Below are 66,408 nucleotides of genomic sequence, written 5' to 3' on the forward strand. Positions count from 1 at the left end.
AATCTCTCCTTAGGCATGAAAGCCATCTGGGTGACCTGGGGCCAGTCACTCTCTATCAGCCCAACTCACCTCACAGGGTTGCTGTTGTTGGGAAAATAAAAGGAGGATGGAGTATTATGTATGTTCCCCACCTTGAGTTATTTATAAAAATCATAAAGGTGGGATAAAAGAAAATCTTTAAAAAAAACTGCTGCTGGACTTGGCCAGTGGGGTCTTTGCATTCCCCATAGTAACGTTTACCCTAACGTGACTGTTGACGGGTTAAAGTTATTCGAGAAATAGTGAAATGCTACTTCTGACCGTGTCGCTTAGGTTATTTCGTGCGCTTGCTCCATTCTGTTTCTTCATCAGTGAACAAAGAGTAAAAATGTAAAACTCAGCCAGCTGGTGTTGAAATACTGCTAAGCGTAGAGAAGGAAGCAAAATCAGTGCTGCTCTCTATGTCAGTCCGTTGGGAGGCAGGTCTGGAGCCGAGGAACAAATCCATCCACCTTGGGACAGTGAGTGCCCTTACCCCCTTCCCAGTGGGCAGGAGAGATCACGCAGGTTCATGTGAGAAGACCCAGGGACCATTTCCTCTCTCCCTGCTCACATGGAGCCCTTTCTCCCTCACATATTTAGAGCACCTTTCATTCATATCGCTGGTTGGGATGGTTTTGAATGGAGAAGGACCCAGGCCAGAGCAGGCAAAGGCCCGGAGACCAGATGCAGCAAGCTGTGAGCCATGGAGAAGAGAGGACGGCAGCTTTGGTCACCTGCCCAGAAGAAGCTGCGCACTTCTGATTTTCCTGTTTTGTATAAAAGAGGTAACCGGCATGTCGAATAGTCAACGGGAATCATTATGGGCAAATGAGAAATCTCATCTGCTTCCCACTCAGGATCCCTCATGTTGTAAAATTGAATTGAGCAGGAACACTTGTAAGAGGATATCCTCCTGACTGTAAAGAGAGTGTAAAAGAATACTGAGTAATTAAGTAGCAGAACAACCCATTAAAAATTTAAATAATATATGTCCTAACAGTCAGGAACCACGCTGAGACAAGGATTAGGTCTCTAGTGTTTTATTACTGCTACATTAGACAGAAAATCCTAACAAACTGAAGAAGCTTGGGATTAACCCAGACAGATAAACCCCAAAAGTTAAGGCGGGTCTGATCTGTGTCTCTTTGAATGGCTGCTTAACTCCTCAGTACTACGCATGTGTTTTTCCCCCTGGATAGGGGCCCCCTCCTGCTCACCATCAGTACTCATGACAATATAGCTGTATAGAATGTAGATAGCTTGCTTAGTCCCGCTATCAATGAACACTAACTGGTACTCTTTGTACTTGAAATAAAAGTTAGATTTTATTTAAAAAAACACAAAGGTAGAAAAGTTTCTATATAAACTGAATCTCGAAGAGAGGGAAGCACAAGAGAAAGAGAGTCATTTAACGAACAATTGGCCCAGTGAGAAACAGACACAGGGACCGCCTGTGAAGGCCCTTCCCCTCACTTGTCTCTTGCCATCTTTCTAGTGATCAGAGCAGCTGATATGTGCGAGCTTCTGGGTGAAGAACGGCGAGTTAAGTGATCTCCAAAAGAGCAGAGACAACGGCGACTAAGACTGAAGTGTCACGACCATCTCAGATTCCTTGGAAGATGACCTCCCAGTCACCTCGGGAGAGTAATTAACTACCGGCCAAGTGGCAATGGAAATCAGCGTGGATCAACTTGCCGCCAAAAATGCCCAGAGATTGATTGCTCCATTGACCTGGTTCCTGGTGCCAAGATTCCAGTAGCCTGAATTTATCCACTTTCAGAGCCAGTTAGCAACGTTTCAGGACTTCATTGAGAAAAATCTGAAGAGGAGGTTTACAAGGCCTTCTTCCTCACCTGCAGCTGCTCCGGTCTTGTTTGTCAAGAAAAATTCAGGGGAGCTTTGGATGTGTAATGACTACTGGCTGCCAAACCAGATCACCATCAGGAATCGCTACCCCCTGCCTCTCATTTTGGAGCTCTTAGGTTGCTTGGTGCCAATGTTTTTACCAAACTCGACCTCTGTGGACCTCTGTTCCTTCTGCCTGACAAAGGGTTCCCCTCACCCCCCCCCCCCCGGCATGTAGGGGAAATCCTTTGTGGGGCTGCAGGAATGAAGCTCAAATCTTGAGGATTTGAGCTCTGTTCCTACAGTCTGCCGAAGGGTTTCTTCTCCCTCCCGTGCACAGAAGGGAATATGGGGCTGCAGGAGCAAAGCTCAAATCTTCAGGATTTGAGCTCCGTTCCTTGCCACCCAGCCAGCGGAAAATGGTCATCTGGGTGGTTAAGGACTACTTTTCAAAACAGGCACATTTTATCCCATGCGCCTCAATACCCTCTGCTCAACAGCTGGCACGCCTCTTTTTAAATCACATCTACAAATTACACGGTACCCTCTCCTGCTTGGTCACAGATAGGGGTACACAATTTACATCACAATTCTGGAAAGCATTTTTGACGTTGATTGGCACCAAGCAGGCATTGTCCACAGCTTGGCACCCCCACACGGACGGCTCTACAGAAATCCTTAACTCCACCCTGGAGCAATTTTTGCGTTCCTTTATAAGCTACCAGCAAGATAATTGGGTAGACCTACTCCCCTTTGCTGAGGTGGCATACAACAATGCAGTGCACCAGAGCACAGGCCACACCCCCTTCCGGGTAGTCTATGGACGAGACTTCATCCCGATCCCGGAATTGCCACAGCCAGCTACCCCGCCTTGTTCCCCAGATGACTGGGCGGCTCAGCTAGCCAACATTTGGCCAATCATTCAGCTGGCTCTCTCCGAAGCCCAAGCAACCTACAAGCAGTATGCGGACAACCACAGGGCTGTGCAGCCAGACTTCAAAGTGGGAGATAAGGTCTACCTCTCCACTAAATTCATTAAGTCTCCGCAGCCCTCAAAGAAGTTAGCCCCCAAATTCATTGGCCCTTTCCCAATAGTGGACAAAATCAACCCGGTAACTTTCAAGTTAGAATTGCCACACAACTTGAAACACATGCACCTGGTGTTCTGTTGTGCCTTACTGAAACCGGCTATCTCCTCAAAGTGGCATAACGAGACCCCCCCCCCGCCTCCTCCCATCATGATCGATGGGCAGCAGCACTTTGAAATAAAGGAGGTCCTAGATTCCAGAAGGCTACGGGGCACCCTTCAGTACCTGGTCCACTGGAGACACTTCCCCCACCCTGAGTGGGTGCATGCCCGGGATGTCTCAGCGCAACGGCTAGTCACACGCTTCCACGCAGCGTATCCTTCAAAACCAGCGCCTTGAAGTTTTTTTGGGGGGAGGCAGTATGTCATGTCCCTCGTTGCAATGTATACATACATCACAACGGGGAACATGCCTTACAGATGGAGAGGAAGGGGAAGGAAAGAATCAGGGTTAATCCTGTAAGCACCGAAAGACAATGCAAGACAAAGGACAAAGGAAACATACCTTTGCCCTGACCCGGGAAGCCATCATTCTATCTCCCTGACATCTCCGCATTACCACGGGGGACACACCTGCTCCAGACACAGGAAGAGGACAGAGGTAATCGGCGCTAATCCCCCTGATCGCCCATCAAGACTCCGGAATCGCCCCCTGATCGCCCATCAAGACTCCGGGTTCACCTTCGGGCAGGACTTTGGGACAATGGGGGGTGGGGAAGGACCACATCCGCACCACGGGTATTTACAGGCTACCTCGCACGCCATGTGCTCATTCCCGTCTTTCTCAGTGTATGCATTCTATTCTCAATAAACCAGAAAATAAAAACACAGACTCACTAGCCAGGGCTAAGGATTTCTGGTTAGAATACAGTGGATGGCGTCTCTCTCTCTCTCTCTCTCTTTTTTTACAAACTTGTCAGGTGAAAGAAAGGCATACTTTAAAAACAATGTACCAATAGTTGTTGTTAATGCACAGATTTCTCAACATCAAACCCCTTTCCCCCCATTTCAATTACCCTTCCCAGGCTTTGCAGTTCAAAATCAGCTTTCCCCCGGTGCAGGGTCAACAAAAAACAAGAAGCTCTGCATCAGGCAAACACCTGCAAGTTTTTCCCTTCAATTTGCAATATAGCATAAGGCTCACCTCTATCAGAATGTTCAATAGGCAAGAATTGCAGCTCCATTAACCGTTTCCTTCCCTTCCCATACACTCTTCTGGTACAGAGTTAACAAGAAGCTCCTGCCTTGGAGGCGGCGGTGGTGGTGGAGTGAAGTTCCAGTTGGCAGCTGCTGTGTTGCGGCAGTAGTTAGATGGAAATGGTCCCTGGGGCAAAGTTCCGGTAGTCTCCTTTTCTTGTAAAAAAATGTGGCCTGAAAAGAACCATAGCCATTGGAGAGAAAGTTGTAAGTCAACAAAAATCAATTTACAGGTTACATCACTCCCTTTCCCAGCAGGGTTTGTATCTTTTGAAACTTGCAGGTGTATTCAAGGACTTCCAGAATACGCTCCCTATTGTTTAGTTGCTGAAAAGGCAAGTTCTCACGTACCAGAAGAAATGGCCTTGGCCCAGAAGAAAAAACATGTTCTCCTACAGTTAGAAAAGAGGCCTAGACTGCCATGTTAGAAATGCCAGTATCACCTTTCCTAAAAAGCTAATAATGAAGCCTAAATATTCCAGGTACCACAATAGGGAGCATATTCTAAAAGTCCTTGAACACACTTGCAAGTTTTAAAGACGCAAACCTGGCTGGGAAAGGGAGTGATGTAACTTGTAACTTTGCCACTTGTGGGATGTCATCTCGAATCAATGTTTCCTATTGCTCAAGTCTCACAAGTAATCAATGTCTTTCACTATTGGATTACTTGCTTTATGACATATCACATATACTGAACGTAGGTATCATTTGTTTCCATGCCCTATAAAAGGGTTTGATCCCCCTTAATAAGGGCTTTTTGCTTTTGCCTGAAATACATTTCTGATTCGTGTTTTCAGGTAGGAAGAAAGCCACCTTTCCAAAGGTTAAGTAGTTTCTCTCCCAAATTCAGGGACTAGGTCTTCAGCTCCACGCCACTCGGGGTGCCTGACTTTGAAGGGAACGCTTTCAAGTGCCAGGTGAGAGCCTTACTTGGAACTCAAGGGTTCTGTTTGCCTTGGATACCAGGGTTTGACAACCCCCCCCTTTTTTGCCACTTATGGAATGTTACCTAGAATCTGTTTCCTATTGTTCAATTCTCACATGTAATCAATGTTTTTATTGTTTGGTTACTTGCTTTCTGACGTATCACATATACCAAATGTATGTATCATTTGTTTCTGTGCCCTAGAAAAGGACTTGAAAGGAATTACTGTGTGATTCGTGTTTTCGGGTAGGCAAAAAGCCACTTTGCAAAGTTAGTCCTCTCCCAAATTCAGGGACCAAGTTTTTTTATCATTTCCATGTCACACTCGGGGTGGCCCCCAGTGGGAGAGTCCAGAGAGGGAGAGAGCAGCCTGGGCCCCAGCTGGCGGCTGTGTAGGCGGGCTCGGAACCTCGTTCTCTCGGCAACCGGGGAAACCGCCTCAACGGCCACTTTTGAACCTCCACAAGGATGGGGGCTCTCTCGGCGCCAGGAGTGGCCGGGCAGCCCTGTGGCCGACTCTCTTGGTGGCCTTTGCCCTCCGCCTTTTTCATGGGAAGCTGCCTGTTCATGAGCAATGAGTTTGGGGGGCATACAAGAGGGGCAGGGCGGCCTCTCCGATGTCACTCAAAGCCACCTTCCTCTGTACCGGCCAGCCTCGAGGTGCTGGTGGTCGTGTAGGAAGCCCAAGAAGGCCACCAGAAATGCCAGGATAAGGCAATCTCAGTCTTATATGATCTGCACTCTGCACATGTAGAGACACTCAGTGAAATCTTGCCGCAAACTCAAAAGATTGTATTTGATGTGTGTGAAAGTGTTGCAAAAAAAAATATCCTGAAAGGGGGGGGAAAGGGTTTTCTGTGGAAGCACCGTATTCCCCCTCTGTCTTCCTCTTCCTCTTCCTCCTCCCCCCTCTTCATTCTGACCCTCAAGCTTGTAACAAGCAGGCAAGAGGCAGACTGAAGGAGGGGGGCTTGGGGGAGACTAAGGCAAATAGGGAAACACATATGCACACACACTTCAAACAATGAAGAATAAAGTTTATTTATTTATTTTTATCCCGCCTTTATTATTTTTTATTTTGTAAATAACTCAAGGCAGCAAACATACCGAATACTCCTCCCTCCTCCTGCTTTCCCCACAACAACCACCCTGTGAGGTGAGTGGGGCTGAGAGAGAGTGACTGGCCCAAGGTCACCCAGCCGGCTCTCAAACCCATTGCCAAGTCTTCTGATATTTGAGCAGGTAGGACAGTAGCCTCCTGCCAAACCTAGCAGTTCGAAAACATGCAAATGTGAGTAGATTAATAGGTACCGCTTCGGCGGGCAGGTAACGGCGTTCCGTGTAGTCATGCCGGCCACATGACCACGGAAGTGTCTACAGACAAACGCCGGCTCTTGGCTTTGAAACGGAGATGAGCACCGCCCCCTAGAGTCGGACACGACTGGACTTTATGTCAAGGGAAACCTTTACCTTTACCTAGGACAGTAGCAGCCAAAGCTATTCCTGGTTTCTAGCCCAGCACCTTAACCATTAGACCAAACTGGCAAAGACTTAACAGAAACCTCTCAACTTTCTTGCAATATGCACCCAAGTTACACAATCACAATTCACAAAATACACACAAAACACACCAGCATGAATGGTGGATGCAGGCACGGCCAGAACCTGCATCCATTCCCCAAACATTCCTTTACCACCATAGAGAGATTCAGTTTTTAAAGGGGCAGGCTCACATAACTTTTAAACTGCCTCCTCACAACTCAAAACACTTTCTCAACCTTACATGCACACACCAATCCAGACAGACAAAATGCTCACAAGCAGAAAACACACACTGGTGCCTTAACATCGACAAAACACCTCCCTGTCTGCTCCCGCATGCAATCCATCACAGCCCGGCAAGAACACAGCAATTCTTCCTCCCCACCTCTCAGCTGGGAGAAAGAAACACCTGGTCCTGGTGCACAGGTGGGGAGGTTCGTGTGGAATTCAAGCAAACCATTCAACAGGGAGACAGGCAAACAGAAAGAAATATATTGTTCTATTAGTTACATATTCTTAACTAAAAGAAAGGCTGATTATTCTGATCGTAATGGCCTGGTAGTAGTATTTGCTGGGTACCAATCTTCTCTTAGCTTTGGTGGTTTCAGATTACAGCCTTGCAATAATCACTTGATTATTTCCAATTCACTTATTACTTTACTTGGAGCAATATTTATAAGGGAAAAAAATACAAAGGTCAGTGGCAAATTATTCACAAACACACACACACAACTACTATAGCTTAAAGACCTTTTTCATTTTTAACATTAAGCTGCACATGCTTAAAAGGTCTTTCAGTGTTTGGCGCAAAATGCATCATGAGTTTCATCAGATCTCTGAACAATCAATTTCCTGGTATTTCTTTGAGTACTCTTAATAGGGTTAATTTTGATTCGTAGCCGAATTACAAGGAGAAGATCTCGAGACAGTGTTACAATCGGCTTCTGGATTGCAGGGACAAATGTCATCCGAAAGTTGTACCCAACAATACCAGTATTTCATTTTTATTTCCTCCTCCTCCTCTTCTTCTCCCCGCCCAAAAAAAAGTTGCAAAAGTTTCAGTTAACAACAGTTAGAAGGTCCCCATTCTGGCTAATTTTGTTTACCATAATTTTTCCAAACAGGGTCTGTTTAGGAAAAAGAAATAGTTTGTTTCTTACCCATTCCAAGTTGAACCAAGAGCTTTCTGGCATCCCAAGCCTGTAGGAATTTTTCTTTAATAAGCTTTTTGAATGATCCTGAGAGGGAACAGTCCAGCTGCCCCTGTGGGTGTATTGGCCTCTTTCAGTTGTGCTAGCTTTTCATGTTGTTTTGTGATTCCTTCGACTGCAGTCTGGTGGATTTGCTCACAATGTGGGGAGACCCTGAGGTTCCCCCCCCCATGCCCCAGCACCCCTTCTCAAATACCTGATCTAATTGGTCAGAGCTGGTAACAGCTCCTTCTCCACTGGGCCATGGTTCCATAGATGAGAGCGCCCACATGATTGTGGGTCCCGCACTCCCACTCTGCTTCCCACGGCTCCCCCCTGGAGGACACAAGACGGGAGTCAGGTCACCCTTGCCCCTTCGGAAGTAGGAGGGGAGTGGCAGATCAAGGGAAAGGGTGGAGGGCAAAGTCTTTTGAACCACCATCTGGGCAACTCGTCACTCAGTCACATCAGCCCAAAGTCCATTTGGCGGGGATGGTTCTGCTCAGTTTGCCCTCAGACCAACCCCAGCAGTCTCGAGTCGAAAGGAGCCCCACTGCGACCACCTCTGCTCCTGTGAAAGGTGTCCAGGGTATTGTCCACTTCCCTGTGCACAGTCTGACCATCCTTTTTGCCGTCCCCTGCTGGACAGACAGCCTTCCCTGGTCCCGCAACTGCACCCTGAGCCCCAATGGACCCCCCAGGGGTGCGCTCTTCCCCTGTACCATTTCCTTACCTTGTCTTCTCTCCCAAGGGATTAGTAGCTGGCGCTTACCCCCTCCTGGCTCCCCGGCCTTCTGCCTCCTCCGAAGACACACGGGTGAACTCACCCAGTGCCGACAAGTGTGTTCAGTGACTGAGGCAGGCCGATCCGAGCCCTGAGGGTGCCACGCTGTGATCCCGGACGAACCCCCAAAGTGCTGCCTATAAACTCAGGCACCCACCTATTCCCTGAATGTGGGAGAGAAACAACTTTTGTAAAGTGGCTTTTTGCCTACCTGAAAACACGAATCACATGGTAATGCAGGCAAAAGCAAAAGCATTTATTAAGAGGGGGGTCAAGTGCTTTTATAGTACAGAAACAAATGATACAAAAATTCAGTATATATGATACATCATAAAGCAACTAATCAAACAATAAAAACATTGATTACGTGTGAGAATTGATCAATAGAAAACACTGATTACAGATAACATTCCACAAGCGGCAAACTTAGAGGTTACATCACTCCCTTTCCCAGCTGGGTTTGTAACTTTAAAACTTGCAAGTGTATTCAAGGACTTTCAGAATACACTCCCTATTGTTTAGTTGCTGAAAAGGCAAGTTCTTACGTACCAGAAGAAATGGCCTTGGCCCAGAAGAAAAAGCATGTTTTCCTACAGTTAGAAAAGAGGCTTAGACTGCCATGTTAGAAATGCCAATATCACCTTTCCTTAAAAGCTGATAATTGATAGAAGATTTTACATACAGTTTATACAACTTAAATACAAATACATTTCATTTCGTATTATTTTATATGTAGTATTTATATATTAGAAACATTTGCACTTTTTTTATGGCTCTGAAACCATGTTTTATTTCCTTGAAGAGTTTTGTTGGCTTTCTTACTCTTCCTTTCTAATAGTCCTTGATAGATAGCTATGCCCATAGACAGATAAGGTTTACTTTCCAAAGATAGCTTCTCCAGAGGAAAGGTCAAGGAGCGATAGAAAGGATGGAAGGAACTCCCTTATATGGAGTTATATTAAGCTGGAGAGACGGAAGGAAGTTCCTAATATGGAATGAGGTTAAGGTGGAGTATGGGTAACTGAGTAAAAGGTAAAGGTAAAGGTTTCCCTTGACATTAAGTCCAGTCGTGTCCGACTCTAGGGGGCAGTGCTCATCTCCGTTTCAAAGCCGAAGAGCCGGCGTTTGTCCGTAGATACTTCCTCCATGGTCATGTGGCCGGCATGACTAAACGGAACGCCGTTACCTGCCCGCCGAAGCGGTACCTATTCATCTACTCACATTTGCATGTTTTTGAACTGCTAGGTTGGCAGGAGCTGGGACTAGCAACAGGAACTCACCCCCATCACGCGGATTTGAACCGCCAACCTTCCGGCAAGCTCAGCAGCTCAGCGGCTTAACCTACAGCGCCACCGTCCCTTAACTGAGTAAGGAGTGGTATTTTAAAGGCGGAGTTGAATGGAATGTATGTAATGTGCTGTGAGGAGGGGGTCCTGCGAGATCGCCCACCTAACAGCTTGCTGTCATTGCTTTTGCTCTTGGGTGAAAAACAAAGAACTTAATTTCATGCAACTGCCTGTTTCTTTGGTCCCGGCTCAGAAATGAACCCGGTAAGGAAGTAAACGAATAATGAAACCTAAAAATTCCAGGTAACACAAGGAAGATACTTAACATTTATATTCTGCCCTTCTTCGAAATCAGGCATTCACTGCAGAATGTATATTGAGGTGAGGATCACAACAATCATGAGAAGATTCCCTATGGAATAATTAACAAAACAGCCTTACAGGGTGTAATTATCACCCCATAATAAGGAATCCCAGCGCGAAGTATCGGGGATTGACGCTGGGTTTGTTCCCGCTTGTGTAGCTATCCCCACGTCCTTTCTTTAGAAAAGGAAAACATCAGGAACCTACATTGTCGGGGGACCTGTGCTTGTTTTCCCCTAAAGAGGCACCACAACAAAGGTGCGTCGGCTGCTGGGCGGGGCGGGGGGACAGGTTGGGGTTTTTTTTCGTATCTCAGGAAGCCTCCCAAGTGGTAGACCGTCCCTTGGCCTTGACCTGCCCCGGAACAGCTCCGGCCACATCCCGTCCCACCCCTGGGGCTCCTCTCTGGTCCCCCGCCAGAGGCCCCCGGAAGAACCTGCCAGCGGGCCGGAAGGAACGAAGAGCAGGGAGAAGCAGACGCACGCGCGCGCGCCTCGCTCCTTCTCTCGCTCGTTCGCTCGCAGTGTGTCTCTCTCTCAGGGGGCGTCTGCGCGTCGGAGGTTTCCGGCGAGCGCGCCGAGCGTCGGTTGCTACTGTCATCGGGCCGTGGCGCCGGCTGCCCCCTTCGCCCCGAGAGCGCCCTGAGGCCGTCCGCCGAGCCGGAGGGAGGGTCGAGCCATGTTGCGCAGGCGGCACAGGGACGAGAACGACGGTGAGCGGAAGCGGAGGGCGAGATCGCTGCAAGGCCGCCTTCCCCTTGCCCCACGCCTCCTCCTCAAGTAGAGATGCCAGTTATTCTGAAAGATGCTTCCCCTTTGGCAGATGTACATTGTTATAACAATATATTGTATGTTAGTATCGCAGGTGTAACTGCCCACACTTTAATTATGCATATTTTAAAAACTCTGACTACACAGGCAGTCTTTCTAGGTTTGAGAATCAAGGAAAGGAATAACTTTGGTCATATAATGGCATTTAGAGGCCATATTTCATCCATTTGGGTGCTTCCCACCACCTGAACTGCGATTTCCCATTTCATTCTATACACTTGGTTTTCTGGCATTTTTGGGAAGAGGAGAACAGATTCTTCCATTTCAGAGCACATTTTAGGATTATATCTGAATTAAGTTCTATTCTCAAGTTAAGTTTATCCATAGTTTGTTGTTTGCCCTGTTTGCAACTGTGTATTAGTGCTTTATGTTACTTTGTGTTTAGGCAGTGATCAAGCTGTGGTTAACCTCCCCCCCACCCCACTCTCACACACACTGACATGGAAACAAATTACAGGACTGGAACAGAATGAAACCATGGCTGTAACAGTAGACCTTGCTTTTTGTTCAGTTCCCTATGGACATGGGAGACACAGTTGATTTTTCAAAACAAATGAGCTGGGAGAAAGAGTTTGGTTTCCCATCCCCTGTTTTATGGTTGAGATCCAGGTGGGCCACTTTGTACTTGCTAATAATTGCAGAAAAGGGTAGCAGAATCACAAGTTTGGTTAAGTCTTCTGCTACTTAACCAGCCATACAAAGGCAGCAGACTCAATAGACGGGGCAGAATTTTATGTAGATACCTTCAAGGCATCTCCAGAATAAGTTTAGATTTTTTAAAGATTTTTTTAATCCTACCTTTATTATTTTTATAAATAACTCAAGGAGGCGAGTATACCTAATACTCCTTCCTCCTCCTATTTTCCCCACAAAAACAATCCTGTGAGGTGGGTTACACTGAGAGAGAGGGACTGGCCCAAGGTCGCCCAGCGGGTGGGACTAGAACTCTCAGACTCTTGGTTTCTAATCTGTTGCCTTAACCACTAGACCAAACTGGCTCCAAGTTGCTACTAAGTTCAGCTTTATTTGGCCAAATAAATATACCAGCATCTCCTCCTCCCCTTTCGTAGGGAGGAAATGCATGAAGTATTTAGTCTGGCTAGATATTCATGGTATATAACCTGCACATTTTCCTCATAAATAGTGAGATAACCAAGTAATTTAGTTTCTGACTGTAGAGCCAGACAGTAAATTATCTCCCAAGCTGTGGAGATGTTGCCAAAGTGTACGGAAAATATCTTTGTTGCTCTTTGAGAACCTATTTTAAGTTACAGCCCTTGAGCAGACAAGCCTTTTCCTCTATTCATTTTGTGTAACCACAAAACAGAAATATGAGAAATATTTATGAATCTTTGCATAGATTTGTTACATCCCTTTTATATCTGGAAAAGTGAAGCAGAGAGATTTGTCTATTGATTATCTATGAATGCTTGCTCAGTGAACACCAGATCAGTTGTAAACAGATAAAAGTTCTTTGGAAGTTACTCCTGAACCTGCTTAATGATTTAAACAACCAGTTTAGCAAATGCATACACTGTTTGGGGGAATCGTGGTGACAAGTACAATGTGAATGTTAAATCCCTCTTGGGCAAATTTCATTTGCTTGGAGGCAATGTTAGATATAAGTGAGCTTTTCCAATACCGAATGTACCATGAAACTTCCTTCTGGAAGAGTGTCCCGAAATCCTTTGTTAGCCTTAGTAAATACGACAAGGTAGGAAAATTTCTGGGCTGTAGTGCTGAAGATTTCTTCAAATGTAGGACACTTCTTGTGATCAGCAATTCCTTGCTTATTCCAAATTACATATGGCTGTAAGAAAGCTATTATGTTTCTCTTATCCTTTGTAACATCACAAAATAACTTGTTACTCTTATTCAGCAACATATTAAGCTATTACTGTTAGCACCATTAGGCTCTAGGCAAAATATGGATGGAATCCATGTGACTCACTTGGGCTTCCACATAAGCTGATTGTGGGTTTGAGTAAGTTACCCAGATGCAGTGGAAGACTAAAGGATCTCGGCAGCTGGCATTTTCATTTCCAAGCGGCTAGATCAATTAAAATTTTACATGCCCTACTTAGCTGCTGGAACTTGAAAGGAAAAGTCATTTGATTGCTTTCATATTCCCTGATGCTTTCCTGTAAACAGAGATCTTTAAAATGTGTCATGCAGGTAGACCTCACTTAACAACAGTAATTAGGACTGGCAACTCCGTTGCTAAGCAATGCAGCTGTAAAGCACAACATCACGTGACTGCGCCGACTTACCACAGCAGTTCTGGCACTTCCGGTTGCTGTCTTGAAGTGAATCCCATGCAGTCATTAAGTGCAACATCACATGGTTGCCATTTGCAACCTCGTAACTGGCTTTGCTTGTCAGAAGCCAGCAGTGAAGGTCTCAAATGGTGATTGCGGGATGCTGCGACTGTCATAATTGTGCTCCAGTCACCAAGCACCCGAATCATGATCACATGACTGTGGGGATGCTGCAATGGCTGGAACTTTGAGGACCGGTCGTATGTCCCACTCATTCAGTCGTAACTCTGAACAGTCGCTGAATGAGTGGCCGTTTAGCGAGGACTACTTGCATAGGTTTTGATTTTCTTCCATTTTCATCTGAGCTTAACTGAGTTTTGGTCCTCTTCTAACATTCACCCACCTGATAAGTAGGCGTGAATGGTTCCCTAGCCTGTATTTGCTTGCTTAATTGTCCCCCCTCCCGAATCCCCTTTTTTCTTTGGAGTGCGTTAGGTTATAAGACTGACACAAAAACGTGTTTTTGTCTTTAGTTTTACATTTTAAAAAATCTTAGCTTGACTTGGTTTTGGGAGCCTCTTCCTGTGAGTTATTCCTTTTGTAAAATTTTGCTTCTTTGTTTGGCCCAATCCAGGAGTTGAGCCCCCCGTTCAGAAATGTGGGAGTGGAACACGGCATTGGAAGGGGACATCACGATGGGCATCTTTTTACCTTCTGCCACTGGATTCTGCCAAAATAATACTATGCCTTGTGCTTTTATTTTTTAATGTTTCTAATCTATTCAGTTGAAAGGATCCTGGTGCAGCCTATTGGTCAGTTAAAAGAAAAAAGAACAAGAACAAGGAGGTCCCTGTCTTCAGTATGTCGCCAAGGATAAAGGATGGAAGGGAAAGTTGGTTGGAATCAGTTTATTCTAACCAAATTCCAAATAAATAGAATTTAAAAGGAGAATGCCATGGAATTGTGTTATGAATAAAAATTTCTTTTTTTTTTCTAACTGCAGTATCATAAAATGTCAATTCAGTATCTTACAATATGGCATTTTCCTGGAATGAGCTGCCAAAATCTACATATAAGTGCCACATTTTTGGTATTTAATGTTAAAATTGTGACATCTCCAACCTTATTGGGACTTTCATTTTAGCATCTGGTGTTTTGTCTCACTGAAATAGGACAGCAGCGCAAGAGAAGGAGAACGTCTGAAACGGTTAAAGTTGCAGAGACATTGGAAGACTTAATAAGTACATTGGGAGAAGAGGTATAAACGACTAGCAGGTTCATTTTGAGACTTTTGAGGTTTCCCTGTGTGAGAATAACATAAATATTCAAATACAAATGAGGTAACATAAATATATATTTAGAAATGGGATAAAGCTGCAGTGTATGTTTCAGTTTGGGTATTTTTAAAATAGGAGGTTTCTCCTTTATATACTGTCCATCCAAGTATCTGCTGTAATAATTGCAAGAACCATAAGCAAGTATGGCTTAGCAGTTATGTAGAATGTTTCTACCATTATTGTATAATGGGACCCTACCATTTCATATATTCATTTATAAATGGAACCTTTATTGCAGTATGTTTACAGATTGTATGTTTACAGATTGTAATAAATACAATCTGTATTTGTAAATTGTAGTGAATAAATTATAGTAAATTGTACCCTAATTGTAATAAATAAATTAACTAACTTCCCACGCTGGTTTCAGCATGCCATTATTGATTTTGATTTTCTAGTTTTCTTTTCTAATTAATGATAAGAAATGTTCTGTGGCTGCTGAGCTAATCAAGCCCTCCTCATTGGTTTGATTAGCATTCTTCAGTCTTTTTATATTGGAAACTCTCAAAATATCAGCCGTGTGGATATTTATCACTCAGTGGCCTTGTTTGACTGCAGTCCTGTCATGCTCACCATATTTGAATTCCTACTTATGTCCCCTTTATCTATGTAAAGTCTGAGTAATTATGAAGCTTTGCTTCAGTGCAGGAAGAAAATCAGTTTGCAGATGAGGCTTTTATTGTACAATGACAGCACCTCATTCAGTATTCTAGAGGATCAAGAAGATGTCATTGTTTATTTTTAACTTCCTTATATTTTCCCCCCAATTTTTTTCTTTGTGTTATGTGTGTTACCATAAGAAATTCATTAAGGAGGGAGGTAACTAAGAGAAGCGGAGGTGGAGCCAAGATGGCGGCGAGGCAGCAACTGCTGTAGAGAGCTCCTCCAAAGTTTACTTTTTATTATCTTTTACATTTACCCCTCCAACGTGACAGCCTGGTGCTCTTTTATCGGAACCCTCAACGTACAGACAGAATAGAGGAAAACTCTGGGATGCTATTAATCACCATGGGAAAAAGAAAGAAGAGATACCACACACATTCCACAACACAAGCTACTTCCAAGCCCACGAAACAGCTGAAAGTCAACAGCTACCTAACAAGCAGGCAGCCATCTCCTGTAAGTAATTTAATCCCCTCCAATCTCCCCGATGGACACAATGCACTAGCGTGGGATTTACAAGTAGAGATTGAAAGCCAACAACTCATAGATTTCTCCTCTTCTATGGAAGAGGACGCACCCTCCCCACTTGAACAGACTGCTGCTATTTGTTCAGCAGCTGCACAGCTTTCGCAGGATGGGAGTGAGAACACAAACCTGATAAACTTAAAGAACAAAAATATAACTGACTTTTTAACCAGACAGAGCCTGCTGACAGCACAAACTGTGCTTTCCATCTTCGAGTTGCTAACTACAGTTAAAAACAAGGTGGACTCTTTAAAAGAGGCGAAGTGTGCCGTAAAGGCAGTCAGCACGGAAGTCACAGGTAACCTTTCTCCCATTTCAAGAAAGAGAAAGACAGCTAGTAATCAGAGAGAGCTGATTACACAGGTGGAGAAGGGCGAGAAGCAAGTGCCTAGTGGTCATGCAAATAAGGGAGAGAGACACTTAAAGCATAAATATCACTTGCAGCCTAACCAAATTACCCTACAAATATTAAACAACAGTGTAAATAGAGGACGATGGGGATCAAAAAGAGCAATTATCCTATCTTTAAGCCAGCTATTACAATGCGAAAGGCAGCTGGTTGATTTGGAAAAAGCCTAATGACTCCCATTCAGCAGAGGCTGTGAGTGAATTTTACTTACATTCAGGCAGCCCATAATCTCTAGCATGCTGTTTAAAATGTGGCCCTTCCTGCAGCTCTTTTCAATAGTCCCAATACGTGTGTTTTGTTCAGAGGAACGCAGCCCACTCCTAAGCCAGCTGGACCTAGAGAGCACTGTCACCTTAAAGAACAAAAGTGACAACTCAACCTCAGATATCCTCAAGGACACCTTACCAGCTCAGCCCCCAAGAGAAGAGAGCCTAGGCAAACACTCTGCACTGCCTACCGCAAGACAGTGTACAGACGACCTTCTGGAGGGAAATTTGATTAACTCCTTCAGTGCCTTACCAGACTTGGAACAAGCTGACATTATAAAAAGACTGGAGACTCTAGTGGCAACACGTAAAGCAGCTAAACCACTAACGGATCTAGTTCTACCAACCACCCAAGGCAATTGTAATTACTTTGAGAAAGATCTTGATGGCACCTGTGCCCCTTCCCTCACCAGGTGGAACTCAGACATGCAGATCATCAACACAGAGGCCCCTGGAGTAGATCCAAACCCCTTCACTTTGCCCCCAGTTAAAACAGTACAATACTTATTAACTTCAAAGAACAAAAGATTGGATGCTGCGGACAGACAAGAGGAAGGTGTTGATTCCTTGAAACCCTGGGAACCACAACCAGAGTTAGGTGGTGGGTTACACCAGGAATTTGAGACAGATAACTGCAGTCTAACTCACTCAAAAATTGGCACCCCTCCCAGCAGTCCAGGCAAACCTATGCCTCAGGAACCAGAGGAAATTATGAGAAAGGCAGCCTCTGAGGTAGGAAGAAGATCACCGCCCAGGACTGAGACAACCCTTCTGGCCACTGACACAGATATGAAACAACAACCTGTTGGTGCTTGCCATCCTATGTGTAAGCCACCACACAACACACCTGAATCCATACAGCAGCAAGAGAGTGGTAAAGGAAGGCCAAATCTCAACCAGTGTGTCTTTCTAGATACTGAAGGAATGCTGGACCTCATCTTACCTGCAGAATGACTGCAGGAGCCACACTATCCAACTACAGACCTCAGCACAACCTCAGTCATCCCTCCTGACAATAAATAAGTTCTATTCGACTATTGACATGGAATATAGCCGGATGGAAAAATAGAATGTCAGATGGAGATCTATTGGAATTCATCTCCAAGTTTGACATAATAGCATTCCAAGAGACATGGCTAACCACCAGTGATGAGGAAGCTCACTTAACAGGCTTTAGATCCTGGTCTACACCAGCACATAAATTTAACTCAGAAGGGCGGGCCTCAGGGGGATTATGCATACTTGCTAAGGCAGAGCTGGGCTGGCAAGGGCAGCAATTGGTCCTCAGAGAAGACCCCTTCTATCTCCTAGCTATTCAATTCAAATACAAATTATCTGAAGTTGTGCTGCTAAATGCATACATACCACCATACTCTTCTCCCTGCTTTTCCTCGGACATTTGGGTGCAATTAGAAAAGACAGTCATAGAGATAAACATAAAACATTCCAAAGCTACTGTGATCCTACTGGGAGACTTAAGTGCTAGGGTGGGGGCTTCTTTGTATGATTACGTACACTTGGGCATCATACCTGAGAGCTATTTAACAAATGACCCATCCTGGCACTCCAGAGACACTAAAAGGAACATGGACAGCTCCAAACTGAACTCTTCAATATATACTTGCAATCTTTACATCCTAGGAGGCAAAGGCAGTTGCTTTACATATCCCTGTACCTTCCATGCTGGGAATGCTAGCAGTGTCTTGGACTATATATGTCAACAGACAAAAGGAACTTATTCTCAGACATGACAGCGATCATCAACCGATTGCAGTTAAATTTTATGGCAATTCTGATTTAAGATCGCCCACAACACTCGACAAGAGGTTATTTGCTAACCTTGAAGTGAGGCAAGACAGGAGGCTCAAATGGACTAAGGTGGATACTAAGGCAATTTCTAATTTTATGAACTCTGAGAGGGCCCAGTCTTGGGTGAACATGGTTGTTACAACTACTCAAGACTCAAATAGAATCCTTACTGGATATGCCAATTTGAGCAGCACATTAAGAAACTTTTTAATAGACAAACTGCCAGTTAGGAACCGACAGCCCATAAGATCTAATTGGTTCAATCTTGATTGCTCTTGCTCAAGAAAGACCCTGAGAGCAGCTATGCGTTTGGTTCGAAGAAGCCCCACACCAAATAACCACGCCAAGATGTTAAAGCTCAGACACAATTATAAGAAACTAACAGCCATTAAGAAGGCTCAATATACAGCTACAGTTTGGTCTGAACTAGAAGAGTCAACAAAAGGGTCTAACCCAGTCATATTTTGGAATATTGTATCTGGCATGTTGAAGGAGCGTAAGCTCCTACTTGATATCCCCATTTCAGCTTCAGTCTGGGCGGATTTCTACACTACTCTATTTGCCAGTTCCAAGCAGGACTATCCAGAAAAGATGACTACTGAGCCTCTGACCCCTGATAATCTTCCTCCTTGGCTACCAGTGACAGTGACAGAAATTAAACACATCATTCAATCACTGAAACCCAGTAAGGCACCTGGAGAAGACTTCCTACCACCAGAACTTTTCAGGACACACATTGACTGGTGGGCTCCACTACTGGCAGGACTCTTTACATACATAGACAATACTGGCCACATTCCAGCAGGATGCGAACTCTCTATCACAGTTCCCATACTCAAAAAAGGAGACAAGGAAGACCCTAAAAATTATAGACCTATAAGCCTTATTGATATAACTGCTAAAATGTATGCAAAACATCTCCTGAGAAAAATAGAGGACTGGGCAATCGAGAAAAATATACTAGTGGAAGAACAGGCCAGGTTTAGACATGGGCACTCCACAATAGACAATTGCTTCGTTTTACACCATCTCATCACTAAATATACAACTGATGGGAGGCACTTGTTTACATCTTTTATAGATCTTAGTGTGGCATTTGACTCCATAAATAGAGATACCTTATGGAAGAAACTGGCCAAGTTAAACATGGAACCCAGACTTTTATACTTGATAAAGGCCCTCTATACGAATACACGCCTGAAAGTCTGTACTGGAGTCAATGGCTCTCTTACACAGAGCATACCCACCCACAAAGGTGTCAGACAAGGATGTATCTTGGCCCCGATGGTGTTTAATCTTTATGTTAACGACATTCCAGGATTCCTCTGTTCAACGGATGTTCACATGCCAAAGATCCTTAACAGACATATCAATATCCTCTTGTATGCAGATGACATGGTTTTGATGGCACACTCCCAAGTAGGCCTGAGAAGATTAATGGGGAAATTTGGTGCTTACCACGCCTCAAATTTTCTGAATATTAACAAGTCCAAATCCAAAGTGGTGGTTTTTGGGAAAAGACGGGCCAAATACAATTGGCACCTGGATGGGGAGCCTATAAAACAAATAGACTCTTTCTCATATTTAGGGGTGGTTTTTACAGACACTGGGCCCTGGGTTAATCATTACAAGCAAAGTTCTACAAAGGCCACGGCAAGTTCAAAAACGCTAATTAAACTTCTTAGTTACAACCACTCTTGCTCTCTGCTCTCCATCTTGAAGGTCCACAAGGCAAAAATTGCACCAGTGTTAACCTATGGTGCCGAACTGTGGGGCCTATCAAAGGCCTCCTTACTTGAACAAAATCAAGCACGCTTTTTAAGGACCATTCTGGGGACCGACAGGAATATACCCGCAGCAGCAGTAAGAGCTGAAACAGGCACCCATTCCATTTATAGTCTAGCAGTAATCAAAGTCTTTAACTACCGGTGGAGGATTCTCTCAATGGAACATGATAGACTACCAAAAATGTGCCTTGAAGAACAGATGGGCACACCTCAACCCTCCACATGGATCAATCAACTCCTCCAAACTATCGCATTCCTCGGCTTTTCATCAAAATGCTTACTTTCAGCCGGAGACCAGGCCAAGGCAATATTCAAACAAAGAGTCTTGGATGTTAATGCCCAAACAGACATGGAGTCACTTGCACACAATAGGTCATCGAAATGGCTGGCCAAGAATAAACTGTCCTTTTAAATAGAAAAGTACCTGACAATGGGTCTGACTCAATACCATAGGAGAGCTCTTACTAGAGCAAGATTCGAGCAGCTAGATTCTATGGTCAAATATGGACGATTCCACCAAGTGCCTTACCTGGAGAGGACATGTGTTTGTGGAGCACCCGAAGTAGAAGACATTGCACATGTCCTATTTAACTGCCAACTATATGCCCCAGCAAGGGCTCAGTACCTTCAGACATTAATTGACAGAACCACATACTGGGACCGTAACAAAAGACTATGTTACTTCCTCCAGGGCACAAATACGTATGTGGTCAATAGAACTGTTAAGTTTATAGTTAGGGCTGTCCAACTGAGAATGCAATTTATAGAACACATTGGGGTGGCATGTAAAGGTGATGAATTTATTTAAAGTCACATTGTTTCTGTATTTTATTACTTGTTTTATTACATCTTGCATTTTTATCTTACAATTTTATCTCTATTTTACCCTACTGTGTTTTATCATATTTTATCTTACTGTAGTATATTTTATCTTACCGTACTGTATTTTATCTGTTTTATGGTATCATACTTTATATCTTATAGTGGCTGATGCTCAACTTCTTGATATGGTCATTTGACTAATCAATAAAGTTATTCATTCATTCATTCATTGAGGAGGGAAAGAGAATAGCAGAGAAGTATCTTTCAGTTGGTAGCCTTAGGATCGCTGAAGCTGTCATACTGATAGGTTATTTTAATGAGAAGCATCTTTGGAATACATCACAAGATAATGGCTTTCTCATATCTTATCTCCTCAGAGTTGTTCTTCTTTGGAAAGTAACTTAGATGACTTGGCTGAGGTCTTGGAGGCAGATCTGCCAAACTCCAAAAACAAATTACTGAGACTCCTTTGTGCAGTGTATGTATGCAAAACAGTTATGGATATAGGGGATAATACATTACCTACAGTAAAGGCTTTAAGTAATTACTTTGAAAAAGGTAACTTTAACAAAATGCTTTTTTTCTCCTTTATGGAATCAGTGCACGTCTGTTACCACAGAAGATGACCATTTACACAACTCTTGTTGGATTGCTGAATGCCAGGAACTACAATTTTGGTGGGGAGTTTGTAGAAGCGATGGTACGTCAGCTGAAAGAATGTTTGAAAGTCAACATGTACAATGAAGCTGTATATTTAGTAAGTTGTTTTCATACCTTCGAATCTTTACTTAGTTTGGTTTTCAGTGAATTTGAAGAGCTCACCGTTTTACCTTGATTGGGAATTAGCTGAATGTTCTCTTTCTCCAGGTGCGCTTTCTTTCTGATCTTGTGAATTGTCACGTAATAGCTGCACCCTCAATGGTAGCCATGTTTGAGAATTTTGTTAGTGTGACGCAGGAGGAGGATGTACCTCAGGTAAACAACTTTTGCTGCATGGGTAGAGAAGTAACTTGCTGAAATTTGGCAGTGTGGTTGTTGACATTTTTGTAATGTGTTCGTAAATGTGGTAAGCCTCTGCTCGCCTTGTAGTACAGCAGAAGCCTAAACAGTAAGCTGAAACGTTTGGCCATGTATCTTCCGGTGCCCTTGTCCCTGTCACCCGTGGCTTTCAGAGGGAACATAAGTAGGACAAAACAAAATGTTCCTGCCCATGATATGGAAGGGCAAACGGGGCCCTTACCGTTTCTTTCTCAGACTGAAAGTCTGCATGGGAATGTAGCTCCTTAAACATTTCTAGGATTTAAATTTATGGGAAATGTTTTAATCATGCAAATTGGTGCCAATGCCTGACAGATGTTTGCCAGGCCAAGCCTGATTTCATTTACTCCAGAAAGTAAGTATATATCTTAAATACAATCAGAAGCAGCATGTGAAATAGCTCCTTGAAAATCTGATGTAAATAATAGAGCATCAGCACAGTGTAAGGAAAGTTCCAATCGAAGCAAATATTTGTAGCTCAGGGTTGAACTGTGGAGTCCTTGGTGCTCTCTGAGACTTGTTGTTTTCTTGCAGACGTTTCATTGCCAGACTAGGCAACACCTTCAGTGTGAAGGGGGAGTGGGCCTTGCTCTCAGTTTATATACTGTGGCTTGCCCTGCTTGTGTTGGTAGGGGTGTTGTTCTCTCCTTGGGAGTTCTTTGGGCTGTTGTTTGCTGCTTGGTTGATTGCCTGAGTTAATGGTTCCTTGATTATGGTGTATTGTGCTGTTTGATGGTTCATCTGGTGTTAATCCTAGTGTTGGTTTTTGCCTATCTGGGTGTTGATTGCTGGCAAGGGAGTGTACTGGTCTTTTGGCTTTTCTGTTGTCTCTTTTGAATGGTATGTAAATGTTGTTTACCTCAATGTGTCTGTTGATGGCTGCTTTGTCTGAGTGCCAGGTTTCCAGGAATTCTCTGGCATTTTTGGATTTGGCTTGGTTTAGGATGCTCACAGTTTCCCAGTTGAAACTATGGTTGAGTCTGTCCATGTGTTGTGAGATTAAGGAGTTCTCATCATGTCTTCTGACTGCTAGTTGGTATTCGTGGATGTACTCTGCTAGTCTTCTGCCTGTCTGTCCTACATAGTGGCTGTTACAGTCTTTGCATTGTATGTTGTAAATAACTCCTGTTTTTTCTTCTTGAGCTATTGGGTCTTTTGGGTTGCTTAATATGTTTTGAAGGGTTTTAGTTGGTTTATGTGCTATGGTGATGCCATGTGGTTGTAACAGTCTGTTGGTGGTTTCTGAGACGTTTCTGATGTATGGCAGCCTTTTCATAGTTTCCATTGGTTGGGTTGTAGTGGGTTGGGTGGTGAGGCACTTTTTGATAAAGTTGAGTGGGTATCCATTTTGTTGGAAGATGCTGTGCAGATGTTCTTTTTATTTTTTCTGGTGTTCCGGGTTGCTGCAGTGTGTAAGTGCTTGTCTGAATAATGTTCTTACACAGCTTCTCTTGTGGCAGGTTGGATTGTTACTCTGGTAGTGGAGCACTTGGTTGGTGTGGGTAGCTTTCCTGTAGACTTGTGTTTCTAACTTACCATCATTTCCTCTACTGATGAGGATGTCCAGGAATGGTAGTGAGTTGTTGTTTTCTTCCTCCCTTGTGAATTTTATTCCATTAAAGATGTTATTGATGGTTTTGTGGGTTTCTTCCAGTTGTTTCTTTTGTATTATGACAAAAGTGTCATCTACATACCGGATCCACGAACACCAACTAGCAGTCAGAAGACACGATGAGAACTCCTTAATCTCACAACACATGGACAGACTCAACCATAGTTTCAACTGGGAAACTGTGAGCATCCTAAACCAAGCCAAATCCAAAAATGCCAGAGAATTCCTGGAAGCCTGGCACTCAGACAAAGCAGCCATCAACAGACACATAGAGGTAAACAATGTTTTACATACCATTCAAAAGAGACAATAGAAAAGCCAAAAGACCAGTACACTCCCTTGTCAGCAATCAACACCCAGATAGGCAAAAATCAACACTAGGATTAACACCAGATGAACCATCAAACAGCACAATACACCATAATCAAGGAACCATTAACTCAGGCAATCAACCAAGCAGCAAACAACAGCCCAATCAAAGAACTCCCAAGGAGAGAGCAACACCCCTACCAACACAAGCAGGGCAAGCCACAGTATATAAACAGAGAGCAAGGCCCACTCCCTCTTTGCACTGAAGGTGTTGCCTAGTCTGGCAATGAAACGTCTGCAAGAAAACAACAAGGCTCAGAGAGCACTAAGGACTCCACAGTAAGGAAAGTTGTTTGGCTTTCTTGTCCTATATTTTTTTAATTGCTCTGTGCAGATTCAGTACATACTCCCCTGTGCACACTTGTGCAGGATTCTTTTGGCAGTCACAAAACCAACCATTTATGTGCAGAGACTTGTACGCCTAGGGACCTCTGCTCAGCTTTGCACATAGAGTTAGCGTTCTGGAAGCAGAAATGGTGCTTCACGTGAGATTCAGGTCTTTGACCGGATTTTGCCTATAGTCTTATAGCAAGAACTAGAAGTATTCTCTGACTGTGTATTGTCTCTGTTCTTTACCAACAGGTGCGGTGTGACTGGTACGTGTACGCGTTCCTGTCATCCTTACCTTGGGTGGGGAAGGAGCTCTATGAGAAAAAGGATACTGAAATGGAGCAGATCTTGTCCACTGTTGAAAACTATCTGAAGTAAGAAAATGAATGTTGCTTTGCATCATTATGTGTTACCAGAGTATGAACACAGAACCTTGTAGGCCTCATCCATTGACCCTGAAGGCAGGACCGGGACCAACGGGTGGGAAGTCCTGGAAAACAGTAGGCAGGTCGTGCTGCTTAAGAAAGGATCTGGAGCGATCACGGAGCTGGCAAGAGATTTACATCAGCCTTGTGGCTGTATGATTCTTCGAGCGACTTTCTATGAAAAGAAATGCCTGCTACATGGTGGCAGAGCCAGATGTCCCCAAAACCTAGTTGGAATCTGGTCACTGAAAGCGCATACACCCTTTTAAAGCCAGGTGCTTACTTCTTTCAAGGGAGTGCCTCCTGCCCACTGAGAAGTACTCGCTGGTTTGAATAACGTGCTGGTTCCTTCAGACTCTTTCTGAGCTGAAGTACAAATCAGTCATTAGCAGTCCTTAAAATGGTTGTGTTCTTTTATGGCAGACGGCGTCAGAAGACTCACGTGCCCATGCTACAAGTCTGGTCTGCTGATAAACCACATCCACAAGAAGAGGTGACTATAATTAGGATTTTGAATTCCTGTCCTCACGCCCATCTGAAGAAAGGTTAATGCAAATGCCGAATTCTAGTGTTGGCTCCATGAAGCTGCCCCTGTTCCAGTGAGAAAGTCCTGTCAATGGCTTGTCCTGCCTTTTTCTGTATTCTGCATTTCCCCCCGAGCTGCCTTCTGAGAAAATTGGGAAGGGGACTTCCCACAGCACACCCCAGTCTGGGTTCGGGAATGTCCTCGCCTGCCAAAGACGAACGTGTCTGATGGATGCTTTTGCTTTCCAGTACTTGGATTGCCTCTGGGCCCAGATCCAGAAGATGAAGAAGGATCACTGGCAAGAGAGGCACGTTCCGAGGCCGTACCTCGCTTTTGACAGCGTGCTTTGTGAAGCGCTGCAGCACAACCTGCCTCCTTTTGCGCCCCCGCCCCACACGGCGGACTCCGTGTACCCGATGCCGAGAGTCACTTTCCGAATGTTTGACTACACCGATGATCCCGAAGTGAGTTAGTGCGGTGGGGCGGCAGCCGTGTAATGCTCCGTCTGCTGGGAAATGAAGTGTCTCTGTCTTTGGCGGTGTCCAGATGGTCTGTTCCTTTGCCTCCTGACCTTTCGGTTTGGGCCGTTACTTCGTCTAACACTAGCCGAGACCCAGCATGTTGCTTGGCGTTGTTTAGAAAGGCTGAAATAGCTCAGGGTTTGCTTCCCTTCCTAAGGGCTCCCTCTGCCCCGTGCACCACTGCTTCTGGTGGCGCTGTCCGTTTGAAAAGGCTGCTTCTGAAAGAAAATACTAAGCATCCCTGGGCTTCTAGAAGTAGTTTCCAGCTCGCTGGCTTCTGGCCTGTTCCTTTCTTCTTTCTTCTTCTTTCTTCTTTCTTCTTCTATGGCAGTGAAAACCAGAGTGAGGCAGCTGAACTTTCTATATGCTGAAAAGTACATTATAAATGTTAAATCCCCACAATCAAGCTCCTCTATTAAATTAACCCCTGTCGTTTCTTTTGTCAGGGCCCAGTTATGCCTGGGAGCCACTCTGTGGAACGATTTGTGATCGAAGAAAACCTTCACTGCATCATCAGGTCCTTTTGGAAAGAGAGGAATACATGGTAGGGCCCTTTGCCTCCATGTGCATTTAATTCAGCCTCCCCCTTGGATGCCCTCCTTCGGATTATTATTAGTGAAAAGCAGACAAAGCATTTTTTAAATACATACGGGTAAATCATTGTCAGAATTTCCAAGCAGATTGGATGCACTGGCTGAAATTCTGTTGTAATTTGAGATATTTTTAATTATAGTTTGCAATACAGTAAACGCATTTCTGCACAAATCGGTTACAAGTTTGTCCAGCAAAGCTGAGGGTAGGAAGTCTCCATTCATAACCGGCTGTGTTGCACTGCTGTCAGAGAGAGAGAGAGAGAGAGAGAGAGATAAGGAATGCCTATTTGGAAAATTAAATGGGTCCAATTAAACTGCAAATAGCCTTAAAATATAAAATTTGAGTATTTGTGGAGAAGAATGGGCTAGAAAAATGATATTGGTCTGTTTGCCTATAGTGAGGTGTTCTTGTGTCTTTGTGTGTCAACACTGTAAAACTGCAGATTTACATCCATCTGTTTCTGAATCATGTCAGATGCTGTGAATAGCAATTTCCCTATTTGTTAATGGCTAGATCTAGCTCTGTCAGATCTGTTTCTTCACCCGTCCTTCCCAAGAGGGACGGGCAGGGCAGAGTCACAGAGCCTTTGGCAGCTACTCCCCAAGACCTGCTGATGAAGCCGGAGGAAGACAGCCCCAGCAGGGAAAGGAGCTCTTTGACGGTGTGGTCCCGGCACACACAACAGAAAGTATGATTTTTGCAAGGTGCCTGCCTGCTTCCTGCCTGGCCTTTTTATTCTGAGTCACATACCTGTCTTTTTCCGTAGCGCTGCCCAATTAACAAGCTATCCAGGAAACAACAAGATCCCTCTGAATTACCACGTTGTTGAGGTAAGCACTGTATTTATCCTGTCATTTTTCCTTACCTAGTGCCAGTGGTCTTCCTCTCTGATGATAGCTCTTCATCTCAGAGTGGAGCTTGGAATGGCCTGTTTTGAGATTGGACCATTTCTGGTAGGCTTAGAAAGCCCATTGTGGGACTGGAATAGGGCATTTCAGCAACAGCTTTTTCTGACAGTGAAATAATCTCCACGCCTCTGCTGTTGCAAGTTTATGTTTCGTATCGCTTTCGTATTTTCCCCAGGTCATTTTTTCTGAGCTGTTTCAGCTTCCTGTTCCGCCTCACACCGAAGTCATGTATACCACACTTTTTATTGAACTTTGCAAACTTCAGCCTGGATCTTTACCTCAAGTTGTATCCTTTTTCCCAAAAGTCTCTTGTAGCAGTTAACACCTTTTGATCACAAAAGGAATGTTCTGCTTTCAGGCATATTGTAATTAAAAATTATAACATGAACTATTTTTAAACCTTAATTGAAAAATAACAGCTTGCCCAAGGTACAGAAATGTTGTACATGCGCTTAGATACAATGAATACTATCTGCGTAGATAGGTAAGTAAGGACATTCTCACCTAAATTTTCTGAGGAGTTAGTGACTTGGGCTACTTCGCCTCAGCTAAATCTCTGATAGTTATGAACACCTCTGCTTTTACATGCCTTCATATTTTAAGGTCACTTCTCTCTTTTAATTATTATTGAATTGAAAAAAAGAAAAAGTGCATATACATTTTCAAACAGAAGTCAGTAACAATTGCCTCAGTTTATGCTGCAGATGACAATAAGACAACTCCTTTGAGATTGCCGGGGGTAATATTTTAGTTCTTGGTGATATGAATGGTGTTGTATCCCCTCTTCTAAATAAGTGAATTTTATCAACAAGAAACATGAGTAAACTTACTTAAAATGTTTCAGATTATATGACATTGTTATCTCTCTTGGATTTCCAATTTCTTGTTGACTGATTTTTTTTACACAAACGTAGCATCGTCAATATCCGCAGATGGTAGCTCAGTAATTGTAAAGTTGAATAGAGAAGTCCCTAGACTGAATAAATGGAGTCTTAACGAGCTACTATTATAAAACAAGTTTAAATTCACAGCAATTCTTGTTAAAAGGCTAAGTGGTTTTTTAAATTTAGATTATGCATCCTGACCAGAAATATATGAGATATACAATCAGAAATACTCTAAACATTATATTCTAAAACCAGATTGTCCGTGAATTGCCTTTGACAATCTGAAATGGATTGAAATAGGCTCTGGCCCTAATTTTTTTTTTTTTTGGGGCATGGATACAGAGTATTTATAAAGAACAAAAAGCTAAATTTATTGTGAATGGTCTTACTTCACAGCAGTATACTATACCAAAGTGAATAAGTCAAGGTTGTCACCTCTTTCTTTATTTTTACTAGCATTAGAACTATTGCCAATCCAAATAGGTCAAGGAAATAGAATCCCAGGAGTCAAACTAGCTGTACAAGAAACAATTAAAACTATTTGCTAATGATGTATTAATAATTGTTTAACTTATTGTCATCCGCAGCATAAACTGAGGCAATTGTTACTGACTTCTGCTTGAAAATGTATATGCACTTTTCCTTTTTTTCAATTCAATAATAATTGAATTGGTAATGGTTTGGTGCCATGGTACCAAATTAAGAAACAGGAAACTTTAACTGAATTTGAAAACCTTATAACTCATAATGCTGAACGTTTGTTAGGCATGATTTATAGTCTTTTGGTGAAACATGACTGAGAATCTGAGCAAGTCAAAGACTGTATAGCTAAATGGATGCAAAATTTCAATGAAGTCATGGAAATGGAAGAGTAGTAATTTCAGTGGAAAAGGACTATCAGATCTACCTCAAGTATTATACTTAGATAGAATTGGTATTTTACCACTGGTACATTACTCCAGCCATGATTGCTAAAATAAATGATTCCCTTCTGCGAATTGCTAGAAATGCAATAAGCAGATCCCTATTTCCGTACGTGGTAGCAGTGTTGCAGTGCCCAACAACATTGGAAATTAATTCACTGCAGAATGGAACACAGTTTGAAAAGTGTAATTTCATTTCATGCTGAGGTATTTTCAGTAAACTTACCGAACCGTACATTTGTTCAAAGTACACTGAACTAGTATTGTAAACGTTAACAGCTGCAAGGATTTTCTGTACTTTTTAAGAGAATGATCCCCTCTATGGAAGAATGGCTAACCAAACTGTGGGAATGTGCTTCAATGTTCAGAATAACTTCATATTTAAAAAGTAAATATGATATACAATTCAATCTTATTTGGCAACTATTTCTAGATTATAATTCTGCACATGAAATTGTGCCACATCCAAAATTTAGGGTTTAGAGTTATATTTTAATTCAACATATAATCTACATATCAGTTACAGTATTCTTCCAATGTATTGTTCATTATTTATAGGTTTACCAGTGTTCTGTTACTGATTTCAATTCTGCTAATCAAATAATTTTTAAGTTCAATCGAGGCATGTTTTGACTATAAATGGGATATAAAATATATTAAGTTTTTAATCATGTGGTAGACTATATTAGCCATATGCTATTTTAGACTTGTTATTATTCAAGATATAACTATCTGCCCCTATTTTATTGTTTTACTGGTTTTTTTCTTTCTATTACCTGCATCATATATTCTTTATAATCTTGTAAACATATATTTGAAAAAATATATAATAAAAAATAATTAGTATCAAATAAATTATTTCTTCCAGTATTATCATCTGAAGCTTCCCTATCACATTCATAATCAACTAGTTAGTGCTGACTGCAAAGTTAGATTGCTGATAAAAAATTCATATTATTCAGATCTAGAAGAGAGCTACCCGATTATTATTAGGTGTAAGGCTGTGCATTCTTTGCAAATGATTCCAAAAAGGTGCTTTGGAATATGCTGCGTCTGAGTGCAGCAGCTCTTGAATGCAGCCACCCCTCTTTCAGGTCGGAATTGTTTCACAGCATCTCTGTCAAAGCATTTGCAAAGCATGCAGGCGCCTCTGAGATGGCTCTTCAGAAGATTCAGTTACTGTAAATGATTGGACATTTTCTGTCCTCCGGTTTCTAAGAGTTTGCATCTCCTCAGACTTGGCAGTCAGTTCTTTTATTTAAAAATATAAAATTCTGTTCTCACCCCTATAGGTGGTATGTGTCTTCCTCAACCTCGGGTCCTCTACCAGAGGCCTGGGAGTTTGAGGGTTCTGCGCAGTATCTTAGCTGTTCCTAGCACTGCACTCTTCTGCACAGAGAGCTCTGGTGTTGGAGCCCCTCTCCCAGCTTGGGAGTCACAGCCCCAAGTGCCCCTACCACCACTGGGGCCACTTTGGCCTTCACTTTCCACATCCTCTCTAATTCCTCCTTCAGGCCCTGGTACTTCTCCAGCTTCTCATACTCCTTCTTCCTGATGTTGCTGTCACTTGGCACCGCTACATCTATGACCACCGCTGTCTTCTGGTCCTTTTCTACTACCACGATGTCTGATTGATTGGTCAGTACCTGCCTGTCTGTCTGGATCTGGAAGTCCCACAGGATCTTAGCCCTGTCATTCTCCACAACCTTCTGTGGAATCTCCCATCTGGACTTGGGAGGGTCTAGCCCATACACTGTGCAGATGTTCCTGTACACAATGCCAGCTACTTGGTTGCGCCGTTCAGTGTATGCCGTTCCTGCCTGCATCTTACACCCTGCCGCTATGTTGGACTATCTCTGAGGCCTCTCTGCACAGTCTGCACCTTGGGTCCTGTCTAGTGTGGTAGACCCCTGTTTCTATGGATCTGGTGCTTATTGCCTGTTTTTGTGCTCTGATCAGTGCCTCAGTGCTGTCTTTTAGTCCAGCCCTTTCCAGCCACTGGTAGGATTTCTCAATTTCAGCCACCTCAGCTATCTGTCGATGTTACATCTTATGCAGGGTCTTGTCTTGCCATGGCAATTCCTCTGCTTGATCTTCCTTCCATTTCTGCTGCTGCCTCAGGCATTCTCTCAACAGCTCATCTTTGGGTGCCATCTTACTGATGTGCTCCTAGATGATCTGGGTCTCATCCAGGACAGTGGCTTTGACATTCACTAGACCCCACCCTCCCTCTTTCCACTTGGTGTACAGTCTCTGGGTGTTGGACTTGGGGTGGAAGCCTCGGTATATTGTGAGGAGCTTCCAGGTCTTCACATCAGCAGCCTCCATGTCCTCCTTTGGCCAGCTCACTATACCAGCAAGGTATCTGATGACTGGCAGGGCATACATGTTGATGGCGTGGATCTTGTTCTTCCCATTGAGCTGGCTCTTCAGGACCTGTCTTATCCTTTGGTGGTATTTGGATGTTGCTGTCTTCCTTGCCTCCTCATCATGGTTCCCATGCGTCTGTGGGATCGCAAGGTACTTGTAGCTGGTCTGTATGTCTGCTATGTGGCCTGCTGGTAGTTCCACCTTATCAGTCTTAAGTACTTTCCCTCTCTTTACTACCATCTGGCCACACTTCTCCAGTCTGAATGACATCCCAATGTCCTCAATGTAGATTCGTATCAGGTGGATCAGTGAGTCGATGTCTCATTCACTCTTAGCATACAGTTTGATGTCATCCATATAGAGGAGATGGCTGATGATAGTTCCACTCTTGAACTTGTATCCAGTTCTTGTGATAATCTGGCTGAGGGGGTTCAAGCCCATGCAAAACAGCAGCGGGGACAGTGCATCACCTTGGTATATGCCGCACTTGATGACCACTTGTGCAAGCTGCCTTGAGTTGACTTCTAGTGTTGCGTTCCACAGTCCCATTGAGTTCTTGAGGAAGGTCCTGAGTGTCCTGTTGACTTTGTATAGTGCCAGGCATTCACAGATCCATGTATGTGGCATTGAGTCATAGGCCTTCCTGTAATCAATCCAGGCTGTCCTCAGATTGGTCTGTCTAGACCTTGAGTCTTGGGTGACATAGAGTCTCTCTATGAGCAACTGGTGTTTGGAGCCTCTGGTGTTATTCCCAGTGCCCTTCTGAGCTGTGCTCATGCACTGACCTATATGGTCCTGCAGCTTGGTGGTTATGATGCCTGATAGGACTTTCCATGTTGTGGGGAGGCAGGTTATTGGTCGGTATTTGGATGGTGTTATCCCCTTGTTGGGGTCTTTCATGATCAGCACTGTCCTACCTTGTGTTAGCCAGTCTGGGTGGGAGCCTGCTGCCAGCAGCTGGCTCATCTGTGCTGCTAGGCGTTCACACGCTGCTGTCAGTTTCTTTAGCCAGTAGGTGTGGATCATGTCTGGGCTAGGTACTGTCCAGCTCTTCATGTTCTTGACCCACTGTTGGATGTCTGCTACTGTGATGGTGACTGGTTCCTACTCTGGGAGATTTCTGTGGTCTGTCTGAGGTCCTGCAGCCACTTTGCACTGGTGTTATGTGTCTTCTCTTTCTCCCATATGTTCTTCCAGTACTGTTCAGTTTCTGCTGTTGGTGGCTCTGCTGTTACTGTGTTGTTGCACTGCAGTTGGGAGTACACCTTGGATGGTTCTTTGGCGAACAGGGCATTTATCTTCTTGGCCTCTGCTTCTCTAGTGCATCTCCTTAGCCTGGTAGCCAGTGCTGTGGGCCCCAGTCTCCAGGGCTTCAGATGGAGTCAGGCCCTTGTATTTTTTCAGTAGCCAAGTCTTATCCTTAATCTCCACGCCCTTCTGTAGTTCCACCAGCTGGCTAACTTCTCTCCGAGTTGCCTTGATCTGTCTGTCTGTCTGTCTGTCTGTCTACCTATCTGGACATAATGTTGATAATAGCATTGCAAAATGAAATGATTTTGATACGTAAAATTTACAGATTCTTTTTCCCCCATCAAGGTTTATTAATTGGTTTTCCCATCATCTTAGTAATTTTGAGTTCCGTTGGAGTTGGGAAGATTGGTAAGTGTTTGGTTCCGGTATACGTGTATGCACTACTTGTGTATGTGTTTGTGTAAATTTTCATTTCTGGCAGCCATCTAGTTGGTTTGGGTTATGCTTGTTAGGACTGTGCAGTGCCTCTGTTCAAACACAAAGATGTGTTTTGGAGTATTCTGCAGTGCTTATATAGCAGCACTCCACATTTTCCTGGAAGGCATGGCTTCTGATTTCTCTCCCTCGTGATATCGGTGCCATGTGCCATTTCAGTTCACCCTAGGACCTCATTAATCCCTGGATGAAAGAGCCCAGCTGGCTTGTAATATTGGGAAATGGGTGGCTGAGCTGGATGGCATGGACTTATTTATTTATTAGATTTATCCACCAACTAATCTTGTTTAGTGGGACTCTGGGCAGCTTACAATAAATAAAAGAATAAAAATTCATTATACAATAGAATATAATAAATGTAAAATGTAAAATATACAATATACAATATAAAATATAAAATAAATATAAAATATAAAATCCAAGATGGTCATGATGGAATTTACGGGGGCCACATCATGGCACCAGCCACCTCCATGATCTACTGTCCTCCCTCTCGCCCCAAGCGAGGTGGCAAAGCCAGGTCTTAACTCCTTTTCGAAAGGCGGGGAGAGTGGGGGCCAGCCTCACCGCTGGGGGTAAGTTGTTCCAAAGGGCAGGGGCCACGGCAGAGAAGGCCCTCCTCCTGGACCCTGCCAGTTGGCAATCCCTCATGGACAGGGTCCGTAACATGCCCTCTCTGCCTGATCGGGAGGGACGGGTCGATGTAATGGGGATGAAGGGGTTCCTCAGGTAGCCTGGCTCCGTGCCATGTAGGGCTTTAAAGGTGATAACCAACACCTTGAATTGGACCTGGAAGTATAAATAATACTAATATTTCAATAAATATAAAATACAATAAAATCCAAATAAGGGCAGATCAAATTCAGCTCATAAGGAATAAGGCTGGTCCTTGCAGGGCTAGGGAACTAAGCAGCCCCAGGAATGGCTCTTCCTCTCCCCACTCCAAGCATGGTGACAAAACCAGGTTTTCAGCTGTTTTCTGAAGTCCAGAAGAGGGGGGGCTAACCGCATTTCCAGGGGAAGGATGTTCCAAAGGGCGGGAGCTGCTGCAGAGAAGGCCTGCCTCCTGGACCCCACCAGATGGAATTCTCTTGCAGATGGGGTCCGTAGCATGCCCTCTCTGCATGACCGGGTAGGACGGGTTGATGTGACAGAGATGAGACGGTCCCTTAGGTAACCTGGACCCATGCCATGTAGGGCTTTAAAGGTGATAACCAACACCTTGAATTGGACCTGGAAGCAGACTGGTACCCAATGCAGCTCGCAAAGCAATGGTGTAACATGTGCCGATCTCGGGGTACCAAGAATTGCCCGTGCGGCCGCATTTTGGACCAGCTGTACCTTCCATATACTCTTCAAGGGTAGCCCCATGAGGAGCGCATTGCAGTAGTCTATATGGGAGATGAGCAGGGCATGAGTGACCGTGCGAAGGGTCTCTCAATCCAGGAAAGGGCATAACTGACACACAGTGATGAAGTTGCGCAAAGGCCCTCCTGGCCATGACTGCCACCTGCTCTTCAAGCAGGAGTGAGTCCAGTGGGACCCCCAGATTCTGCACCGGGTCTGTCTGGGGCAGTGCAACCCCATTCAGCACTAAAGGTGTTAAATTCCCAGATATCCAGGAGCCCCCGACCCACAACCACTCCGTCTTACCAGGGTTCAGTTGAAGCCTGTTGTTCCCCATCCTGACCCCCACAGCCCCCAGGCACTGAGAGAGGACGGTCACAGCATCACTTACTTCACCCGGAACGGAGATGTATAATTGTGTATCATCGGCATATTGATGATACCTCTTCCCATGATGACGGATGATCTTGCCCAGCAGTTTCATGTAGACGTTAAGAAGGAGCGGAGAGAGTACTGAGCCCTGCGGCATCCCACAAAGGAGGGGCCATGAGCTGGACCTCTCACTCCCTATCAACACTGATAGGGACCGGCCCTGGAGGAGGGAGGTGAACGAGCGCAGAACTACGCCGCCCACCCTGAACTCCCTGAACCTACCCAAAAGGATACCATGGTCGATTTTATCGAAGGCCACTGAGAGGTCAAGAAGAGCCAGGATAGATGCACTGCCTCCATCCCGCTCCCACCAGAGATCATTCATAAGAGCGACCAGTGCCATTTCTGTTCCGTATCCGGGCCTGAAACCTGACCGAAAGGGGTCTAGATAATCCGTTTCATCCAGGGTCCAGTGATGGTTTCTTGAGGAGGGAGTGCACCAGTGGCTCTTTAAAGGCCACCGGAAACACCGGTCAAACACCCCCTCTCTCAACCTTCGCCTGGACCCAACCACGTGTCACCTCCTGGGCTGCCTTCACCAGCCAGGAGGGGCATGTGTCTAGATGACAAGTAGTGGCATTTACAGCTTGGAGGGTCCTTTTCACTTCCTCGGGTCCAACAGGATCAAACTGTTCCCAGATAACAGTTAAGCAGCAGCAGCCGAAAGCCAAGGCCTCGATGGGTCTGCTTTCCAGGGCCCGGGTGCTAGCACAGATGGCTGGAACACGCCACCAGTACCAAACACCGGGGGCGTCTTCCCTGAAGATGGGCTGCCCTCTGACTCCCACCTTGACACCCCTGTCCCGTCACCACCTGAATCGAATGCCCTGCCCTAAATCCCCCAGAGCTCCTCTTCCTATTTCCCCCAGATCCCAGCCCTCCGGGGATCCCTGGTTAGGGGTCCCTCCACCCAACCAAACAACCAAACACAGCCGGGCAATCACAGGGTGGTGGCGAGTTCCCCAGCACTTCAGCTCGTGCTCTCAGTGCTGAGGACACCCAACCAACCACCCCCACGTTCCCCCCCGACATATCTACCACACCCCCTAACCAGCCTCTCTCACTAGCCGGTGGGGGTGCCTCACTCGCTCTGCCCTCTCCTTGACTCTCACCCAAGGAGAAAGGACCCACGTACAAACCTCAGTCACTCCTGGGCTTCCTATCCGTCTCTCACAGCGGGTAGGGAGCACCCCATTCAACACACCGAAGGGACTCCAGCTATGATCTTTGCTCTAGGTGGCTCACTTGCCCACTCCAATCTTTCCTTTGGCGTCTTGTCCACTGAATGTTTAATTCCCTATTTCGATGGACTGGGGGCTGATGCTGTGCCTCCGCTGTTCTGAGGGGCTCCAACCCAAATCTGTCCGGTTGCCCGAAGGGATCTCCATGTCTGGCTGCTATGCCACAACTCTTGGCCTTGTCAGAGCAACCTGTGCTGTCAGGCCACTCTGCCACACCTCCGCTGCTCTGTCGCTCCCCCACTCTCAGAAGCTCCATAGGGGTCCGTACGGGTCGGTCAGGGAGATCTTCATGGTGCTTGATCACTATGCACCTTCTGGCCTCACCACCTGCGCCCTTGCCACTCAGCCACCACATCGCACATCCAGCACTCTGTTGCTCCACCACTGTGGGGCACTCCGCGGGGCCCCGACTGGGCTCCCTAGGCTGTCTACCACTCTCCAACCTGAGTCCCCCAGGCCACTCCAGGGTCTCCGGGGCACTCAGCCAGTGCACGCCTCCCAGCCTCGACACAGCAACCTCTGCCACTCAGCCACTCCATCACTCTGGGGAGTCCCTGCATGGGTCCAGCTAGCCTCACTGGGCCACCCTCCACTCTTCAGACCAAGTCCTCTGGGCTTCCCCAGGGGGTCTCCAAAGAGCCTGGGCGCCATGTATCCCTAGCTTCAGCCGCAGCTGTCTGTCCCGTTCAGCTGCCACGCCATCCCGAGGTGCCGCTCCGCTGCCCCGAGGTGCTCCGCCGCCCGGGGGGGGGCTGTGGGGGTTCATCCAGACTCACCAGGACACCCTACAAGTCCTCTGGGTTCTCTAGGTCGCCCCTGGGGGTCTCCACAGTGCCCAGCTGCCACAAACCTCTTGCTGCGGCTGCAGCCATCCGCACTGTTTGGCCATCACACTGCTCCAAGGTGCTTCATCACCCCACTGTTCCGGGGGGCTCTGCGGGGCTCAACTGGCCTCCCTAGGCCACCACGGACTGGGTCCTCCACACTTCCTACTACCACCGCTGCCGTAGCCACCCACTCAGTTCAGCCGCCGTGCAGCTCCTGGGTGTTCCGTGGGGTTCCGTTCTCCTCTCCGGGCACACAATTCGTTGGCTAAGGGGGTCGGGGCAGCCCCAAACGTCTACCCCTGGACCATCATCCAGCAAGGTGAGCAAGGCAGGCAAGGAGGGGGTCCCCAAGCAGCCAAACAAGGAGCCCTCTTCATGCCGGTAGCCAGCATGGGCTCCCGGTTGCCATCTTCCCTCTGACTTAGCTGCGCTAACCTCATTGCCCTGCAGCATCAGGCCCAGCTCTGGAGCTGAGTCTTGCTTTGATCCATAGGAAGGCCATGTCACTCCTCAGAAAACTCCTCTGTTCTTGGGCAAGCTCTGGGGCTCTTTCCTTGGCACTATTTAGTGCCGTTTGTGGGTGGCCTCCTGTGTAGTGGCATCCATGCTCCAGAGTGTCATATTTTAGGCACGTGTTGGAAATTCACCTCTTTACCCAGGCTTTTCCTGTATAAATGCTGAAAAATTGTTTTCTTTCTCTCCCCTGACCTTTTTAATGAATGTTTGATTTAGTCGTGTTTTATATTATTTCAGTATATTGCTTTTGTATATTGTATTGCTATTTGTATTGTAAACTGTTGTGGAATATTTTGCCACAGAGTGAAAAGATATATAGATGGATAGATGGATGAATTGATGGATCGATAGAAAAATATCCCAAGTGGGGAAAAATCCTGCATTACAAAGTTTATGTATTTTCTGACCCCTTTAAATAGTTGAAGACACCTTTTTACAAGCAATTATTGTGGATTATAAGTCAAACTCCAGTCCTATATTTCCATAGTATCCTAGAAACTGTGATGCTATAAATCTCTAGAGAGCTATCTTATGAACGTGAAAGCTACCTAGTTGCCACGTATTCTTATAAGTCTTTCTTTATCTTTTTTGTGTATAGGTCAGATTGTCTTTCTGAGGATCTTGACAAACCCAGGCCTAAGTTTGTACGAGAAGTACTGGAAAAATGCATGAGGTGAGTGAGAGAGATCAGAATTTGTGCACGTCATGCTGTTTCTCTCCAGGGTAAGCAGTGTTGTGCAAGAACCGAAAAAGAGTAAGCAAAAGAAATTAAAGACAGGAGGAAATAAAAAGAAGGGGAAAGGTTCCAAACCCTGTTTACACCAACATTCACTGTATCACAGAGACTGCTTTTGATCTCTCAGCTTGTCTCCTCCCTCATTCAGCTGCAGCTTCTTTTGTAATTGGTAGTTTTCTATTCATTCTACTTCGTATTCCATCTACATTCATTCAGCATCCAGCCATTTGTGACCCTATTTCTTCTTGTTTTGCCCCATACACACTCCTTGAGCAACCCATTTCGACTGCATTCAGTTTGTTTTTATGCTTCTCCTGAATGGGCAAAGCCATGTATGTTGTTTTGTTTTGTTTTCACATTATCTGACACAAATATAGTCTTATTTTAAAGAGGTGCATGTGCCAGCCCTTCAAGATAGTTTAGAGAGCTGTAGCTATGACATATGCCAAAATGGTTATGTAAGCAAAAGCATGTGTTAAGCCCAGGAAACAGAGAAAGTCTAAGAAAAACGCTCAGACTAGCTCCACCCTAATGCACTGGGATATAAGAGGGGAGAGAAAACAGTCAGGTTTTTGCTACTATAGCCAATATCGGTAAAGCATAGTTTCAGTCAAACTTGTGGAGTTGGTCTCCTGACCTGGCTTAGCTGAAAGGACTGATCTTGCAAACCTCCTAAAGAGAATCTTACCTAGGATCATAGTAATGGCATCCAACTCTCAGGGCAACCCACTGTCCGCAGCATTCTTGGAGCCCCACCACCAAGTGGATTTACTATGAACTGATCTGCAGAATACCATGATACAACTAATCCAGTATTTAGGAGAAGATTTGCCTCAGCCAGCCATAGTGCAGCAGCTAGCAGCTCAGCCAATATTTCTGCTTTCTCATGGGAATTTCCTAGAGAGGTCTGGAGGAGAGTAGGATTAATTCCTGACCTTCACAAGTCAGTGTGAGTTGTTTATGGCAGGTTGACCAGTGAAAATTGCTAGTGACTTTTGTGCTGGGTTTGCAGAAAGAAGGGGCAGCCAAAAAGCTGTAGTCATCATTGAAACCAGTGACCCAGTACTGGGCAATTACAAGAATTATAATGTCAAATTATAGCATGGGCAAAGCCCTTGATCTTATGAGGAACTTTTTCTGAACGTTCAGGTTCAGGGTACGGGCATCAGCTTTGGGGTGCTTTACCAATGCATGTACCTTTTACTGAATACCAAGTTATGAATGATTGGTTGGGTTATGCCTGTAGTTCTAGTCTGTGGCAAGAGCAACCTTCTGCAAAATCTTTTTTCTTTTTTCAGGCTTTCCTACCATCAGCGAATAATAGATATTGTTCCTGCTAGTTTTTCAGTCCTGACTCCTGCAAATCCAACATGTATTTATAAATATGGAGATGAAAGTAACAGTATGTTGAGGGTGATACTTGTATAATTTATGTTTTAAAATGTAATTGGGCTGTGTGTGACAAGAAACATTTGTTTTGTTGGAGGCCAACAACTCTATTAATGGGGAGAGGGGCAATGGTAAATCCATCTAAAGAAAGCTGCTATAGCCATGTGCAGGTATGAGGAACATAGTGTCACCCAAGGACCATCCGAAGCCCCAGTGGGCAAGATGACATAAGGGGACATTGCTTAAAGATGCAGTCTCTTCTCTTCTGAAACGTTCTTCAAAATATGTAAAACCCTTTGCAGTATTGCATGCAATCTTGTATACTTGGTCCTGGATTTTTCTGAGATGGTTGATTTCCAAGGGAAGGGATTTATAAGTAGTCCTCATTTAGCGACCACAATTGGGACTGGCAACTGTCGTTAAGCACATTGGTCACTAAGTGGAACTGCGACTGTGCTGGTGATCTTACTTCAGCTCTCCTTTGCTTTACAGACCTACGAAAGTTGTAAATGCAAAGATTGGTCATAAAGTTACTTTTTCATCACTGTTGTAACTGAACAGTTGCTAAATGAGGCAGTTGCTAATCGAGGACTATCTGTAATGTGGTTTTACTATTAAACTTTGTGTAAAAAAAGTGCCCAATTTTCAAAGATGGTAACTTTGCTTCTATCTTTGTGTGTAGAATCTCTTCCCGGATACAATGTTGCACTCTGTTTAAGCATTGCCATTAAAAATAAAGCAAGTAATGATGAAATCTTCACCATTCTGAAGGAGGTGCCCAATCCTAATCAGGATGATGATGATGGTAAGCCCTTCTGATACTTACCATGTCCCATTCCTAATTTCTAGTTATGGAAAGATTGCAGAACCTCAGAGAAGTTAGCTAGGTTTTAGTTAAATCTGGTACATGGCTCCAATTCCTATTTTCACACAAGAATTTGTGCTGGCTCAGCAGAATGTTACTTATCTGGGGCTGTTGATGTCCAACGCCCCTCCATACACACAAACAAGCAGAAGCAAATGTGCCTTCAGTTTTACGGTACTTTAAAAAGAATCACACTACAGAAGCCGCGTGGGAAAAGGGGGAAACTGCAACTCAGGTAGGAAGAAGAACGTTTCGGATGAAGTAGGAGATTGAGACTAGGAGATTGTGGGAAAAGCCACGATTTTTCAAATACCAGCTACCATATAGCTATTAAAATAAACTGAGAATTGACTTCATCCATGAGCTAAAATTCAGTTTTATCCATAGACCTTAGTATGTGTCTGAAATTCATTCATTTTATATATACGATTTCATTTGTATTAGTGTAATTGTAAGAAAAGTCCTCACCACTTTAATTTTTTTTTAAGAAAAGAAAAGTAAAAATTCTCAGTCCTTCTCAGCCTTCACTGAATGCTCACATTGCTTACAGGGATTCAGATTTATTTGTAACTTTGTTTTCCAGATGAAGGCTTCTCATTCAATCCTTTAAAAATCGAGGTTTTTGTCCAGGCACTATTGCACTTAGCCTCAAAGTCTTTCAGTCACTCTTTCAGTGCTCTGGGAAAGTAAGTATTTATCATTAAGTATCATTAAACTGTCAGTACTTTCATATTGTTGCCATTTTATTTTTATTTGACTTGTAACGTTATGAAAAAGAGGGCAGAAGCAAAAAGGATTTTTATTTAATGACTGTTTTAAAAATTATCTAACTTGCCATTTAAAATAGGCTGATTCCTGTATAGTCTCTGATCCCTGATATCTCTCTCTCTCTCTCTCTGTCCATCCATCCATCCATCCATCCCGATGAGTCTTGAATCTCAGTCACAACAAGAAGTTCCTCAGTCCTTTCTCACCTCGTGATCCACAGCAGAACATTGTCCCTGTGTACATTTAGGCCCCAAGATACAGACTAACAAGAATGACCAGTGGAGGCCCGGGGAGGGGGAAAGTCAAAAACCTTGCTGCTGGACAAGAAGAACCCTTTGTGCATTAGATTGTGCAGTGCTGGATGGAGCCTGGACACAGGCAAAATTAAAAACAAGCTCTCTGAAGAAAAAGCTGATGACTGGGTCCAATTATACAATGAGAGAATGTCAGCCCCACGATGTAGACCAGGCCAAGAAATCAACTCAACTGGAAGAATAAACTACCTTTGTTAAGATTGGTTATAGTAACAGAATCTTGCAAGTCTGTGTTTTACCTCTTCTCCTCCTGTGAATGAAGGAAGTGCCTGTCTGAGTCTTTTTTGCATACCTTCTGAGTGACTTGGGCTTAAGCCGTGTTTTTTGCCTCGTTGTTTTGGTAATAGATCTCTCCTATCTCTGTCTCACCTACAGAGAGGGGGAGAGAGAGGTCTAACGTGGGTATTGATTTTGGGGGAAGAGATTCGATGCATAATTCAGTTGCTGATTACCCACAGGCTAAATTTGTAGCCAGCCAAGGTAGCAGGAACAACTGCTGTGCTACAGAGCTCTTTGTCAACATGATGACACTCTCCTAGTCTATAAATCCAGAGTTCAGAAGGCTCTTGGGAGACAGACCAGTCCACTTCTCTTTCACTCTCCCCTCCCTATCAGTGCTGCCATTTCGATCCAAGTTGAATCACAAGGTTGCATAAGGACTGATCTATAAGAATGAGTGACGTGTTGTGTTCCTTAACATCCTTTGATTATTTCATTTCTGCTCCAACAAGATTTCGAGAAGTCCTGAAAACTCTGGCTGAAAGTGATGAAGGGAAGCTCCACGTTCTCAGAGTTATGTATGAAGTATGGAAGAATCATCCTCAGGTAAGAGTGAATATTTATAGAGTCCTCCCTCCCCCAGACAGGCCCCTGCTTGTGTGTTCCAGTTGAGGTGTGTTCCCTCCTGAATTTAAATCTCCTCCGTTGAGTTAGATTTAGTTTATGGTGTTGAGCAGAACCTGAAACCTTCTTCTTTTTGAATCTGTTCTTTCATATGACGAACACTGGAGAAGACGTTTGCGTCCATGTAGATGCAGTTCTTACTCTCCTCCCAGAGCAGGGGACAGGCGTCCTCTCTGCTCAGTCAGAGGAAAGGATGGACAGAAACGCTGACAGAAATCTCTGTGCCTTTTAGCAGGAGGGGTATTCCAATGTGACCTTCGTGTCTCTCGGAATGGTCTTCCTGCTCCGATACTGGTAGAGAGATGCAGTCTGTGAGCTTGTTTTTCCCTCTTCCCCTGTTCTCTGCTTTGCTGTGAGAAAAAGGGGAGGATTTAAAGGTCCTCTGTTGTTCAGACTTCCCCAGGGTCTGTGAACGTAACGGCATCTGTAATTCCTGGTGGGGGAGTTACGATAAATGGCCCTCCTAACAGAGGTAACTGTGGTCTGGACAGTTTAGGCACTGATCCTGTAGGGAGGGGTGTGCTTTGGGGGACCTGCTGTAGATTCAGTTTACCAGGAACTTGGTCTGTGAGTTTCTGGGGTGACTGTTGTGCCCAGATGACACCACACACTTCTGATGAACTGAGAAAGATTTCTGCATTTCCCTAATTGCTCAGATGATTGCTATACTGGTGGATAAGATGATTCGCACACAGATTGTGGACTGTGCTGCAGTGGCAAACTGGATTTTCTCTCCAGAGCTAGCTCATGATTTTACAAGGTAAATAAACGTAAATAATTGCTGAGAGCAAGCAGTCTTTTGTGTATCTTTGTGAAACTTGCATGCTGCTTTTACAGTCCTAGAGAATTCTGATTCTGCAATTCCTCTTCAGAGGGAGGAGTAGAAGGTGCAAGTTGTGTAGCTGTCCTTGTGTTTTTGGCCATTTCATTCATTACGCTGAGTAGAACCCATATTTTCAAGTGTGCATCAGCCTTATTACTGACAAAAATCGGAGTGTTTTCTGTGAATACCAGGGTGTTCTTTGCTTCTTTTATTGCTAGATTTTATATTTGGGAGATCTTACATTCTACCATTCGTAAGATGAACAAGCATGTGATGATGATCCAAAAGGAGCTAGAAGAAGCCAAGGAAAAATTAGCCAAGCAGCACAAAAGAGTAGGTAACTTTTTTCCATGCCTGTATGAAGAAATATGGCTTGAAGCACATTTCATCAGCTACAAGAACCTAAGATTTGCTTTGCGTTGCCGAGCTAGTCAGAGATGGGCAGCAGGACCGAAAGCTGGTGACGGCTATCAATCTGTAGCGCCCATGGCTCAGGCAGTCTTGCCTTTGAATACTTTGTACTGCTGGATAACTTTAACTTCTTAAATCCCCATGGCATGGATACGATGCTTGATAAAACATGATCAACTCCCCTATTTGGTTGAGTATGACTGATTTACTGCATATCGCTGATTTCTGTCTCTCAGTAGAGACTTACAATGTTTAAAAACAATACATCAGCATAATCTGAAACAACAGCCGAGGAACCAAACCACTCTATACAAAGAAGTGACTTTCTGAATCATGCCTGTTTAACTTCTACTAGAAAACTGTGTTGCGTGCTATTTTTTGACAAATTATGCAGCAGTGCCTTTTTCTTTTAGTTGCGTTTTCAGTCTTGAATAGCTTTAACCGATTTCGCAAATCTGCTAAATTATGTCTCTAATTGATTTCAAATTGCAGATACAAACTTTCAACAACTGAGGGGATCTCGTTAACCTCCTCCTCCTCCTCCGCCTCCTCTTAAGAGTCTTTTACCCTGTGTTTGCTTTCTGCACGTTTGTGCTTCCTATTGACATTTCAACTCTTTCCCTCCAGCGTGATGATGCCCGAAGCAATGAGAGGGAAAACTGGCCCCTCGAAGAGCAGATTGAACGCTTGCAAGAAAAAGTTGAATCGGCTCAAAGCGAACAAAAAAACCTCTTCCTTGTGATATTCCAGGTAAAAGCAGACATAGTCATGGACCAGTGAAAAGGGCAATATTAGAATATTAGCATGGCTGATTGCAAAATTCTGGAACAAGTGTTTCAGCTTCATACGTTTCTAAATTAAAATTCTGTGCTTTTGAGAGCAAGTTCTTGGAAATAGCAGCTGGTTCCACGTTTGCTGACGTTGCTGTTCTGTGCTAGATTATGCCCTACTTAATTCAGAGAGGCCGTTTTGCACATGTCTTTTAACCTATACTCAAAAGGAACGTCTAGGTATCCAAAGCCAACAATTTCACTTGGTTTATTCCTTCCAGCGTTTCATTATGATCCTAACAGAGCATCTGGTACGATGTGAAACAGGAGGGACTGATGTAATTACACCTTGGTACAAGAACTGTATAGAGAGGCTGCAGCAAATCTTCTTACAGGTAAGTCTTACAGGTGTCAGAACTCATGTGGTTATTTAAAAACAAGATTATCTGGAAATGATATTATGCACCATCCGCTCGCAATTTCTTAGCAGTAGCTTGATTTAAAAGGCTGAAAATGATATTGTCATATTACAGTATTTTGTTATTATTGGTCCAAATTGACTTGAATTTTAGCTGTACTTTTTTGTTGTTTTATTGATAAAGCATCCCCTTAGGCACTGCTTAATTAACTATCTTAGGTAAAGCTGTGTACATGGGATAAATTATTTGTAGAATTATTTGCTCCACACTCAGATACAGACATGAAGCCAGTGAATACCTCCCTGAGATGGATCTATCAAATACATTTCAGAGTGTGATCATGTGTCCAGCTAGCTTTGCATCACTGACATGCTGTTACTAATTAAGGCACAGCACTTTCTAAATCGATGCTGGGCACTTAAGACTGGACTCAAATCCTTTTTCTTTCTTAGAACCTTCAGTCAATACAAAATACAGCTGCTATTTGGGATGTTTTATAGTTATCTTATTTTGCTGTTATTTATTTATTTGATGGATTGATTCATATGGCTGCCCATCTCACAGATGTGACTCTGTGCAGCTAACACATTAAAAAGGATACAAAGAACAGTATCAGCAAAACATCAGAACCCTATGATGGTCACCAAGAGCAAACCCAATAGACACTCATCAGAGTAGTGTGGTAACATCTCATGGGCCACCTGACCTCCCAGCCCCCATGCCTTGGAGCAGATCCAGGTCTTCTGTGCTTTGCAAAAGGCTGGCAGTGTCAGAGACAATCTAATCATGGGAGGGGTGTTCCAGGAGGCAGGCACTGCAACAGAGAAGGCTCACTTCTGAGGTCCCACTGGATTACTCTCTTTAACTGAGGAAACCCAGAACATGCCCCTCCTGTCAGACCCGATGGGATGTGTAGAAACAACTGGGCAGAGGCTGTCCTGCAAATAACCCAACCCAATGCCATGAAGGGCTACATAGCCCAGCGCTTTGAATTTCACCCAGAGCCAGTGCAGAGTACACAGTACATAGAAGGGAGTTATGCAAAAGCCCTCCTGGGTATGGCTGCCACCGGCTGTTCAAATAGGAGCTGTGAGTCAATGAGGACTGCTAGATTGTGCATTGGTTCTATTTAGGATAACGCAACCCCACCCAGAACCAGAGATGGAAAAACACTGAAGTGTTTAGAGAACCAAGGAAAAGACCTTGAGGGAAATCGGACAAGAACTGTTACATAAGCAAACGGGGATGTAACTTTACTTCAATCCTGGGAAACAAAATAGTACTTGAAAGCAACTCAGGCAGGCTGTTCCCTGATTCAGAGGGAGGGGTCCAGTGGGGGGGTCCCAGAGGGAGGGGAAGTAAAGCACAATAGGCTGGTAAGTTTCCGTTCAGTGCATCTCAATAAAGTATAGTTCTAATCTTCATGTGGAGTCTGCTTAATCTGGTCTGGATCCAAGGGGCCCCAGGCACTCAGTGTTGCCAGGGTTAAGCTGAACCCTGTTCTTCCCCATCCAGACCCACACAGCCTCCAGACTCTGAGGGAGAACCACTGTGGCATCAGTTGGTAGGCCTAGGGTGGAGATGTAGAGCTGGATATCATTAGCATACGGTTGATACCCCACACTAGGCTGTCAGATGACCTCGCCCAGCAGCTTCATAGATAGTAAATAGGAATGGGGAGAGGGCCAAGCCCTGAGGGACTCTGCAGAGAAAGAGACGTAGACTAGACCTCTCGTCCCTGACTGGAACCAACTTTGGAGGAAGGAGGAGGACCAGCACAGAACTGTGCCTTCTATTCCTAATCCCTGGAGTATCCAGAAGGATACCATGATTGAAGGTATCTATGAAGCTGCAGCACAACCACCTTCTCAACGGCCTTCCCTAAGAAGGGAAGATTGGAGATGAGACAAAAGTTATCCAAAATGGTCAGATTCAGCAGTGGCTTCTTGAGGAGGGGATAAACCGTTACCTCTTTAATCAGCAGTGGAAACACCCCACCCCCCCTTTCAAGAATGGATTCACCATTGTCAGGATCCGACCACATGTCATCTTCTGGGAAACCTTAGCTAACCAGGAGCACACAAATAGCCAGGCTCACAGTTCCGTTTAATCAGCCATACTTTGTCAAATTCTGGGCACAACTGTGATCATTGTTGTCTCTAAAGCCTTTGCTTATCAGGACTGGCTTTTATTAAAAATGCCTTCCAAACCCTTGGTCTTTCATTGGAGATTCTAAGTAACTAACTAAATATTAAGCACAAGATTCAAGTCCTCTCATCTAAAATTAGATAAGTGGCCACTGGAGAGTGGTGCTGGCATGGTTATGGAAAGCCCTCTCAAACAAAGCTTTCCTTGAATCAAGTAAAGACTTTGTTTGTACAGATTTGTAGTTGGAGATGGATTGCTGGAGTTAAACGCTTATGAATCTTACAATTTCTGTTTATTGTAGACAGTGCTTTTACTGATTTGATTGCTTTCGTTTTTCAGTGCTCTGGAAATGGTAGGCTAATAGATGTTAAGTAAATAACCCATCTTGTGGGGGGAGCTGGGCAGTGATAAAAATTTGATTGATAAATAAATACTTTACAATGACCATTTAACCTTTCATTTCTGTGTAAAAGCAGTTGGCGTGTTGTAAACCTACTGCTTGTCATGACACTGGATTTCATAATTAAGGTGGTCCACTCCAGTAACAGTTCCAGTCCTGGTTCTGTTTTTAGTTGTGTTGACTTGAGTCACACATAGTGTTCTCAGTATAGCTGTGCTGTAGCTATCATACATATCAAAATTGCAATATTAAGCCACAGGTGGCGAATACAAAGAAGAGATTATCACTTTAAAAAAGATAGTGTTTTTTATTTAAAGTGCTAAGTCATTTCCAAGATTAATAGAAATGCTTTTTTGTGTCTATAGCATCATCAGATCATCCAACAGTACATGGTGACCTTGGAGAACCTTCTATTTACAGCAGAATTGGATCATCACATATTGGCTGTATTTCAACAGTTCTGTGCACTGCAGGGCTGACTTTTTTCTGTAGAGGACTGAATTTCATCTTTTTAGGTTTAAGATGGAAACTTTGTAAGAAAGAGGAAAAAAACCTTTTAATCTGAAAATGTGTTAACTGTGCTGTCCTAGATAAGCTACACATTGCTCAAATTTTCAGCAGTAGGGGCCTTATGCTAGTTATGATTGCTGGATGATTGGGATGGAATAATACATGGATTTCTAAATTTGAAATGGATTGAATATTGACTTCGCCATAGCATCCCTTTTGTGCCCTCCTATTGTTGGTATAAAAATTAAAAATAGAAGATAATAAATAGAGGTGGCTTTTTGTTTGCCCTTTGCATATCAACAGATTCCATAATAATGTGAAACAAGTCTCAAAACATATGAATCTGTCTGAAGAGGGCCTTTCCAGTGGTAATACTCAAAGCTCCACAAGAAACTGAAACCTCGAATATATGAATGCTGAAATGGCCAAGTCTGCAAAGGAGTCTTGAATATGTTTGCTACCAGAATGAATTATCATGGCTGTGTGAAACATACAATGTTTTTTCTATCAGTCTAATGTGCTTATTTTGGGTCACATGGAATGGGAAAAAAATCTGGTTAAGAAATAATTACTAAAACAGCAATTTGTGCTGCTCAGTGCAGACTTAAGTTGCATTAAGTGACTTAATTAAAGCAATCAACAACTAGCTTGACCTGCATTCCATAGCTCAAGATTGTCTGACTACTATGGGTTCTTGGTATTCTCATGTTTCCTTACTAGGCTAGGCAACATTATGTACTGATGATGTAATCAGCCTGTTAATGAAATGTCTTCAAGAAGAAAAGCAAGCTCACAGAATACCAAAGACTATTCTCAGCTATATTCACCAACATGTGAGGCCCAGATGTTTTCCCTGCCAAAGAACATGTACCTCTAAGGAGAGTTGGGCAAGGAGACTTCCAGCACCGTAATACCAGTAGTTTAAACCAGTGTTTCTCAACCTTGTCAACTTTAAGATGTGTGGACTTCAACTCCCAGAATTCTCCAGCCAGCAGATCCTCAGATCCTCAGTCTTAGCCCTCCCAGTGGCATCCTCCGTGGCAACCACATGGCTCGGTCTGATGTTTGGGGGCTTACAGTCTGTGACTGTGTTGAAATAACACTAAATCAGAACCACGCAAATCACGTTATGGTGTGTTATGTTCTTTCATGCAGCCACTATATCCACAGTGATAAGGTTCACAGAACCAAGTGCAAGGATGTGTTTCTTCTTCCATATATCCTATAATGTATATGTGTATGACCGTCAAAACTGGAAAGTGTTTTTCTAACCCACAAACTACTGTAGATATATATGAAAAGCTTTAAGTATGCATGCAATGATACAGATAAGCATTTAACTGTATTATACAGTTAAATATTTTTATTATTCAATAAATGTAACATTTTAATAAAAGGATTACTATTAAGTCTCGTTCTACCAGATTTTCAATATCTTATTTCTGGATGATGGTTATGTGTGAAAATGAATTCACTGAGAATGTGACATGCTTTATCAATCGCTTAAACATTTTAATACAAAAATGCGCTGAATGTAAATCCAAGATCATGCTACATCTTTTCATAGATTAATTCATGACCACATGTGCTGCAGACCTTTCTGTACATATCATTATCTATTATTTCTTCAGCTCCATACTCATGTTGATGGATACTTGTGTCTTTTTTCCAGAAACTACTTCTTACAGCTCGCCGTAATTCTAATACAATAGAAGAAAGGAACAAAAATAATTACAAAAACAAAAAAATAAAGTCAATTAACCCCAATCTATATGAGCTCTGGATGAGGGTCTGCTTTTTCCAAAACTTAACTGGGGGCTAAATACTGATTATTTCACTAATGTTCTGTTTTTGAAATAGAATGTGCAGATGGAACTGGAATGCATCTAAAGTGAATGTTAAGGCCCATTAGAAGACATAGTGATCCTAAAAAGCAGAGACAAAAGAATGTAACTCTTTCCCTGGATTTTATAGCTTAAGTCCCTGATCTTTCAGCCATTGGGGCATCAGTCACTAAGAGTATGTTGAGGGCAGTAAAAAGTGGGGGCTGGCCGCTTTCAGAACTCCAATTTACCTTGCAGCTTACCAAGGAGATGATTCTCTGCCATCCTTTCTAGCCCCCCAAGCTACTTTTGCTTCTCTTTTGTGACAGGTAAGCACTACTATGACAGCCAGTTTGGTGCAGTGGCTAAGGCACCAGGCCAGAAACCGGGAGACTGTGAGTTCTAGTCCTGCCTTAGGCACAAACCCAGCTGGGTGCCCTTGGGCCAGTCCTCCTCCCTCAGCCCTAGGAAGGAGGCAAGAGCAAACCACTTCTGAAATCTTGCCAAGACTGTCTAGGCAGTTGCCAGGAGTCAACACTGACTCAAAAGGCACTAAAAAAGGCACTACTATAAACAGCTGTAGCAACCCAAAGTTTTTACTTTGAGATATATTGTATCTAAGTGGAATCCAAGGGTGTTCTCTGAAATAAAGATAATTGTGGAGACTGGTACATTTTCCTGCAGCGTTAAAAGCAGAGGGGGGCAGGGAGGTTTAGATTTACCTTTAACTTTTTTATCAAATTTTTTCTGTTTCATCTTCTCTCTGTTACTTTGGCGGTTTTCTTTAGCTTCTTCTAATGCTTCCTCACTACCCCAAACTTCAAGGGAACGTTTAATTATCTGTGAAATACCAAGCATCATTTCAGTAAAATTTAGGGGACTGGAAACAAATGGTTTGCTAAATCAGCTAGGGCTACCGTATCTGGACTACAAAATTCTGGGCAAACATTAGCTGGCAACAAAGAGTTTTCTATATTTATTTATTTATTTATTCAATTTCTATACCCGCCCATCTCAGCACGTGACTCTAGGCAGCTTAACGATTGAAACGATAAAACAATTACAATTAAAATAGTTACAATACAATATAAATATACATGGCTGCCAAGTAAACAACGTAAGATATTAATACAACCAAGAAATGGGACCATTACCACACTCGGGGCCCCAGGCCCGGGTACATAACCAGGTCTTCACGGCCTTATGGAAGGCCAACAGGGTTGGGGACATCCTGATCTTTGAGGGGAGAATATTCCAGAGGGCAGGCGCTACGGCTGAAAAGGCACGCCTTCTAGACCCCACAAACTGACCTCCTTTGGCTGACGGGATCCGTAGCATGCCCAGTCTACCAGATCGAACTGGACGGGTAGAGACAACTGGGAGAAGGCGGTCCCTTAGGTAACCCGGTCCCAAGCCATGTATCTGTTGCCTCCTGGAGTTTTGCAACCCAGATATGGTAAGCCTCGGATCAGAGACCATCTCAAGAGAAACCTTATGCACAGTAATGTCCCAGCCCCATCTCACAGTCTGTTGGCTGCCACACAGCAAACGGGGGCTCTGGGAAATGCCTTGCTCTCAGCTCACGCGCTCTATCTTTAGTGCTATCTTCATTCAGTATCTGTAGGGAAAGGGGGGGGGTTTAAGAAGGCATTTTTTATTGAACAATTAACGATTTACACAAATAAGGCCAATTTGCTCCTCTTGACAATACAAATGAATGCTACCAGAGAAAAAGCACAGCAACCATGCAACAGATTCAGGAAGTCTATGGAAAAAACGAGACTAGTTCCACAGAGGCTGAACCTTTTTTTAGGAAACAGTAAATCAGTCCCTTTTTAGTTTATATATTGAAGTCTACTGGTGGTTACAAAAGATTAAGTTAGACTCCGAGCGTGAGACAGGGTCTGTGGAGATGCCAAGGGAATGGACTTACCCTGTTATCTGGGAGCAGTTTGATCCCCTTGGGCCTGGGGAAGTGGACAGGATCCTCTGGACTGTAAACGCCACCACCTCTCAACTAGATCCATGTCCCTCCTGGCTAGTGAAAGCGGCGTAGGAGGTGACGTGCGGTTCGGTCCAAGTGATGGTAAATACATAATTGAGAGGGGGGGTGTTCCCGGTGGCCTTTAAGGAAGCACTAGTGCTCCCCCTCCTCAAAAAACCATCACTGGACCCTACTGTTTTGGACAACTTTTGTCCAGTCCAGTCCAGGAAGTGGTGGCGCTGCAGCTCCAGGGGCTTCTGGATGAAACGGATTATCTAGACCCCTTTCGGTCAGGTTTCAGGCCCAGATACGGAATGGAAACGGCACTGGTCGCTCTTATGAATGATCTCTGGTGGGAGTGGGATGGAGGGAGGGCATCCATCCTGGCTCTTCTTGACCTCTCAGCGGCTTTCGATACCATCGACCATGGTATCCTTTTGGGTAGGTTCAGGGAGTTCAGGGTGGGCGGCGTAGTTCTGCGCTCGTTCACCTCCCTCCTCCAGGGCCAGTCCCAATCGGTGTTGATAGGGAGTGAGAGGTCCAGCCCACGGCCCCTCCTTTGTGGGATGCCGCAGGGCTCAGTACTCTCTCCGCTCCTTCTTAACGTCTACATGAAACTGCTGGGCAAGATCATCCGTCATCATGGGAAGAGGTATCATCAATATGCCAATGATACGCAATTATACATCTACGTTCTGGATGAAGTAAGTGATGCTGTGACGTCCTCTCTCGGTGCCTGGGGGCTGTGGGGGTCTGGATGGGGAACAACAGGCTTCAGTGAACCCTGGTAAGATGGCGTCGCTATGGGTTGGGGGCTCCTCGATATCTGGGGATTTAACACCTTTAGTGCTGGATGGGGTTGCACTGCCCCAGGCAGACCCGGTGCAGAATCTGGGGGTCCTACTGGACTCACTCCTGCTTGAAGAGCAGGTGGCAGTCATGGCCAGGAGGGCCTTTGCGCAACTTCATCACTGTGTGTCAGTTATGCCCTTTCCTGGATCGGGAGGCCCTTCGCATGGTCACTCATGCCCTGCTCATCTCCCATATAGACTACTGCGATGGGCTCCTCATGGGGCTACTCTTGAAGAGCATATGGAAGGTACAGCTGGTCCAAAATGTGGCAGCACGGGCAATTCTTGGGGCCCCAAGATCGGCACGTTACACCATTGCTTCGGGGGCTGCATTGGGTACTGGTGTGCTTCCAGGTGCAATTCAAGGAGTTGGTTATCACCTTTAAAGCCCTTCATGGCACAGGTCCAGGGTACCTGAGGGACTGTCTCATCCCCAATGCATCAACCCATCCCACCTGAGCATGCAGAGAGTGCATGTTACGGACCCTGTCTGTAAGAGAATTCCATCTGGCAGGGTCCAGGAAGCAGGCCTTCTCCCCAGTGGCTACCCCCCTTTGGAACATCCTTCCCTCAGAGATAAGACAGATTCCATCTCTTGCGGCCTTCCGAAAACAATTGAAGACCTGGTTCTGCCACCTCACCTGGGGTGGGAAGGGAAGGAATCATACCTGGAGATGGTTAGCGCCCTAAAATTGCCCCTTTAGAGACATGTGAATGATATCCCAACTATTATCGTCATCTGGATTTCATATTGTGTTTATGCTTAATATTATATTTATATTTGTTTATGGTATTTTAATGCTTTTATCTTTGTTGTAAACCGCCAAGAGTCCCCCTTTGGGGGGAGATGGCTGGTGGCTAAATTTAATAAACAAACAAACAAACAAACAAACAAACTCTAGTGGTGTCTTTCAACTGGTACCATTTGCCACACTGTTCCAAAGGGTTCCCAATTTTCCGGAACAGATTTTGGGGCTTGCAAAGAGACATTTCCTTCCTTCTTCCCTTCCTCTTCAGTTGGTAGAAAGCTACACTGAATCAAAAAGACTTCCCCCAGTAGAAAGACACAGTCTGATATAACTCAACCACTACTTGTAACCTACCAAGAAATAAAGAAACAAAAAACTACCAAGAGACATTTGGGTTACATAGTTAAAAGTTCACTATGTTCAACTCCTGAGAAAAACTGGAATGTATGTCTGTCTGTTTGTTTGTTTATTTATTTTTCAAACTTCTATTACCGCCCACCTCCCCTAAGAAGGGGGACTCTGGGAGGTTTACAATGTTGTTAGAATGTGAAGAAGTCACACCTTTAGAAGAAAAGGATTTACAGGGCAAGATTCAATACCTGTAGCTTTAAGTAAAGTTTCATATCACCCCAGTGCGGATTATGAGGATTTTTCTTCAGGATGAATCTAAGCACTGGTTCTCTCTTGTCTAAATCACAGTCTTTCAGAAGATAGTCTTGCTTTGCTTCAGTCCTTGTTAAAAGTTTATGTTTGTTTTCAACATCTCTGAAATGAGATCCCAATCCAAACTAAAAAAGCATTCTTTGTATTTGTCTTTATCAAATTATGTATGTTACACCACTAACTAACCCTTATCTTTGTATTCTTATGTTCAGTGGAACATATTCTAAGATAAGCACACTGAATACTACTTTGGTCTGTGCAAAAACAGCTTTGAAAATGAGTTGGAAAAAGAGCGTCAGACTTTATGCAAATGCAATCCTTTTTTCCGACTTCCACATAAACCTGAAAAAAGATGCAGCTGCTTTAATGAACTGAATAATTAAATCAACATTTAAGCCATATCTTTTTTCAGGTTTGTATGGAAGCCTGTAAAAAGGGGTGCTTTAATGAACATTAGAAGGTGTTATGCTTGGGTGAAGTCAAACACCTTTTCCAAATCATGTTTGAAGCATCCACAGCTCTAATACCAAGTAACAATGCAGCCACCGATGTAATCTGAATTTCGTCTTTAAGCATTCCACTCCACAGAAACAAGCACAAACTTGGCAATTTAAGTTAGACCCACTGGGAATATTTTCCAAGTAAGCATGCATTAGTGCCATTTAATCAGGTGCAACACTTAAATTAGTCCCATCTAAATCAACAGGATTATTACAAGTGCTTAAATCTGTCTCGATTATGCTCAACCATCTATGTGTATTTGCACTTAACGTAACACTGAAAACATATTCACAGTGACATATAAAGACAATCTTTAGAATGTGGGTGTAATCCTATGATTGTTTACTCAGACATATTTCCACCACAGGTATGTAAAATATCTTTATTATCAGTAAATGTACTTGGGATTTCAGCCTTTCAGTATTTTTCTACATGTATCGTCATAAAAGTAAGTGTCATTGAGTTCAATTGAGTTGATTCTTGCATAAACAGGTATAAGATTACACCCTCAATCTCTGTTAAGATGTGTAGTTTAAAATGTATTCGTTTGCACATTTGACATTTGGGGTGGTTAGTATATATTTAAACAAATATTGAATGTGATATGCACTTACTACTGTATATATAAGTTAGGATAACAATTCTTTTTTGATTATCCAAAAATATGACACCTGTAGTTTCATCTGCCTATTAAATGTCATCGTATTTTTTTTTTATTGACTGATTGATTTGATTTGATGCTGCCCAACTCCAAATGACTCTGGGCTCTTGAAATTAAGTTTATAAAAAAGATTTATTTTTTACACTGAGCTAGAAATTTTTGCAACACAAAAATAAAATGAAATCATTTGCTAAATACTGGATCCACTTATTTATTCATTCTTAATCCACACAGTTGCCGGGAGTCAGAATTGACTTGAACGAACCAAAACAAAATTGCCATACCTGCAGTTATCACATGTTGCTAGATCAAAATGGTTCATGAGATAGGAGTCCATGAATTCCTTCCCACATTCTTCACACATCAGATAATCAAATTCTAATACTGGCCCTATTAAAATAAGAACAAAAACACAATAAACAATTTAAGCTGTTAAATATATCCAAACTAGTAAGGTATCAATAACAAGAAATGCAAATGGGGCAGAAAGAATTTTAAGTTTTGGAATCTTGAACCTTTTATTTTACTGTGTTTTATTGTGTAGAAAGCTTGATAAAAACAAGCACTGCTTATTAGAATTAAGTTTGTTTTCCCAAGCACTTGGGCCAGGAGGTTAGGCAAGCTGTGCTGTTGATGTGGTTTTATGATTGGGATGTACTGTCTACCTTGGGCATCATGGGTTATTGTTCTGTAACTGTTGGTTTTAATCTTTGTATGTTGCCCAGAGTCAACTGTTGCGAGATGGGCAGCCATAAAAATTATTTAAATAAATAATGAAATGAAATAAAGTCATCATTCACCTTTAAATTACTACACATTTAGGGGGGGGAATCCATTAAACATTTTCACGTATAAACTTTACTTAAATGAATGGAAATAACCAAGTAGTGTTCTACAAAGTTATCTTCGTTCATTTCATAGAAGCTTTCCTTCAAGAATATTCTGGATCATTGTGACAGATGTTGTCCTGCTCCTCTGGCAGATAACTCTCTAATACTCAATGTCCCTTCAAAAATCCTAATGCAATCTGATCAGGAGAATCATTACTATATTGAAGATGCCCAAACTGTAGTTGCTTGGTTCCATCCATACCTTTATTTATGCACAGTTTAAAGCAACAATTCACAGACAACTAAGCTGCAGCATAAGGAGAGCAAAAAGTAAAAAAAAAGATCTGTAAGGAAGTTACTGATGCAATAGCGCAGCTTTTCCCAATCTGGTGATCTCTAGATGTGTTGTCTCCATCCCCCCTCCCTCTCAGCCAATATAGGAGTTGTGATCATCAGAATATCTGGAGGACACCAAGTTGGGGAAAGCTTTGGTAAAAGCAAACTAGAAAGTATTCCCTTGTGCTAGTTTTTATTCCTTTATTTTATTTGGCAGAAAATATGGAAGGAGGTGGAACATTCATCCATCCATCCATCCAATTTTTATCACCACCCATCTCCCCCCAAGGAGAACACGAAGTACAGAAGTAATGAAAAGGTTAAGGTTCTATGGCAATCAACATTATAAATCATAATCTTCTCTGCCCTTCCTCAGACAGGCTAATTATTAATGCTTTAACACCTAAGAACTTTACTTAACTCTTTCTTAGGACTTGTTTCTTTTCATGCTCTCTAAATGTGGCCTATCTTCTCTTGTGAGATTCAGGTTCTCCCTACTGTATTTTCGTTCAAATGCATAGAAGTAATAGATTTAAGAAGATATTAGGCCAGGAATTAAAAAGAGCTTCACTGTAGAGTTAATAGCCATTCTTGTCAGTTAAAGAAAAAAAAAGATGTTTCAAGAATGATGGATTCAGACATCTGTAATTGAGGAAAGCAATATAGTATTTTTTTCCACACTAAACAGAAATGGTTGAGATCAGACAATATAAGCTCTAAAGACCATCTTTCATCGAAGATGGATTCTCAAGCCAGCAACTGTAACCAGCGCATGCCAACCAGTGTCTGCACAGAAGCCACCTCTCCGGATGCATTCCTGCTCATGCCAAAAAAATGTTCTTCTTTAACCAATGTTGAACTTAGCATACTGCCTATGTCATTATGGATGCACAACTGTTCTGGAAGAACTTATCTTTTGGGCCAAAATTTCCAGTGTCTTTGCTTGTGAATATGTAAAGAAGTTCCCTTTATTAATAAACCAGGCACTTATCAAAATTCAGCACCATTTACCAGGGGGATGCACAATTTTCTCAGTTTGATGTCCTTTTTTCTCTTCTTCCTCTTCCTCCTCCAGAAAAAATCCCCCTCCTGTATCTATCGTCTTTGGAAGTGCTTTAACTTTTGAACTGCCTGGAAAGATAAAATAACAATTTAACTCTGCACCTGTACAGATAAAATGACTTTGTTTTGAAATGACTCTGTAACATTCATTATATAAACTACTTTCAGTCAGTGAAGAGGCAGCAGCTGCAGCACTTTGTAGTCTAGAAATATGTATGTATTTAGACATCTTGTACCCACCTCAAACTGTGATGCATCAGATCTAATTTATTAAAAAAACCTGGGAAGATATGAGTGAGTTCGTATATTGCGCTAAGCCATTGTTTATTTAATCACACTTCAATGAATGAAGCACAATTGGCTGGGTTTGCACAACATGCTAATAACGGAAAAAGACAAAAACATGGAATGACACTGGCTTGGTTTAATCAGCACATTAAGCCAATGTCAATGTGTATTTTCCCCTCAGATCTGAACAAAATATCCCTCACTGTGGCTTGTTCCACTAAAATTCTTCCTTAGTGTTTTGTGTGAATGCAGGCTGTGAATATAAGTTCCATGAGAGGTCTGGTACACAGGTAATATTGTGGGACGCAGTGTTAGCTTCCCTGTGCACTTACTGCAAAGGAAGATGGCAAGTCTTCTTTCAATCAGCATGTTTAATTTCTCAGAATGTACAATTTATTAGGGAAAGTCTTAAGAACTTCCCTACGCCATCTCTTTCTTCACGTGATTTCCTTCTAGTAGCCTAAAGCACACAAACTAACAGGAGCTCTGTCCATCTGATAGCCCCATACATGACACAACAACAGGATACGGCAAACCTTCGCCAGCAGAAGGATAGGGCCGGGTTGCCAGTCTGGCTTGCCTGAGCATCAAAGCCCGCTGACGGTTCCTCTCAATCTTTGCCTTTGTGCTCTCGGAGAGCATGGCTTTTTCTCCTTTAGCAGCACTTGGATCCATGGCCAGATTGAGAACCAGTCATCTACAAATGTAAAGAGGGTAGAGGTAGTTAAGGAGTAAAATCAATAGCCAAAGGAACTAGTAAATACCAATTTGGACCATATTTAACAAAACCTGGAGTGAGGCGCGATAGGATATTTCAAAAGGGGGATAAACAGTCCAAGGAGAAGCCTGTGGCTGTCTAGATGTTGCTGAATGATAAGAATCAACAGTCCCAGCCAACATGAACAAAAAGGAGGGGTGCTGGGTGCTGTAATTCAGTAACACCTGGAGAATCACAATTCCCCCTTACTGACTTAAGTTGTCATAGCAAATGCAACAAAGATTCCAAGGAACGTAATAGCTTTAATGTATTTATTGAGACAGCTTGGTGTAGTGGTTAAAGGCAATGGGTTAGAAACTGGGTGTTTGTGAGTTTTAGTCCTGCCTTAGGCACAGAAGTCTGCTGAGTCCCTCTCTCTCTCAGCCCTAGGAGACAGGCCATGGCAAACCACCTCTGAAAATCTTGTCAGGAAAACTGCTGGGACTTTTCCAGTCATTAGGAGTCAAGACGACTCGAAGGCTGTCTCTCTCTTGCTAAATAGTGAAAGCACAAAGAGTCTCCCAGCCAGTCCCTTGACCTGAAATGAATTAATATTCTGCAGCAAATATTAATTTGCTGTCTACCAAACAGCAGTAGTTCCTCAGAGCAAATTTCCCCCCACAGGAGATAGAACATTTTAATTCAAAGCACTTTTTCCACTTTTTTTGTATATTTGTCAGTGCTGGTGGCATTTAAGATTAGTGACAACTGAATGTAATTTCCAACATGACTCATATGAGACTACATTTCTTCGATCTACCTCTCAGGGCACAATCCAATCAAAAAGGAGAGGCCATCTGAAAGTCACAAAACTTCACCACAGACCTTTAGGGAAGTTCTCTAAACTCATTCAAGAAGGGGCTTAACGGTCAGGAATGCTTTAATTTTGATTCTTCTACTGAGCAAACATTGGACACCATGGCCTCAATGAACTTTTTTAATTCTATGATTTCCAGCACCTTCTGTATTTGTGGGATTGCTGATAGTTGTCACTACATTTTAGGATAGGGGGTATTTATTTTATATCATCTTTGGTTTTCATTAATGGGATATGTATTATTTTTGGAGGCAGCCTTGCAAGAGTTCTGAGTCTCAAAAGGCTGTTTAATTGTGCTCCAAATGACAAACTAAAACATTAAATAGTTGGTTTACATAGTAGAGATAAAAGGATGTGTTTACCCTTTCACTGAGATACGGCTGTTTTTGCTTTGATTCCAAAGGTTCTTCATACGTTCCAATTTTTAGAGACTTTTTTTCTAAAAATGTCACTTAAAATATTTTTTAAAATCTCCTTATTTTTAAGGCGACATTTTTATAATAATACATATTACCTACTGACAAAATCAGTTAGCCTTGGTTGGCAGGTCACAGTAACTGCCTACATCTCATTTTCTCAGATCCATAAAAAGATAATCTCAGACGGAAAATGTGTATTTCTATACGCCAACCAAGGCTAACTTTTCACCACCTGGCCAACTTGGCAGACCTTGGAAACTAAGTAGGCTTGGCCCAGATTAATGCTTGGATGGGTGATTCTTGGGAATTGCAAGGCTGCTCGATTGGAAGTCGGAAAAAATAGCAACGCTGCCAAGAAAACTGCACAGATGCAACCCCTAGGAGGCTACTCCACCGATGAAGTGGGCTTCAGTGCACAAAAGCTTGTGCCCAATCAACCTCCCGAGGTTTGGAAATGTCACAGCTCCTTGTTTTTTGTTTTTTTTTTGCTGGTATCAACAAAGGTGATTTATTAACTCCCCTCCCCGCAATGGTTAGCCCAGGCAAGCGGAGGCAGAAATTGGTGCCCACACCAGGCATAACCCTGCTTTGACTCCCCTACACCGTTAGTCGCGCCCGGGGCTCCCCTCCCCACGTAAGTTTGGTCTGGCAGCATCTTCACTTCGCGCGTCCCGCCTTGGAAGCAAGAAAATCCGAGAAGACCCACCAGATGTCACAATCGTCGCGGCTACTTACAGGCAACGCAAAGGTTCCGCTTCTTGAACAGAGTGCGCATGCGCTAGCAAAGGCACAGCCCCCCCGCAGAGGTGCAAATAGTGCGCTTGTGACCATAAACTTAAAAATGAAGAAAAGACAATCCTTCCGTATATAGCGAGTTTTACCATTTTTTTTCAGAGCGACAGGAAGATTTTTAAAAATATATTTTCCTTTTTTAAAAATGGTCCTGTACAATTATCTTTATATTGCGCAATTGCAATCGGGATGAGAAAGATACGTTTTCTGTTCTTGTATGATCTCTAGTGCAAATTGTTAGCTGCACTAAGAGAATAGCTTATACCGGCCCTGCAGGGTAGGCTAACACTGCAAGGTAGAGCTGAGGCTGATTTGGGTGGATTCTCCGCCAAAGTACCCCATGCAAAAACTGACTCAGGTTGTAACTAGGTCCGCGTAGAAGACGCATACTCTTCGGACGTATATGCAGCTCCTCAAAAATGGAGGCAATTACTTATACACAAAAAACGAAGATCGATTTCGAACGAGCAAGAACTCTATCTTGTCTGATGATGTGTGTTTGGCGGGGAGCCGTGTGGACTGCTGGGAGTTGTAGTTCAGCCACACCCGGTTTATAAATTGCTCAACACAGAAAGTAAAGCAAGGTCGTGGTGTTTTTGACAACCGACACTGGAGTGCGCTGAAGCCTTTGCAAATTAATATCTACTACTTCTATACAATAATACAATAAAATACAATACATATAAAATACAATACAATAATAAAATACAATAAAATAATGAAATACAAATAAAATACAATAAATAAATAAATATCAAATACAATAAAATAATACACAATAAAATAAAATCGACAGCAACTAACAACTTCTATACAAGTCGCTTAGTTGACTTAAACATGCAGAATTATGGGTATAGTATGTATTACAGAAATTTAACCTGCAATCTTTTGAATTTACTTTGAATTTGAAATGATTATGTGTCATCAAGTCAGTTTTGACTTTTAGTGACCACATAGATAGATTTTCTCCCTAACTGGTCTTTCAGGTCTTCTGATGGTGCATCCATTACCACTGTAACTGAATCCATCCACCTCACTGCTGACCATCTTCTCTTTCCTTCCACCTTTGCCAGCATTACAGCCTTCTCCAGAGAGCTGGGTCTTTGCATAATGTATCAGAAGTAGGATAATTTGAGCCTGGTCATTTGTGCCTCCAGTGAGAACTCTGGGTGATTTGTTTGACGATCCATCGGTTTGTTTTCTTGGCTATCCATGATATTCTCAGGAGTCTTCTCCAACACCAGAGTTCAAAAGCATCAATACTTTTCCTGTCCTGCTTCTTCAAAGTTCAACTCTCACTTCTATAGAGTGTCACAGGGAATACCAGGGCTTGCAAGATTTTGATCTTTGTAGGTATAAAGTAGTTAAGAGCAGAGACATCACACTGACAACAAAGGTCTGCATAGTCAAAGCAATGGTGTTCCCAGTAGTAACATATGGCTGAGAGAGCTGGACCATAAGGAAGGCTGAGAGAAGGAAGATAGATGCTTTTGAACTGTGGTGTTGGAGGAAAATTCTGAGTGCCTTGGACTGCAAGAAGATCAAACCAGTCCATACTCTAGGAAATAAAGCCAGACTGCTCACTTGAGGGAATGATATTAAAGGCAAAACTGAAATACTTTGGCCACATAATGAGAAGACAGGACACCCTGGAGAAGATGCTGATGCTAGGGAGAGTGGAAGGCAAAAGGAAGAAGGGCTGACCAAGGGCAAGATGGATGGATAATATTCTAGAGGTGATGGACTCATCCTTGGGGGACCTGAGGGTGACAACGACCAACAGGAAGCTCTGGCGTGGGCTGGTCCATGAAGTCACGAAAAGTCGGAAGCGACTGAATGAATAAACAACAACAGGTATAGACACATCAGGGCATCTGGATATCTTTCTAAGGCCTTCATGGCTGCTCTACTGAGTGCTAGTCTGCAGGGTATTTCTTGACTGCTTATTCCTTTACTGTTGATGGCCTATCTCCAAAGGCAGAAGCTATCTGCCACTTCAATATCCTCCTTGATGGCTGTTGTACCTGTTATCATTAGTTTGGTCTTGGAGAGACACCTGACCAGCCCCACCCCCCAGCTCTCAATAGCCCAATGTGGTAGTTGAATGTCACAGATGGGTAAAAGGAGCCAAATACCAGTGGCTTGGAAGGCAATACTTCTCACTATGACAATGTCATCAGGGATTTGTGCTTTGGGAAGAGCAATAATGTGTTCCTAACAAGCAGACCAGCACCGCTTGGTTGAAAATTCCCTGGCCAGGAAGAGCAACTGAAAGCTGGTGCTTAAAACTTCCAAGCAAGAAAACATGCCTGCCTCAAGAGTATCAAAGTATCCCAGCAGAGTTAGAGACAGGAAACAGCCTCATCAGTCCCTGTTGCATTTAACTGTGGAATGAGAAGTCTCGGGCAGCAGAAATTCATATGAAGGGTTTTTGAAAACCAGTCCTCCGATTTCCAGTAAATATTCAAGATCAGACACAATGTCTTAAGCCCTAATGTTTTCGCACCACAATGTTTCACAGCCTCTGTTACTTTCACAGTCAGAAACCTTAATCATGTTTCAGGACTCCCTTGATCTGGAACAGCTTCCCCTCTACTCCATGCTCAGGATTACTCCTTTTAGGAAAGCAATGCAGGCCAGACAGAACCTTTGGTGGGGAGAGACCCATGGCATACCTGACCCCATCTGATGCATCAACAGATGGACCAGTTAAAAAGAGGAAATAAAAGCACCATGGTTACAATAAGGGGAAACTGGTAGAACTTTTCAAATTCAACAGGTTAAAAAAAATAAAAGAAATGTCTACTTTCTATCAGGGAGGGAAGGAAGAAGGTCCATGTTTCAACTGTAAAATAAAAATTAGAAAGCTAAGCCTTTGACAAGTCCATTGGTGAACCTGTAAAAGATAGAGAGATTGAGAGATGAGAGAGAGAAAGAGAGAGATCTCCAGCCTTCCACTAGTGAAACAAAGAAAAAAACCCAAACAAACAGCCCAGTAGCCCAGGATGAAAGGCTCATGGAGGACCACAACCAGTGACCAGAGGCAGGGGGTGACTTTCCTCCGCAGTGCACAGTAGCTGTAGAAGAGTACTGAGATGGCCTTGAAGAAAGAATTTGACTGTTAAGTAAACAGGAGAGGAGGAAAAAACTCAGGACTACCATGCCTTGATTTTCTTCAGTATAAGAGGGGAGACAGTGAAACTCCAACAGGCTTTGAAGATTCTATTATTAAATCATAGAACAATAGAATTCTAGCAGTTCATGTGGGGTCTGTTTCCTAACCAGATCAATCTCAAAAGGCCAACAATAGCCAACTGGAGTGAAATTACAAGGAAATGATGCCCAGCAGGTGAACCCACACCACTGCTTATATCAGCACTAGTTGGAAAACGCTACTTTGGACATGTGGCAGATAGTGGTTGCTTTCACAGAGGGCTGGGGATCCATAGGAGATGATTTTTGGTGTTCCTGCACTTAAGAAACTGCTAATGGCCCATATTCACATTGTTGGGGCAACGTGGTCATGCAGATCAGCTTCCCTTTCCTCTGACGAACCCTTAGTTTTCCATTGCCTGTACAAAAAAGGGCAAGAAAGTGGGAAAAGACAGCTGCTAGACCCAGTCCTCCTTACTGCCTGAAGAAGAGGGTGGAGATAGGAGCAGAACCAGCCCTTGCTTTGGCAATGGAAAGAGCTCTCCTCCATGTTCTGTGGCTGGTAGATGTTTTGCAGTACAAGAAAGAACATGTGCAAATTAAGAAGACCCTGCAACAAGACAAGCATTATGGGGAGAGAAAGTGAAATGAGAATTACCAGGCTGTCCTTGATGATGCTGTAACTGGCTAATGAAGTTTAATTTTTTATATGGGAAACAGCACGGGAAACAGGGCTGGGGTCTACAAGTACCCTTTGCCATCTTTCATATAAAATTCAACATACAGATTTCAGATGGGAAAGAGAAAGCCCAATGAGTGTTTGTTTTACAGGTGTGTAAGCTTTGCAATCATCAGATACCAAATCTGTAGAAATACAGATGGTATGCGTGATTTCATTCATTTACTTCCATATCTTGAGTACAGCATCTATGATGCTTGTCATTTTATTTGGCAGTCATTTTCTGTGGCTAAATTCCAGGGGTTTAGCAACTCTGAGACAACTCTCTGGGATAGTGTATTAGAACTAGGGTTTTTTTTTAATAAAACAAAGCAAAAACTAAATACACTAGAAACTACCAAATGCATTAAATTGATGTTACCTATTTTCAGATTGGTTTGCCATCTAGTGAGGGACACATTTTTGGTAGTTTATGCTTCATTTGTTGCCTCCTATTGTCTGAGGCAGACTATTAAGAAAGCATATATAGTGTTGAAAGCTGCTGCTCTAAAACTGAGAAGTAGAGGTATGTGAACAGATCTGAAATGCAAATATATAAGGAAAAAATTGGCACCCTTCCCTAAAAGGCAATCTTAATGCATGTTTTTTTTAATTCTCACAAAAGACGGAGCGAGGATGTGACAGGATGTGAAATAAGTTGAGGGAATTTTTTTTTCAGTTGTTCTTTTTCTTTTAAAAAGCAGTACTTGTGTGGCTTTCATTCAACAGGATTTTACTACACCGTGCAATCACTTTGCAATATCAGGAAATTCATAAACTATCTTTAGGCAAGAAAGTGGCAGGAAGTTGAGTTAGATAAAAGCTACGCCTGTATTCTTCCCTTTTGCTTCATACGTATTTTTGTTGCTCCTTCCTTCCTTCCTTCCTTCCTTCCTTCCTTCCTTCCTTCCTTCCTTCCTTCCTTCCTTCCTTCCTTCTGATACCCACCACACTTGGTTGTCAGTTTATAATCCAGGAAGTTAAAAAGCTATGATTTACTAGTCAAATCCTTTTGCTGCTGCCAAAGATCACTTTTTGGATTCCCTGTCCCCGGTATCTTTGGGCAAGGTGACAAAATGCCACACGTGCACCATAAAAGAGGCATCCCACATTTTAACCATTTAAAAACACAGCTTTTGTTTTCCTAAGTACAGGAACTTACAAAACCATTTGCCTATTATTCCTGCAGCAGAGGCCCTGCTTATTTTGACAGTCTCTAGCCATTTCCAGTCCATCACGGTGAACTGAAAATTCCTTAGGACAGTGTCTTTTTCATGTATGTATGTAACTCATTTAATTAATTAATTTTTGCCCTACTTATATCCTACCCTAATCAGCATTCTGTGGACAGTTTATAATCAGTAAAGATAACTAAAACAATCCTTAACTCCTTACGGCTCAGAATCTAATTGCAAGGGTTCTAGATAAACATGCTAAAATAAACAAGGAATGGAAAATAAATAATAAAACCAACCAAAATCTAGTAACCAACAATAGAGCAGCCCAGTGAACACTGACTCACACTTACATAAACCTCAAATGAAACTGTCTTCATTATCTTCCTGAAAGTAATGTGGGTGGGCTGGCCTCTTGGAGCAAACATTTAGGAGCCATTCCATTTATTCTAATGCATGTTTTACTTCCTTCAATGCATTGCTTTGATTACACTCCGCAACTAACCTACAATCCATATCAGCACAAAACATTCCATAATTCAAGTTTATTCATATGCCTCTTCTAAATCAACAAATCTGCAATAAATTATCTTTCTCCCCTTCATACATTTGCCAGTGGCCTGCTAAACAGCAATAAACTGGTCTGCATAAATCCCATCCAGCAAAAAGCCATATTGCACTTCCCAAATTCTGCTTACTGTAACCTCTTGTGCTCTTTCAGACTTCTGTGAAATAGCTTTCCAGGAATAATCTTCAAGTCATGCCTAACAAACTAAGCCTCCTGTAGTTTTTGCATACTTGCCTATTACCGTTCC

General features: G+C 43.3%; 2 protein-coding genes across 4 annotated transcripts; one reads left to right on the top strand and one right to left on the bottom strand.

The window, feature by feature from the left end:
* The first annotated feature begins 10,856 nt into the window (after positions 1-10,856).
* On the top strand, positions 10,857-49,413 carry LOC134491209 (nuclear cap-binding protein subunit 1-like). 2 transcript variants are annotated; one of them, XM_063294792.1, is made up of 23 exons: positions 10,857-10,952; positions 14,501-14,586; positions 21,324-21,424; positions 21,547-21,703; positions 21,814-21,921; positions 24,548-24,669; positions 25,144-25,213; positions 25,495-25,710; positions 26,214-26,311; positions 27,128-27,191; positions 27,445-27,555; positions 27,689-27,753; positions 33,046-33,108; positions 38,157-38,231; positions 39,593-39,696; positions 40,366-40,488; positions 41,132-41,234; positions 42,362-42,455; positions 43,190-43,293; positions 43,575-43,689; positions 44,395-44,517; positions 44,819-44,932; positions 47,870-49,413. In XM_063294792.1, the coding sequence occupies exons 1-23, from the start codon at positions 10,919-10,921 to the stop codon at positions 47,981-47,983; spliced, it is 2,364 nt and encodes a 787-aa protein (XP_063150862.1). In that variant the 5' UTR covers positions 10,857-10,918; the 3' UTR covers positions 47,984-49,413. The 2 variants fall into 2 exon arrangements, with proteins under 2 accessions (XP_063150862.1, XP_063150863.1); XM_063294793.1 differs by lacking the exons at positions 43,575-43,689; positions 47,870-49,413 and having other exon boundaries at positions 10,860-10,952.
* Positions 49,414-49,502: 89 nt separating this feature from the next.
* On the bottom strand, positions 49,503-60,545 carry XPA (XPA, DNA damage recognition and repair factor). 2 transcript variants are annotated; one of them, XM_063294808.1, is made up of 7 exons: positions 60,491-60,545; positions 58,299-58,459; positions 57,424-57,543; positions 55,531-55,636; positions 54,021-54,186; positions 50,560-50,677; positions 49,503-49,714 (listed from the first exon to the last, which is right to left on the bottom strand). In XM_063294808.1, exons 2-7 carry the CDS (start codon positions 58,435-58,437, stop codon positions 49,566-49,568), a joined length of 798 nt encoding a protein of 265 aa, XP_063150878.1. In that variant the 5' UTR covers positions 58,438-58,459; positions 60,491-60,545; the 3' UTR covers positions 49,503-49,565. The 2 variants fall into 2 exon arrangements, with proteins under 2 accessions (XP_063150878.1, XP_063150877.1); XM_063294807.1 differs by lacking the exon at positions 60,491-60,545 and having other exon boundaries at positions 58,299-58,955.
* Between the last annotated feature and the right edge of the window lie 5,863 nt (positions 60,546-66,408).

This window comes from Candoia aspera, chromosome 2 (genome assembly GCF_035149785.1).
Source record: "Candoia aspera isolate rCanAsp1 chromosome 2, rCanAsp1.hap2, whole genome shotgun sequence".
Lineage (NCBI taxonomy): Eukaryota > Metazoa > Chordata > Lepidosauria > Squamata > Boidae > Candoia > Candoia aspera.

Bases quoted from the DNA above. Each gene is read 5' to 3' on its own strand.
- LOC134491209 (XM_063294792.1), top strand. From the start codon at position 10,919: ATGTTGCGCAGGCGGCACAGGGACGAGAACGACG. The intron at 38,232-39,592 runs GTGAGTGAGAGA...TTCTTTTTTCAG, and splicing joins GTACTGGAAAAATGCATGAG to GCTTTCCTACCATCAGCGAA. The intron at 40,489-41,131 runs GTAAGCCCTTCT...TTTGTTTTCCAG, and splicing joins TAATCAGGATGATGATGATG to ATGAAGGCTTCTCATTCAAT.
- XPA (XM_063294808.1), bottom strand. From the start codon at position 58,437: ATGGATCCAAGTGCTGCTAAAGGAGAAAAAGCCATGCTCTCCGAGAGC. The intron at 57,544-58,298 runs GTTTGCCGTATC...TTATCTTTCCAG, and splicing joins CTATCCTTCTGCTGGCGAAG to GCAGTTCAAAAGTTAAAGCA. The intron at 54,187-55,530 runs GTATGGCAATTT...ATCTCATTTCAG, and splicing joins GCAACATGTGATAACTGCAG to AGATGTTGAAAACAAACATA.